The sequence below is a fragment of the Pseudopodoces humilis genome, chromosome 10 (genome assembly GCF_049639895.1).
Source record: "Pseudopodoces humilis isolate 2021_Gansu_Grassland_sample_001 chromosome 10, ASM4963989v1, whole genome shotgun sequence".
NCBI classification, from domain to species: domain Eukaryota; kingdom Metazoa; phylum Chordata; class Aves; order Passeriformes; family Paridae; genus Pseudopodoces; species Pseudopodoces humilis.
The window spans coordinates 12,774,903-12,841,849 of NC_142209.1; the positions used below are offsets into that span (position 1 = coordinate 12,774,903).

At 37.1% G+C, this 66,947-nt stretch overlaps 2 protein-coding genes across 6 annotated transcripts; both read left to right on the plus strand.

The window, feature by feature from the left end:
- The first annotated feature begins 218 nt into the window (after window positions 1-218).
- CDC14A (cell division cycle 14A) lies at window positions 219-54,181 on the plus strand. Of its 5 annotated transcripts, none has more exons than XM_088060273.1 (16): window positions 219-539; window positions 973-1,063; window positions 11,356-11,431; window positions 18,401-18,493; window positions 20,802-20,881; window positions 27,057-27,123; window positions 29,475-29,537; window positions 32,660-32,747; window positions 34,311-34,541; window positions 36,709-36,847; window positions 40,138-40,294; window positions 40,939-41,051; window positions 41,633-41,680; window positions 42,714-42,842; window positions 43,804-44,122; window positions 45,995-47,337. In XM_088060273.1, exons 1-16 carry the CDS (start codon window positions 431-433, stop codon window positions 46,127-46,129), a joined length of 1,938 nt encoding a protein of 645 aa, XP_087916399.1. In that variant the 5' UTR covers window positions 219-430; the 3' UTR covers window positions 46,130-47,337. The 5 variants fall into 5 exon arrangements, with proteins under 5 accessions (XP_087916399.1, XP_087916396.1, XP_087916397.1 ...); XM_088060270.1 differs by lacking the exon at window positions 45,995-47,337 and adding an exon at window positions 45,212-45,661; XM_005520942.3 differs by lacking the exon at window positions 45,995-47,337 and adding an exon at window positions 52,390-54,181 and having other exon boundaries at window positions 220-539.
- Window positions 54,182-56,894: 2,713 nt separating this feature from the next.
- GPR88 (G protein-coupled receptor 88) lies at window positions 56,895-58,331 on the plus strand. Its single transcript, XM_005521256.2, has one exon. It carries the CDS (start codon window positions 57,261-57,263, stop codon window positions 58,329-58,331), a length of 1,071 nt encoding a protein of 356 aa, XP_005521313.2. The 5' UTR covers window positions 56,895-57,260.
- Window positions 58,332-66,947: the final 8,616 nt, after the last annotated feature.

Below are 66,947 nucleotides of genomic sequence, written 5' to 3' on the forward strand. Positions count from 1 at the left end.
ACGGAGGCGCTGGCCAGGAAGGCGGCGCGGAGGGCGGGGCGGTTCCGGGCTCAGGGCCGCTGCCTGCCGGAGCAGGGGCGCTGCGGGGCCGGAGAGCGGGGGGAGCGCGGGGGACCGGTCACTCGCAGCGTCAGCCCTGGGCCGGGCGACACAAAGGCTCCGTAACGCAGTTGCTAGAGCGCCTCCGGTCGCCTGGTAACCGCCCGCTGCCGCTTTATCCGGGGGCGTCTCCTGGCTGGGGGCGGGGTGGAGCTGGAGTCCCTGCGGGCGCTTGCCCGCCGAGTCCCGGGGCTCGTTCTCAGCTCCGCTCATATGCGGGCTGCAGCCGCCACGCTCGCAGCACCGTGGGCCCTGGCGGGCGGCCCCTCCGGGCAGCGGGTCGCGTCCCTGCGAGCGCGCCCCGGTCCCGCCGGCGCTGCCCCGGAGCGCCATGAGCTCGGAGCCGCCCCGCACCTCACTGCTCCGCGCCCTCTTTAAGATGGAGCCGGCGGCGCCCGCCGCCCCCGAAGTGCTGGGGGGAGCCTCAGAGTTCGTGAAAGGTGAGAGCGGGGCGGGAGCCGCCCCATCCCTTGCCCGCGGGGTCCTGGAGCCTCCCCTAGAGAGGAATCCCGCTGGCTTCTCTCCCGCCCTTCCCCGGCTCGGCCTCGGCCCCTCTGCCCGGCGGGTTTCGCGGGCTGCCCGCCCCGGCTGCCTCGGCACTCCGGCGCTGCTTTCCCCCCTCTCTGGGCGAGGCGCGGGACCGGCACCTGTTGCTGTGCTGGGTCGGAGCCGCTGCCGAGGGACGCCCGGCAGTGCGGGGGGCCCGGCAGGGGCAGGGCCCGCGGGCGGAGCGGTCCGGGCGCTCCCGCCGCCGCTCACGCAGCAGAAAAAGGAGCGGCGGAGCCTCTTCCGCCCCGCGGTGACAGGCGTGCCCCGAGGCGGCGGCCGGCTGACTTCGCTGTCCGACGCTGTGCCTCTTAATCTGTCTTTCAGATCGGTTGTACTTCGCTACTTTACGAACTAAACCGAAAAGTACCGTAAATACCCATTACTTCTGTACCGATGAGGAACTGGTCTATGAAAAGTAAGTGTTGTAATTTGCATATTCAAAGTGATCACCTGAGAGTCTTCCCAACACACTTTACTATAGAATATTTTTGGCCCATTGAGTTACTTATATAGAATATGAGCATGAAGTTAGTCCGAATGTGTTTCTTTATTAGCTGAAACTAGTTTAACAAGGTGACTCAAAAACAACTGCAAGGCCAGTTAAATGGCTTAAATTGTAGTTGAGCTCAAAGAAGGATATCTGAGCCTTGTAAGATTTGTTTGAAAGATGGAGGTCTATTAGTACTAATCACACTTTATTGGGTGGTGTCTTAAATAGAAAACTTACTGGATATGAATAGATAAGCAGTAGTTTGTTTTATATTTTCTGTATTTTCCTGTATAGAGAGTATGAAGTTTACAGAACCGTAAGAATGTGATGTTTAAATGTGCTCTTGAAGAGCATCTGCAACTTATTTATAACTCTGGTTTTATTAGAGAGTTTTGAGATAGCACTTATTGATGGCTTTTGATATTTTAGAACAGCAGAAAAAATATATTCTGTGAAGTAAAAGGTTCATGCTTGTTAGATACTTGACATGGAAAGTAAAAATAAAACTGATTATAATTGTAAATACTATTTAAGGACATTAAAAACATCAAACAAATAAAGTATTTACTCTGTGCTGTGGCTAAGAAGTTGGTGCTCTGGACTGCATCCCAAGATCAACTGTTTCCAGAGTGGTGATACATACCTATCTGTTTGACAAGGGTTTGCTGCTGCAAAAGTGAAACAAAAACCATGTTCCTATTTCAAGTATAACTTGTTTTCCAAATGGTTTCAAGCAGTTGCAAGTATCTACCATTCTTTTTTTCCTTTCTCCAGTGACTACTACTGCTTCTGTGAAGATGTAAACCAATATTCCTTGGTTTTTAGCTCACTTGCTATGCACAGCTTGTAGTTTCAGGGTATCTTTTCTACACGTTTTCTTATCTTAACCTGTATGTCTTCTACTGGAGTTCCCAATGGTTCATTCTGAAAGTTGGCTTTTGTAATGGGTTGCTTGGGTTGGGAGTAAGTTCTTTAATGATCATTAAGGAATTTTGATTGGAAGGAACCTTTGGAGTATCCTAAGGGAGGGTTGACCTAATACTGAAAGCAGAACTCAGCTGGGGGTGGTCCTGAGCAATTTGTGTGCCATGAAAGTGTTCCACTTCCTTTAAGAAAGGAAGCTTGTATATCTTCCAGACTGCATCATTACATTTTAATTCTTAATGTGCTTTTAGGAAGTGTGAACGAATCTTTTGTGGCATTTGATCTTGTGGGTAGGAAGGGGGAGCATTTCTGTACTGTTATTTAGAGATGGCTGTACTAACCAAGGCCTGTAACTGAGATATTTGTGTAAGGACAATGGCATTTAAAAAAAAAAAAAAGTTACTGAGAAATTTGAGGGGGATGGGGGGAAGTAATTTTCTTTAACATTTAAGGAAATTCTGTAGGTATGTTCCTTAACCCAATGTTAACTACAGATGAGGGTGTAACCTGATACCAGATATAGTTACTAGGTAATGGAAGGAAGCAAAGTTTCCTTTATGTCTAGGTATCTAAAGACTTTGAATGTGTAACTCCTGATGCATGTTCTGAATTGATGGTTCCTAATCAGTTTGGCCCATTTTAAAGTTGTCCTGTATCTGATACCATAAAGATACTCTCCCTTTTGTGCTCATAAAATGCTAAAATGTGATATGAAAATAAGTGATAGTTACCAGGTGGTACCAAGGAATTCTGTAATGACCTTATACATATAATTGCTAAACTTTCCCCTGGTATTTGTATTGCAGCACTCATCCCTATCAGTGTATGCAATATTTGGTAATAAACCCATGCCTGATCTTTTTTTTTTTTTTTTCTTTTCTCTCTCATATCTAAGGAAGTTTATATGGTCTCAGGAAAATAAAAAAGTCAATAGGGTTACCATGTTATGTGTATTTTTAATATCTTTCTGGATTTGGAAGGCTAGAGGTAAATTGAGGAATAGAATGCAGGACTCAGTTCTTGGGGAAGTGCTAATTTTACTGTAGCTTCCCTTAAGCTCACCAACAACTTTGACATCAGTACATCATGTTTCCCAGGCTGCACACAAAATGGGGGGCATGACAGTGCTTGTCTGTAAGTAGTAGTAGAGTGCAACTTTAGTACAGCTTTAGATCAGATGGTCTCCTCACTTCCTCAGAAACGCAGAAAGTCTTCTTTCTGGGAAAGTGATTAGAAGTATTTGTTGTATGATAGCAAAATAAATATTTGGAAGTGATTTTTGAAATGCTGTATCTCAGAATAGTGGTTTGCAGAGTCTTCATGGAAATGGCCTGCCTGGGTGGTTCTTGTGGTCAGAATTCCACAGCTACTTTTCCTTTTTAATCACATTACTTGTTCAGTGTTCCAAGGAGGGGGATAGGAGATGTCTACTCAGGCATGAAATCCTCAGCACCTGTGAGGTATGTAAGTAATAATATTAACACAGTTGTTTATTGATTTAACTTTGCTTAGATGCATCATTGTAGTGACTAGACAAAGATACTTCATTGTGCTTGGATGTAAACTGCTTTTATTTCAGCTTTTTTTCTGTTTAAATTGCTTTCTTTGTTACAGAATCTTATTTGGCTGACTTTAGAGGTGTCAGTTTGCTTCACTGAAGCAGTATCTGATCTGAAAACCTCATGAATATGTAGGTTTGGAATTCCTGATTACAGAGAGCCTATTACTGGATCACATAGTACTTAAAAACTCACCGCCGTGCTTCCCTTCCCTCCCCTCCCCTCCCCCCGCACTCTTGAAGAGACGTAAGAAAGCAATTTTTGTTAGTACTGTACCCCATTTATTAAACAAAAGAGCTGTAGTGCTAGATCTGATGGTTTGGGAAGTTTGGGGTTGACTTGCTCCTGTAGCTTGTCACATGATTTGTCACTGAATTATACACAAAGTGTGGTTATGTAATCTTGAGCACTTTAGCCTTCAGTTCTCACTTGAAGTTTTCAACTGTTCTAATGACTTCTTAATACTGTCTAACTTAAACATTCACACTAAAAAGATAATAAAGATGTTCTTAAAACCATTTAAGCTGAGTAAATGCTAGCTGACTAGGAACTTGCTACTAGGACTGTCACTATTTTAGTTAAATGTGCTGCAATTGAACCCATTATGCCAGAGAAATGATACACAGATGCCTCAGTAAAGAGAACAAGAAACCTGAATGGAATGATGCAATTCTGAAATCTCTTCTTTGATAGTCTGTTTCTGTGAGATTTTCTCAGAGTCTTTCTGAGACTCTTTGAGGTTCTTCCTGAGAAAGTCTGCACTACTTCTCATAAGGGAACACAGTCATTCAGGATAGTGTAGTGCAGGTAACTGTTGCTTCAGAAAAATGGAATTAATGAGAAACAATCCATCTTGATGAAGACTGTCATTTGGCAAACAGACAAACCTTGCCTTGGCAAGACCTCGGTTAATGAGTTAGGCACCTGTAAGAAGCTTTTTATTCTCTAAGAATAGCGTCTTTCATGTTTCACCTTCCAGTAAGCAGATCTGGGTTGAGAATACTACACTTGACTGGTTAATTTGGCTTTCACATAGTTTTATCAAAGCAACTTTAATGTCCTTTTTATTTCTGAGTAGTTTTCTCAAACAAAGTCGAAATATAAATATGTGAAACAGGAATCTCTTACTGATGAATTATAATGACAGCTTTCATAAATCATAGTGGTTTTATTCAGTCATTTGTTCTGACTTCGGATCTCCTGTATAAACAACTTCTGCAAATTAATCTTTGACGTGGTGTAAGCAGCTATAGAAGTAGTAAATATGATAGTCTTTGTAAATTATGCTTTACACTGAAACATTCTTTCAAGCTATGGTATGTTACTTGCCCATTTCACAGCAGTCTTCTTGAGAGCTATTTCAGTTATGTAGCAGTAGAGCAAGACTCAAGTGCTTAGCTACAGCAATATTAAATGAGTACTGTTTCTTCTGCTGCATGTGTATATGCAAAGAAGCAGTTTGTCTTTCCTGTGAGAAGAGTAAAGGCTAGCCTGTCTGGTTTTGCTTTGGTTAAATGCTGCTTTTCTGTGGCTCTCCAATAGCAGTACTTGCATAGGAAACCTGAACTTTTCAATATTTCTCTGGCTTAAATAATTTGAAAGGAAAAAGTAAACTTAGCCTTGTTAAAACAAAGCTGTCACTTCACACAGAAAGCAGGGATTTCCTTGTTCACATCAGTAATTTTGAAGACTCAACCTTGACTACTGGATGACCAAGATAACTTAGTAAGATTTAAGTCCAAAATTAAAACAAGGAAATTTCTCAATTTAATTTTATACATTGCTTTACCATTTCTGTCTTTGCTTTTTTGTAAATAAAGGATAAAAGCGTTTGCTAGTAGTATAATGAGGAGATTTTTCTTTCGTTTGTAGTAAAAGGGTACCAGGATAAAACAGCAGCTTTCTAAGCTCCAGTTTTATGTTGGATGGGAATGCAGCTTGTCTAGGATATCCCTTATGTGCATCCTTGGCCTCTGTCAAGGTGACTTTTTTCCCAAAGGGACTACACTTCTGATATGACCTGAAGGTTATAGGGCAACTTTTTATGATAGAACCTCTTCATTTTTAATTTGTTTTTGTTATCAAGGAGCACTGGATTTAAAAATTGTGTATCTGGAATAACTATTTTAATTATCTATGATTTGAATCTGTGAATTGTTGGATTTTGAAGAATCAGGATCTTGAGGAGGATTTGGAACTTCCAAGAGGAAATGTACTTAATACCTGGTGGTTTTTTCATAATCCAAGGCCTCTGCATTATTCCTACCTTCAGATGTTTCCAGGGTTATATTTGCTGTATCATCCTTCCCCTTTTCAGGAGCACACAATCTCTAAGTAGTGTTAAGTGTTAGGAATTTTGTGTAGGCCCAGTTAAGAAAGCTCCTAACAATTCATGTGTTACTGGAATCAGTGGACTAGAGGATGAAAACAGTGCTCACCTTTTTTCATTTGCTTGAGAAATGGGGAGGAGAAACACTTCAGGAAACAGGAGCTGAAGAAAAAAGCCTGAATAGATAAAATTTCCCAACCAGCAGTTTGGTTGTAATGAATGTACAGACTGATCCTCTCTCATCCAGAGACTTCGTTGCATGTGAGAAGTGTTCAGCTTATTATTTGAAGCAAGTAGCTGAAGAGTCAGTTGTCCACTTGTGCAGCACCTGGGCCTTGTAGTGCTTAATGACCAGGCTCAGAATCAATGCAGCACGGCCCTTCTTAGGTGTTAGTAACCTGAATGTTCCTGTGTAGGAAAGAGGGAGGGAGGAGCAAGAGAAGAATGAATTGCAGTGAGAGAAACAGTCTCATTGCTTAATTTTAATAGGAAGCTGGACATTTGTAAAATGCTGAAAAATTAGTCAAGTTTTGCAGTTAGGATGCAGTATTTTTCTTACTTCATCAGGTTCTTGCATTTGATCTTTTGGCTTAAGTAATTGCAAGCTTGAGGGGCTCCTGTTTTGCAGAAAAGTGGCTTTATATGATTAAAGTTTTTAAGAAGGCAAAGTTCATACTTTAACGAGTACTCGTGTTCCAGTTCTGGGATAGGTACTCCAGAAAATTGTTGCAGTTATTAAATGGTGCCTCTGTTTTCAAGTTACTAAACCAATGACTGAATAAAGTGGTACACAAGAAACATCATGCCCTGATGGGAAGTGAATGGCAGTATAAAACTACTGCTCTATAGGGAAAAAGTATCAGGCATCTGGAGTAAAGTACAAGTAATACAATTTATCTTTGCAACATGGTCTCTTGGCCTGATAGATTGACTGAGGTTAATATGCACCTTTGCAAATTAGGGAGGTGGACAATTACCATCTGTATGAAGTTCAACAAGGGCAAATGCCAGATGCTGCATCTGGAATGGAGCAACCCGGGATGTACGGACAGACTGGGGAACGAGAGCCTGGAGGGCAACACCACAGAAAGGGACCTCAGCATACTCTGTGATTCTGTGGATGTTATCAATTCAGTTAAAAGTCTGCTAGGCTATGATATTCCTCCATTGCATGGAACCATCTAATCATTCAGGATGGGAAATCAGTTTATCATTTTTCTCCAGCACAAGGGGCAGATACTCAAATCTTTAGTGAGAAGTGGTGTTTGCATTCAGAAGTGCTGGTTTAGGCTTGAACTGACTCGTGGCACCTTCATGTGGCATGCCATGGAACTGCATTTAGGAACAACTTACTGAAGAGGTGTGGGCTGCATTTCCTTCACCATTAAATTCCCTGGAAGAATTTACAGTAACTGTTTGCGTGACAGAGTAGAGCAATGGGCTGGCCTTTCTTGGGGGATGACGATTCCTATGATACAGTACAGCAAATGCCCCAGATATTATACTGCAACAAATTACAGGTAGGAAGAAATGGTTCTTAGACTAGGAGTCTAGTCTAAGGAGAAAACAGATACTAGAAACTTATGCTACTGCTTCCAGGTGGCATCATGATAGTATTGTTGAAGTAGAGTATTTAAATGTTCAGGTAGTATATTCCGGGGTTTTGCTGCTTGGTTTGAGAAGCATAAGGATAGCAAGTCTCCATGAGATGTGGGGGAAAATAACTTAAGGAGTCATCTAGGTACTTGATTAAAACAAAATATAATTAAATATTAATTAATACCATACCTGCCTTCTGTTCCTCTGGTTTCCACCTCTGTTGTAAATTACTCTCTCTTTGTAAATGTTGTCTCTCTTAACTGGTTTAAGTTTCAGAGACATTCCCGTTTCTCTTACTGTATTTAAATGTTTTGTTCAAACATCTAGATGTAAAAGAGATGGAAGTAAAATAATACTGGATGAATTGTTATCAGTGGCTATTTGACTTTTCTTATGCTGATCTTCAGTTTTTGCCAAATAAAATTCTGTATTCAGCTGGCAGCTTGGTGTGTCGTTTCATCCCCATTCCCTATACCCTGCCCATTTTCCATGTTCCGATTACATTTACTTAAAATTCTGGTCTTGAGATGAAAATCCTTTGGGTGAATCAGGATCAAGTGTCACTAATTCAAGTATAAAAATGGCCTTTTGTAGAAAAAGTAATGAGGATGCATAGAATTAAATCCTTCTGCTTAAACATGTCAGAAACTGTATTAGGTCTAGGGATGTAAATTGAAGAAAGATTTTTGTAGATCAGAGTTCATTGACTTCAGTACAGAGCCTTGTATTATCTTTCAAAGAACTCTTTTGATTTGAGGATTTGTAAAGCACTTGTTTCACTTAGCCCCATCAAAGAAAGGATAATTAACTTACTCCAGTTTAGAGGTATGAAATAGAGAAAGGTTATGTTACGTACATTATTTTAACTTTGTGCCTTGCATTTCAACCACAATGTTTTATCAGGAAAGGCTGATTTATACGGCCTCTGTGGTAGTAGGAAAATAACTTGGGAATTGACAGTGTTTTTGTGGAAGGTTGTAATGCTGATGCAGCAGGGACTGTAAGTGCCTTTCCTTAGATTGTGTTTGGATTCTGACAAATACGTTTCTGCAGCATAGACAAACAGGGGTAGTACCTGAGTCTTAAATACAGATACTTCTACCCTTTACTCCACTGTGTTAAGAGAGGCACAGGATTCTTAATGGTAGTCAGTGAAGGAGAAATAGTCAAAGATTGTGACATCTTTAACTTGGGGGCTGAGAGAAGCTGAATGGCTTCATTTTGTAGGAAGACAATTGCTTCCTGGATAGACTTAAATGTATTTTATCCTTATACCCACCAAAATAGTAATTTGTCTTGTGGATAAATTTGTAAATTGATTTTCATGTACTTTTCCTACACTACTGTTCAAATTGAATCAAGTGGAAAAGTAGAAGTGGGGATATATGACTTCATATTGATGTACTTCTAGCAAATGAATTGTAATAAATCTTATCATAAAGCATGGCTGTACTTCCTAAGTTCTTTAGATGAACTGTGTATTCAGTTATATCTTTCAGATACTTTGCTCACAATGTTTTTTAAAAAAGTATTCTGTATTACAGTAACTATCCCATTCCATATTTTTCCACAATACTTTAAAAAGTAAAACTTGTGGTATTAAAATTATTTTGGAAAAATACTTTAAAAAGTATTACTTATTTACATAAGTTTTACTCTCCTATCTTACATTTAAGTGAAAGAATGCTCTAAAGTTGGAGTGAGATAGTGTGGGGGGTATTGAGTCATGTGTTAGTGCAGTGGTATGAGAGGAGATGTTAGGAAGCTTTCTCTATGACTTTCTTAGTAGCTGCATTCACTCCAGTGTTGTTAGAGCTCCAGTTTTAACTTCTTGTTTGTCTTAACTCGTACTTGTCCTTAGAATGTTTTTATTTAATTTCTATGAAAAACTGTATGGAGGGTTTTGTTTTAAAGATAACTATTGACTGTATCTGGCAAACTTATCCAAGAGATGATGATGAATTCTGAAGTTAAACCCTGCTTTCCTGGGGCTGCACTTTCCTCTTGGTTTGGTTAACTTCTGTCCAACATGCAAATTAAGTTGTAGTAGTTGGACAGCTTGGTCTTTTTCCCAGCTAATTAGCTTCTGTAATTACATCATAAATGTTTTGTGCTGAACTGAATCTTAACCAACGCTTGTGTTGTTACTTGATATTGTGAAGTAGATGATACTGAAACAGCCTTGGTGTGGCAGGAAGGGTACTTGTCTTAGTGATCAAACTAATGATTGTGTCTTTTTGCACTGGTCTTGGTTTTCTTGTTTGAGAGAATGTGGGGAGGAGGATATAAATGATGTTATAAGCACTAAAAAGATGAAGAACTCCTAATTATTTTTGTGTCTGTGCAGAATGGGTGAAGCAGAAGGCACATTTGCAGATATGTAATGCAACCCATGGGGTCAAAGCAATGTTGACAAGAGCAGGTTGTTCAGATCCTTATACAATTCGGTTTTGATATTGCCACCTCTCTGCAATTGCTTCCCAGTGCTTGATTGCCCTCAAAAGTGGAAGTTTTCTTTTTATGTTCAACAGGAATCTAATTTGTTTTCCTGAAAAATAAACTTTTGCCATGGGGGAAAAAGAATAGATGGCAGTACCTATGAAGCTATTATGTAATTTCTTTTTTTCGTTTTTACTCTTTCAAAGACTGTAAGTCCAGAACACCTTTTTCCTTTGTGATTCCCCAAATAGACTGTATTCAGATGATGATTGCTTGTTTTGTTTGTCAGGAGGCAGGGAGCTTCCTGTCACTTTTATCAAAAAGGCTTAAGGCAGATCAGATTAACGCAGTTTAACTCATAGCCCATTCTCACTGTAATTCATAGAGTGTGCTTCAGCAAATTTGCATAGACCATCGAGATTAAGATTTTTATACACAACAGGAGAATTACTGAAGGAAGTTTGCAGCTTAAATTTTGACCAGTTTTGCACAATTGATGGAGAGGGAGCTCTAGAAGATGTTGCTGTAAGTTGCTTGCGTAAAGGCTGCTGTTATTTGTAAAGGTGCCTATATAGTGGGTGTGTTAGGAAGAGAACTTTGAATCACTGCAAGGAACTCCTGTTGTGCAATAATTTTCCTGTACAGATTACTGCTACTAGCTCTGAAGGCCAGAGGTTATTGTTCAAAGGTAAAACAGATTAAAAATGTGGAAGAGAGAAACAAGAACAAGGAGAAGTTGATATTTAGAACATGAAGTAAATAATAAATTGGAAGAACAGCCTAGAGGCAACAGGGTTTAGGGGACAAAATGAAACATAATTAGATGTAAAGTGTATATGTAATATCTAATCTCTGGAATAGTGAAGGACTGGATATAAAGAAATTAACTTAAACTTTAGTCAGAGATCAAGACTAGATGTTATGAAATAAATTTTATCACCCATAAGAAATTCTGTTTAGCTTATTCTTGATAGTAGTTCATCTTAAGCAGTTGTAGAATCTTTATGATGACATCAGCATGGTTTAAATGTATATCATGTCTTCAAGTTCTTCACTGTGTGGTTTTGGCGAAAACCAGACTGGATAACGTGTCATGAAGAAAAAAATTCTGTAGTTAGTGTGTGTATGTAATGGGAAAAGTACTTACTGGACTATCTTAAACTAAAGCTACAATTAACTTTAAATTAATTGTTACTATTGTACTTTTAAATTTATCAATAAAGGACTTATCTGTTGTTGTATGTGTTGTTCTGTATGTACTGGCTACTTAGTATCCTTTATTTCCAGCTTTAGTTATCAACAACATGCATATTGACATTTGTTTAGGTCTTTTTTATAAATAATACTGCTTTTTTCTGTTTTTTCAGTTTCTATGGAGATTTTGGACCTTTAAATTTGGCAATGTTATACAGATACTGCTGTAAACTAAATAAGAAATTAAAGGTAAGCTTTGTTTAAAAACAATGTTTCTATATTTTTGTATTTTCAAACTGAAATAAAATTAGCCAGTTTGAAAGTGGTTGTTAGGTGCTCACTAGCTAGATGGTTATTGCTAAGCTTTAAGGATATTCTCTGTTCTGAGATATTTTCCTTCTGAAGAGTGGAAGAAAATATGCTCTCATTTCTGCTTAGGAGGTGAGGCAGGTAACTGAAGGCTGTGTTCATCTTTTTGAATAACCTTAACATTTTCAAAGCAATAGTAACAACAGCTGCTGGTTGTGTCATAGGTTTGCAGCTAATGAAGTGTGTATGCTGGTCTGAATAACTGAAAAAACAGGTACTCAAGGAGCAAAACATGGGTCCTGAAATCCCACTGTTTAAAGTAAGTCTCAGAAAAGAGGAAGGGGGCAGAGAGAGAAATAGAAGGCCTTGGGATTATGAGAGCTCTGCTTGACAGTAGATAAAACATGGGTGTTTTATCAACATGGTTTTGATGACAAATCTAAATCACAGCATCATGCTGGCTGCTGTGCCTAAATCCCAGTTCCATTACAGCCAGACCCTCTGAGTATAATGTACAGCTGCAGGCTTCACCTTTTCCAGATATCTGTGAAGAAGTGATCTGCAGCATGTATAGAAAAATTGTCAACTGTTGTTTGGAATTAAAAGATCTTTTAATTCCAGAATGCTGATTAATGTAACTTGGGGGCAAATAGTGAGGAGACCCTTCACTAAGTATAACAGATTTAAAATCTTCATCATGTAAGACCTGTTAATGACAGAAGGGGAATATGGGACAACAGATGTAATTGCTTTGGCCATTGTTAAGTCTGTTAAGTGACATTGTTGGTCACTTTATTGAAAATGGCATTATTTCTAGGGGCACAGACTTTAGTTTGTGCCCCTAGAAATAATGCTCCTTAAGTTGATTCATGCTACCTGCTGCTTTTAGGGGTATGCTGAATTCTGTGAATTCTTAAGTGGAAGTTCTGCAAATTGAGGCGCTTGTAGAGTTGCTGTAAATTTCTTGGGGAAAAAAAAAGTGCTTCTAGTGAAAATTTACATTGCTTCTTACTTAAAAAAAAGATACTTATAAAAAGTAAAAATCTGTTATTTGTAATTTTGAATGGCTGTGCTCATATTGGGGAAATGAATTTGCCGTTTGTTAACACCAGGTACCTTATAAATTCATTATCACCCTATTTTGCAGTGCCACTGTTCCATTCAAACACCTGACCAATGACTCTTACTCAGTATGAATCTATTTTTTTTCCACCTTAATTCTGCTGCTTGTGATCTTATGTTTATTATAATGTAATATATTGTATATTTATTAAAAACTGGAGAATACTTGCTCTGTGAAGCAGTTACTCCAGAGAAGAACCAGTAATAAATCTATTGTTCTAACTTCACTATGCCCATGGGAACTAGAGAGATCGGTTCTGTCTTCTCCAGATTCTGATTGTGACTGTGATCAGTTTGGGACCTTAATACAGTCTCATGTATTACTGTATGCCTTATGTCTTGAACTTAGGTACTGAGAGTTTCACCTAGAAAATAAACGTGCAACTAATAAATATCTCAGGGGTTTTTTTTCATGGTTTGGTATTACACAGGAATGTGCCTGCAGTATTTAGTCTTTTACTAAGACCATTATCTTGCTCATTGAATGAGGCAAACTAATCATCAGAAGTGTCTCGTAAGCATGGTGGTGAAGATTGGATGTTGCAAGGAGAAAAAAAGCAAGGGAACTAAATTGGAACTGAACTATTAACCCTGATATTTGTGGAGTTGGTTTAGCAAACTGTAATGTCAATTTTAATGTAGCTTCTCTATTCTTTGAGAAGAGTGAATGTACTTGCACTGCTGGGTGAAGGGTACAGCTGGCTAGGACCAGAACAGAGAGGTCTCCGCTGGGAGGAAATGCAGTTTGTTACTTTGAGCTTGCCAGAGGCTAATTCCAAATAGGTTAAATAAAACTCCTAGTGCCTAAGAGAAAAGGGTAACCTGATAGCACAACCACTTGAAAGTAATACCTGGAATCAAGCAGCTAAAGCTTGGAGTACTGCCAAAGTGGTATAGGAGCTTACATATGAATGGACTCCAGGCTGGCTGATTGGCACTACCCCTGGGGTAGGCTGATGTAAGCTTTGCTCTTCTAGTAGTTAAAATCTGTGCCACACTCTGTCTCAATTTAGATGCCATCTGCAGTGGGTAAGTAGGCTTGTAAGATGGAGACCCAAGGCTGAAGCCTGCCTCTGCATGTGTATTTACATGCCTCAGAGGAGTGCATCTGCTGGGAACTTTAGGCCTAGCTACAGTGACTGCTGCTCAGCTTCCCCAGGTGAGAATTAGTCATCATGTCCATCCTTCACACTGGTCCCCAAGAGGAGTTCTGGGGCCTGAACTAGGGCGTTCACAAGTTGGTGACCTGTGACTTACCTGCCCTGCAGCAGCAAAAGTATAGTCATTCTCATGAGGCAGCAGGTGATGTGTAAGCGGCCTGGGATGAGCATTTCAGAGATGGGAAATGCAGACCAGACTATGGACAGAGAGAGAACCCTGTTGGGAAACTTCTGCTTGCACACCCTTGCCTTAAGGATGCCCTGTGACCAGTTGCAGGAATTGTTTAATCATAGGAAGTAAAAAGACTGCAGATTATCATGGGATGGTTGCTGTTGCCATACTGCAACACTTTTGGGACCCTGAAACAATCATAGTGCTTAAGCCCAGATGATTTAGTGTGCTTCGTTGGGTAAGCACTTAGTGTATTTTCTTAAGAAAAGAGTCTTGAAGTATGGCACAAAAAGAAATTATTCACAAACGTGAGGGTTTTGCTATGGATATGGTGTCTCAAGAACTTAAGACTCCTTTAATTTTAAAACTTCTATTGATAGGAACAGTAGAAGTGAAAGTATAAGATCTCATTAAAACTAGAAAACCCTACAAGCAACTCTTTCAAATCTTTCAGCTGTATCTTTTTATGTTTTGGGAGAGAAGTTCAACATGAGGCAGTATTCTGCTTTCCTTCCCCTTTCATGGGGGACGGGTGAGGAAGGATACTGGTTTGAAATGTGCTAATGGCAGATCAGCATTTTAAAGTAAGCTGTTGTAACTTTATGCTGACTGATTTTTTTTTTTTTAGACAGTGAATACCTCTGTTCTGAAGAGGTGAAGAATTTATTCAGATACACATTTACCAAGAAAGTTTGAGGCAAAGTCTTGGCTGTGCCTTTCAGGAAAACTTTTCTGACCTTGTAGTGTTTGTAATTTTTCAATTGTTGATTGCTGTGAAGATGATTTTTACTATCCAAGTCAACAGCAAGGAAAAAATGCTTGTCTGTGCTGTCTTGCTGCTTGGTATTTGAATTCTGTTCAGGGAAGAAAACACTTGATTAAGCAACTGGGCTTCATTTCTGTAAGAATTTTTTTTTTCTTGTTTTTAAGTAAATCTGGTTTCATGGTTTCATAAATCTGCTTTTAACAAACTGTTGTGTTTTATCTATGCATAGCCTTACATGTTCTCAATAAATTAGGAGCAGAAGTAATTGGGGTGTGTTGCTGATATAAATTATAGAAATTTTGAACATCAAAGGCAGGAGAGGAAATCTACTGGCAGGCTTATAAACTATGGGGTAAACTTTTTGTATGCTAACTGTATTGCCGCTGAATCATAAAGGGATTCGGGGTTTTTGTTTGTCTGTTTTAATATAAATAAACTGCTGGGCATACACATGGAACTACAGTAATTGCAAAGCATCTCGTTTAGGACATCCTAGATCTTGAGGCAGGGTTGCATGCACGTGTTTAAATTTATTGTTTTGTATTAAGTTATCTTGTATTCACTTCTATTTACAAGTACATATTACCTATATATACACACTTGTATATATATAAAGTAAAATTTGCATAGATCTAGGCTCATTAAACACATTGAAGTAATTTCTTGCTTGAGCAGTGCAACTGTATTAAACCATATCCGTTATATAAAATACTGTCAAGTAATAGGTTGATTTTATGCTGCTATCAATCAGGTAATTGTCCATCGCAGCACTTTCTAATCCTGTCATTGATTCTCTGCAAGTAAGTCTTTCTTGAGATCTATAGGGAGCTTTTAAAAAAGAAAAAATATAATCTTACAGTGAAAGTAAATATTCTATGACCCTCTCATACATCTTATGTATTTGTTTTATTAACTAAAGCAAAGACTTCTGCACTTTCTGTGTAACTTCTGCTTTTAATTCACAAGATTGTCTATCAGTATGTTCCTCTGGGATATACCTTGACCGACACTGTTATGTTATGCTGTTAAAATTTATCTTTTAATGATGTGTGAAACTGATAAAATTTTATCACTGCTAAAGAATATTTTTAGTACTTCATAGTGTGTGCACCTTAGTTTTGTTGTGGAAAAAAAAATTATTGGCAACTGTTATCTGCAACTGTAGTTATTGCCTAAATAAACTGTATTGAAAAATTCCTTGTTGAAACATTCCTGATTTTTCAGAGTTCTGCAGTGCCTAAGGGAACTAAAGCTCTGATCTATTCAGGTGGAGCTCTGGAGCTGTAAAAACAGTATAATCTCCCAGAACTGTTGTGAAAGCTCATCGTTGAACCTGGCCAGAGGAGTAGAAATAGCTTACTAAATATGGTCATAAAATCAGTATTTTTTAAAAAATAGTTCATATAGCTTAGTTTTCATAATGAAAGTGCACTGAGTTGACAAATTGCATGTTAATGTTAACAGATGCACTGCATTGATGTTTCAGCAAACACGTACTGTAAAACTTAATTTTCTGTAACTAGTGTGCAAGTAAAAACAGTTATTTGTTTTATATGTTTTCTGAAGACTTAAATTGTGCTGCTGTGTTCCACTGCTTGCTATGCTATAAGGCATTAATATCAGTTTTCAATTTCGTTAAATTTGTTAAAGCTTTAGTCAGGATTTAAAACACATTTAAATATTTCATATAATAAGGATTAAACCCTTACATTTTGAAAATGATGCAATAAAACTGATCCGTTGTTTTCATCTTAATATTCTGGAAGCCTCAGATTATGGCTACTTTGGGTACAAAAGTGTCTTAAAATTTGAATGACTTGATATATTCATATGATTAAAAAAAATCCATTCTATGAAATAAAATCTTCAAGAAATGTGGTCTTTCTACATTGAACTTCCTTCTCACTAGCTAGCTTTGCAGTTTAAAATAATGTTTTAGGTGAACTGTAAACTGCTGCAAAGAACTTTGCTTTAAAATAAGTAGTAGTCAATAAGTTATAATTGAAGTTCTGTCACTGTTGCATAACTACTGTAATCTTATCCCACCTACACATCATGGGTGGAATTGCAGTTAGAGAACACTAAAATTAAAAAATTGAGGAGGGGGAATAAGGGAGGAATCTTAAAGTACTGGGATTCATTTTGTCAAGTTTTAATAATAATTGAATGCTTCACTAATTAAGTAACAACTTGTGCCTTGTATGTTTGCATATACACTGAGAGAGATGCTGCTGTTGGCCTCAAGATGCAACCTCTTCCAGTCTACAGCAACCAGCTATTTCAGGAATTACAGTCCTGTTTTACACTCAGTCACATTAACTCTCACTCCTTCCACCTCTGGAAGTTGTGGCTTGTAAGATCAGACTGGAAGGTACAGTTAGAACTGCGACTAAAGGTGCTGCTTCTCTGGGAGGTGGGAGTAAGAAACTCACTGTGGTACCTACATCAGTTTTCTCCCAAGTTGATCGGCTGTTTGATTTTTTTTTTTTTTTTTTTTTTTTAATTTGATTTGGTGGTTAAAACTGTTCTAAAATTTGCAGTAAGTTTTGAGATGAGATTTGACATTGACAGATTTCTGGAAGTGAAATACAGTTGGCACTACAAATGAAATGCTGTTCTGCAGCAGTTACCTTATCTCCCCATGCCAAATATCAAGAGTTAAAAACCTGAAGTTGGGTAACAATGGCACTGGTATTAGGACATTTTATAGAACATGAAACTTAAAAATAGAAAAACATTTCAAATATTTAGAAACAGAATCTAATATATCTGTTGATGACTTCCTCAAAAGTGTAAGGATATTGTAAAAATCTGTCTGGAAAAACATGCTATGGTGTAGCAGACTATAATGGAAATGTGGCAATTAATGAAGTTTTAAAGATTGTTAATGCAGTACATTTTTCAACACCATTTTTAAGTGGCAGTATTGTCTCTCTCTGGCTTTAACTAGTTTTGCTGCAGCTTGTCATTATTGTTCTTTTCTGGTGCTTGTTGATTTTGTTTTCAATGGGAGGTTTGTCCACGGGATTCTGACACAGGCTTCCTCATAAAGAAAGAAGAATTGTGAGTGTAATTAGTTTTGTCTTTGCCTAGCCTTTCCTTCAGGCTTTTCTCCTCTACATTTTTTTCTTTTCCTTTTTAATTCTTGCTGTTGAAGGTTTCTAAAGATGTCCGTCACCCCATTTTAAAGAGGTATAGATGGAAGTGTTTAACTTAGAAAATGGCTGTAAAGTTGATTGCTTGAGTTTTTCTTTTGTTTTCTCCACGGAGTTATGTGCTAAAGAGGTTTAATGTACAGGAGGATATTTTAATTTGAAAATTTCAATGTCCTTAAACAGTGTTCATAAACTAGTGTTTCAAATATTTAAACTTGGGGAGGAAAAATCCGATTTTTTATATTGAAGATATGGTTCAGCTCCACTTTATAGCATGGTTTTGTATAGCTAACCAAGAGATTTGCCCAGAAACAGTGGCTATTTCCCTGCACTCTTATTTATCTGTGATATAAGAAGATTGTTCGGTATCAGAGTATCGGTAATTTTTTCTTCTTTAATTTTAAGAACCACTTGATAAGAATTTTCTCTGACTTCTTTTGCAGTTTTGGAAAAGTGATTTTGCTACAGTATTCTTAAAGCATATTCTTTTCTTAGTAAATATGCTATTTTGTTTGTTTATTTTTTTTTAAACAGTATTTTAGTCTATCAAGAAAGAGGATTGTGTACTACACCAGTTTTGACCAGCGGAAGCGAGCGAATGCAGCGTTTTTAATAGGTGCATATGCTGTAAGTATTTTTGATCACATGGATACTTTAACCTTCCTTAAGGGACTTCCCCTGTGTGTAAAATGGCTTCTCAAGGGGTGCTTCTTTAGAGAGGTGGGCAGATGGTCTTTTCAATTGTCTCTAAGCTGTCTTTGAAAACATTGTTGTATGAGTTTTAGGGAAATCTGGTCCTCATCCCTTAATTCAGTTTATTTTACTACACAGGGAATGACTTTGGCAGATCCTTGCATGTTTTTCCATAGAATACCATTTTCTTGAATGTTGAAAATCCAAATCACTTTCCTCTAATCCTACGTTAGGATGAATTGCTTCTCATGTCATCAGTGAGATTCAGACTGGGAAGGAGAAAAGATTTTTTTTCCCACAGCCTTCCTAAAGTTACTAAACCAGAGGCATAGTAATTATTGAATTGATTTATTTTCTCATTTAATTTTCATAGCCTACCCAGGTTAATAGACAGTGTGCCACAGCTCTGCTGGTGTTTGAAAGTTAATTGAGGAGGTTTGGTTTATTTATTCAGGTTCCTGTTCCTTTCCCTTTTATGTAGCAGATGGACTGGACATATTACTTATGATTCCTCTAAGTGTGTATTTTGGTAGTAATATCTTTTATTAGATTTCTGTAATGCTGATGAGAGAAAAAAGCTGTTAAGTTCTTAAGTTTGTTGTTTTTATTAATATATAATAATGACTGGGTAATAGCAAACTACTGGCATGCCCAGTTATTTGCTTGCAGGAGTGTTTTTTTCCTAATTTAAAAAGTCAAATTGGACAACTCAGCCCTACTTGAAACATGAAGGGTTTGTTTGTTGGTAATCTAAGCAGCTCTAGAGGGGATCTGTTCTGTACCCTTCTGATTTGTAAATTGCAGGTGGGAAAAACATGAATCCTAATTGCATTTGAAATATTGTGGGGATTAAGTGTAAAGGTGGACTTGAAAAATTCTGATTCCCTTTTTGTTCTGTAAGCTTTTTAGGAAATACGATATGAGTTTTCTTGACAGCGAGTACATGGGGCCAGTGTTGCTACATGACTTGTGCCTGTGTAATGGCCTAACTGTGGGGCCTCAGAAGGCCCCTTCTCAGAAGGTTGAGAACATAAAAATGAAAATGTCAGAGAAAAAAATATTTCATGTTCAGTATTTATTGAATCTAGGTTTTACAAGTAGTGGTGCACACAGAGTTACAGCAATGACAGTGGGGAAAGGGAAGAAAACCTTGTCCCTTGACAAAAAAAAAAAAAAATCCTAAATATAAAAAATCTAAGAGAATATTTACTATCTGTAAAGTAAGTTTTTAAGCTTTTACATTGCTTTTTAGATACCAGTTCTGTTAGCCAGTTTATTCAAATGGATAAATTTGTTTTATCCAAATTATTCACAAAGGGCTTTTTGGGTTGTTAGGGTGGTTTTTTTAATTTGTGTATGTTGTAGAATGAAAGCACTCTGAAGATTTGTCATATTAGATTAAAAATGAAGCTTAATTTTGGTTGCTGACTTTTCATTGATACAGATGAGTCAGAAAATGTCTCCTTGATTTTTTTCTTAATGGAATTCACTACATTTTAGGTGCTGAAGACATACTGTAATGTTTTCATTATCCTTCCTCCTGACATCTGAGATACTTTTGATTTTTTCAGGACCTTGTTCAGTCTTTCTTTCCCTCTCCTCTTTCATTTTGTGTTCTCAATATCTTTTTTCTGTTTCCCCTTGGTGTCTTTATTATGAGCCTTTATGAGCCGTGTGAACAGACAATGACTAGTGTTTAGTTCCAAGTGTCATGTATGCATGTTTTTGAGCAGACACAGCTTTGAAGGGCCAGAACTTCTGTCAAATAAAACCTGCAGTATTGGGAAAAAATGTGGTACAAATTTGCCCCTAGTTCAGATTCACAGTTCCTTGATAAGATGGAAACTCACCTTTTTCATTAAGTTCTCTGAGCTACCCTCTAAGGATCTTCTGTCTGTAAGCAAGAGTTTAGGCTTTAAATGTAAGCCATTTTGCAATAATTCATGCAACATTCCAGTCTCTCAGTTGTAGCAAGTATGTGACTTTTTTCCAATTTTGTTTTTTTTAAGTCAGGGATTGACACCAAACAGATATTCAACAACAGATTGTTTCTGTTGATATCTGAATCTTTTCTTTGTATAGACATGCCTTTTTCTGATCTATGTATGTCATGAAGGAATATCACATGCATTCTTAGGAGTTTAGTGTGCTGGAGGAAGTTGCTATCTGGTTAAAGACTTTGCCAGGTGCAGGGCTGATTTTTTTTTTTTTTTTTCCCACCCTCTTCCCCCATCCTTTTTAGGTTATATACTTGAAGAAAACACCAGAAGAAGCTTACAGGATGCTTTTATCTGGATCTAATCCACCATATCTTCCATTTAGGTATGTAAACATAAGAAATGAGACTACCTTCTCAGTTTTGAAATATGCTAAAAATTTGGGGTTTAGATTGCTTCCCAAAAAGGTGTTTCATGTCTGATACAGGTATTGTATCAAAATGACTGATCTCCAGAAAAAAATTTTTTTGCACCTCATGTAATTAGTTGCTGTTTGTGGGGAATAATAAATCATTTAGATTGATATAAGTCTTACTTAAAACTCAGTCTACCAAACTGTCAGGTTGTGAAAATAGTTCTTAGTTTGTTTGTGATTTAGCACTTAAACCTTTTCTTCATAATGTATCTTGTTCTACTATTTGGAAGTCATTAAAATATTTGAAATTACCTAGTCCCTAGCTAGTGAGGCTTACAGGATTGAAGGGGGTTTTATTCTGTTATATTCTCTCTATTTTACAGAACGGGTACTGATGCTAAGGTCACGGAATGTTTTCACTGAATCATAGTTTCTATCAATCTGTCTTTATTCTCCTAAGGTCACATTGAGGCTTGAATCTAAGGAATTTTAGCTGTCATGCCTATCTAATAGAGACTTCTAAATATTTTTCACGTGTGGGCTATCAAATGGCCTTACGCTTTGTGAATGAGAATACCTCATGGTATTCTTATGCAAACGCTGGCAATAAAAGTCAACTTCAAGAAGGTCAATATCCTCTTTTAGAGGAATCAGCATTTTGCAAGTAATGTTCACTGTCAGCCAATGCATTTGTAAATGTAGACCTACGTTGTCTATATCAAATTCCTCTGATTCTTCAGCCACTCAGCAAAGGAAGATCAGATTGTCTCTTTTCATACTTTGCACAGAAGCCAGATGCAGTGTAAACTGTTGGGGTGGTAGATTTTTTTATGTCAAGACTAGTTTGACTATGAAATCTTAAACCATCAGCTACATTTTAAAAAAAGGTATTAAATCAGTATTAGCTTTTATTGGCAGAGAATTTGTACGCTGACCTGGTCATTGATAGCTCTCCAGAGCCCAAGAAGTTTACTGAGCTATTGGTATCCATATTTTTTTTCTAAATTAAAATACTTTAAATAAAATAAAATATATATAAAATATAAAAATTATAAAAAATTATAAAAAATATAAAAATTTAAAAAAAAAAGATACTTGGTACAATGCATTAAAAGTACCAGTTACTTTAAGCATGTCAGTGTTTTTTAACATCTCCAAATTCTGTGTAAGATACAGGGGTCATGATCTACATTAAACAATGTCTTGCATGTGTCTTAGCATTACTTCCATGAGGATCTGCTCCATGATTTTTCCAGGCACAGAGGTGGTGCTCACCAGCCTGCAGTTCTTTGGCTCTCCCTTTCTACCCTTTCTAAAAATAGGAGTGATGTTTCCCTTTTTCCAGTCACTGGGGACTGGGCCTGTTTGCTGTGACTTTTCAAATATGGTGGAGAACGGCCTTACAACAACACCAGCCAGTCCCCTCAGGATCCTGGGATACTTCTGATCACACCCCATAGCTGAATAGCTGTGTCTTGTTGACCAGTTAAAGTAATCTGCTGTTTGAAATTGTAGTAAATTGAATGTCTTTGTTTGTCTCACCCCTGCCAAGGTGAAAATATAGGTGGGTAGAAAAGAGGTTTTGACAAAGTGAAGAAACTCAGTTGTCATATCCCAAAATTATAGGAAAACTTGGGAGGAATAGTGTGTTTGCAGAACAGTCTTACAGGACCCTGTTTGCTGCAATCAAAGACTATAGAGTCTTGCTTTGCAATTAATTCCTTATAATACTGATATTGATTGTAGTAGCAATGATAAGAAAATGCTCTTTCTGCTTGACTGGTAAGGACTAGTGAAAGTAATTGTCTCTGTGATTTCTTGTGAGGCTGATTGGAACCACGGTAACAAATTTAATGACACAAAACAATTTCCTGTTAAGTGTTAATTGATTATTCATATATAATCCTTGTGAGTTTGGGTTAATGAAATTTTATTCCACAATAGAATAGTTAGCTACTCTAGAATGGTGAAAGGAGGGATCAAAAAAATAGAAGAAACAGCAAGACTTTCTGGGGATAATTTCATATTATATACAAAAAAGCTTTTTGCGTTTCACTGGGAAGAGTATGCTATGCAAAAACATTGAAGAAGGCAAAGTCCAGCCAAGGGACAGCTCGGGTTTTGCTGTCTGAGTTGGAAAAATGCCTACAAAAGAATAATTGCTGAATTGCATTTGTCAGCTTCAGGAGAAGACGGCAATAAATTCATAGAGTAGGATATTCTGAAACATTAGTTTGCAGTCTTTTTCCATGTGTTTTAAGCCCCAGGTTGCTGTTAAAGAGATGATTGTCTGCAACTAAAGCCTTTGACAATTAGTGTTTTTGTGGTAGATTTTGTCTGCTGTGGGACGGGATCTGGTAAATGTTTGGGCTTTTGTTGCTTCATTTGAGGTTTTTTAACTCAAAGCTTTGGCAACATTAGAGGGAGACATTTTTCTTAGGCCTTTTTGTCTCTAGAAGGAATACAATGTTAGCAGCTTTTGCTAGAAGAATTAAACATCCTGATTTTTTGAGCATTCTTTTTTGCATGGTGTGGGGCTGGAAAGCATTTACATTTCTTTTGGCTCTGCTTTTGACTATGTCAGGTCGTGGCTCTGGATTAGAGCCTAAGCAGATTCTGTTACCTGCAGTGTAGCTTGTCCTGCTGGGGAAGATGGGTGTGTAATCTGGCTGTACTGGAGGGGAGACAAAGAGCAGTGAGGAAATAAACAGAAGGATTGTGATAAGAAAAGAAGCTAGATGAGAAATGGGAAGTCTGATAGGGAGGGGCTGTTTGGGTGTTGAATTTATAGGTAGAGATGGGTACACACAAGAACTTCAAGAATTACTGGTGCTGAGAGAAGGGCAGGATCTGATGAGGGCCTGCAGTGGGACCATCTAGATTAGCTGGAAATGGGAAAGCAATTTATTCATCCTCCCTGGTTTTTCAAGGCCTTTGAGATATTCCCCCCTCCCCCCACCATGTTTCAAGACATTTGGACTGTCTCTATTGCAAAATGTAGCATAGTACAGAGCCTCAAGCAATTGAACCTGTGCTGGAAGCAGTAGCTCTGCCTTAGGTACTGTGTCTGCTTGGCATCAGGCTATACTATAAGGAAAGAAGTTGGTGATATGAGGAAGTTTGCACTCTTTCCACACCTTTAGTGCTTTGCAAAAGGACTAAAATAACTCTTACGTACAATTAAAAGCATAACCCAAATGCCTTACCTCTTTACACATGTTCTAAGGTCTATGAAGGAAATAATGTGGAGATACTAATTATTGCTGTTCAGTATTTATTGACTTGAGTTTATTCTTGCAGCCTGGAACTTACGTAACTTCTGTGGTATAGGTCATCTCTGTTTGAATTAAACTGTTTAAGAGTTTATTAGTGAGCAATGATCAGTTCAGTGTTACAACTGGACTGTTTAGCAAATTTGTTAATTTGATACCTGAAGAGTCCTCTATTTGAAAAGAAAAAACCAGACAGCTTTGATAGGGAAAAGCTGTAGGCTGTCAGATTCTTTGTGGAGTATTGAGGTGGGTTTACATGAAGTGATCACTGGGAAACTGATCTACTTTCATGTAGCTCAGTGACCTCAAAAAGCCCTAATCAGCTTAGGTCTTCAGCTGGTACTTCATTTAAAGACAGCTTCAGCAAATACAATTCAGGGGTGGAAAAAAATCAGATCAGTTCTCTTACAAAATTAATGGAAATTTGTTTGTTTTGTTTTTATAATAGAAAAGCTAAAGATAACTTGGCAGGATAAGGCACTACTGTCTTTGAGACACTTTTGTCTTATTTTTGGCTGATTCACTGTCACTTGGTGACGCTCTAGTCTCTTGAAGATCTTATACTGTGTCTTCTCACTTCCATTTAAAAAGCAGTGCTAACACCATTTCAAATTGTCATGAATACCAGTTACCTACTGAGAAGCAGTTTCAGATTTTTTACCTCAAACTACTCTGTATTGATGAAAAAACAAATATATTTTAATATTACTATGTTCAGTTTCTAAATAATGATGTGAATTTCAAAGATGGATTTTGGTTTATAGCTTCTGGGGGTTGTTTCTTTATTGGCAAATGCTGGGGAAACAAACTGTTTTGTTATTGACAGTATTTAGAGGTTTGGGGAGAGGGAAAGCATTATGCAGTAATGAGGTCAGCTACAACAACTGTGAAATCGGATGTGGGATATGCAGCTCTGTAATGCCAGCTCAGATTCATATTGAATCTGTATCTCTTAGAAATACTTATATTTTTTCTCATTTTGAAAGTGAATGGAGTTCTGTCACTGTTTGAAAAGTAAGCTGGCGATTCATTTGGGCATATAAAACTGGAAGAATACTGTAATAAAACGCAATCAGCAACCTACTTTAGTCAGGTGCACATCGGCAGAAATGAGACATTTGAGACAAGGACGCTGGAGGCAATTCATGTTAGCTGCCAGCATCTGTTTGCAGGTCACTGGTAACAGCTGGCTGTAGGAACTGTAGCTGAGAATATTGTACACCTGGAATTGTACATCTAGGTCAGCTTCACCATCCTCCCTCCCTCTTTCATAGTATTCCTTATTAATGGATTAGGGATTATGTGTTTCTTTTCCCCCAGCATAGTTTTTATGTACAGCACTATTAGATGCCTTATCAGCCAAAGAAGTAATTATATATACAGATAAAATAGAAGTTATTCTTCTTACAGCAAAATAAAATATAAAATAGAACCTGTCTTCTATGGCCATATCTTCTGTTCATATTTCTCTAAACATATAATTTTGCAGTTTCCATTTGTTTGGATTTTATTTTTATCAGCCCCTCCAGAAAACTGGTACAGATTTTAAACCCTTTCTGCTATGTATGTGCTCCCATTGGGGCCATTAATTTTTTTGCTCAAAAGACATTTTTGTTTGCTAAAATAATTTTGTGCTAAAATGATCTGTTATCATGTGATATTCAAAATATTAATGTTAATCCATTATCAGTCAAAAATGTATTGTCTGCAAAATTCATATATTGAGTTTGATATGTTCTGCTTTTTCCATGTAATGAAAATGCTTTGTGGCTTCTCATTTTTAAAACTCTGTTGGATTTGAAAAGGGAAGATTCATACACATTTCAAAGTTACCATTCCAAAACATTATGGTTAAGAGTGTTTTAATAATGTAATAATTTGAAAGCCTTTTTAGATTGGCCTGTCTGCAATATGACACTACCAAAATAGTAGCTTTTAATTTTCTTAAAATCATTTTCTACAAGCACTGCTTGCTCAAAACTGCTAAACTTATTCTGCTCTTAAAGAACAGGGGTGAATTTTCTTCTCTTAAAGTACTTGAGAACTGAAAGAGCATATGAAAAACTTCATACTACTTATAGCAAGTTTTATCAAAAAAGGAAAGTTTTCAATTAAATTGAAATTTTGAATAAATTAGAGATTATATATGTATCTGTCTGAACATAAAATTTTACTGTTCTGATAAATTGCAGTTCTTAAGACTCTAAGGTAGCTAAGAAAACAGCTATAAAAGATTTCCTTAAAGAGTAGTAAGGAAATAATCTGCTCAGGCAGAGTTTTGTTAAAATCAGAGTGATCTGAAGCACACTTAAAAAGTAGTTCTTAATTTTTCCACAATGCATTTTTTTGGTGGTGAATCTCACTTCATCTTTTACATACAAGTTGTAATTTTCATGTGGTAAACGAAGGTTAAGTAATTTTAAAGTTAATTATATTGGGATAACTTTTAATCATATCTGTAATGGGGCATCAAAATGAAAGCCTGTAAATTAATTCCAAGCTAGTAGTCTTATTTGCCTGCCTGTTAGTGTCACTCAATTAAGACTTGAATAATGGTTAAATGGTACTTTATTTGCTTCTATCTTTGAGAGGATGCAAACCTTCATGTTCTAGGATAGCATAAATAATTTTGTAAAGAGTATGTAGTTACCTGATGTAAAATATGCACCTAAAGTAGCTTGCAATATCTAACTGCATTTAGTCTGAGCTACATCTTGGGCAGGGGAGTACTTTAGCCTGAACAAGCTTCTAAAAAGATGTCTTTGAACTTTAATTCAGAGTTCTCAAAGGGGATTGAATAGCTTGAATATATTTTTTCCCTGGTTTTTAAAATAATTCTGTGTATATTAAATTCATCTGTATTAAATCTATAGGGATGCTTCATTTGGGAACTGCACATACAATCTTACGATCTTGGACTGTTTACAGGGAGTAAATAAGGTAACAACATTTTTTTCCTTGCAAAACAGGTTTAAATTCATTTTTAAAACATGAAGAAAAATACTGTTAAAAGAGCTTATAAATACATATATATTAATATTAATATAAAATAGATTATAAAACATGGTTTCAGAGCAGACTCTGTGAATGAGTAGTGATGAAGCCTAAGTTACTGAGGCCTGTGTTTGAGTACTGTTGGCTGAGGAAGGCTGCACTTTGACCTGTCTAGCCTGGCCTTTGGCAGCTTTTTGAACTTCACCTCATGAATTGGAATGCACCAGGCCTGGCTGGGAACAGCTCTTAATGCAAGACACTGTGCTAGGTCTGCATTTAAATCCAATCCTTTATATCTGATTTATATATATATATAAAAAATGTGTATATATAGATATTTAAGATACATGTATATATCATGTGTGTATGTGTATATATATCTATATATATAGATAGATGAATGTATGTATTTATATACATTGTTTAAATCTGATCATTTATAACCATTGATGAGAGGGAATGACAGGTTGATGGAGTCAAGTGAAACAGATACCTAAGTATTTATGTGATTTAATCAGAACAGTTTTTGCAGGTACTTGGCCCCAGCTTTCCCCGAAACACTTGGTTCAGTGTTTGATCTTTTCAAAATTGTTTAACACCAGTGAAAACTAATGTGTCTTATTAGTGGTTTGATTTGTCATTTTAAGTAGTCCTGAAATACTAAGTTCCAGTATTGGGATTTTTTTTTAATTTTTTTTAAATTTTCTAATTGGTGACATTTAAATTTTGTTCATTTCCATTGGCCTTGATGAAGGGAGCAAGCTATAGGAACAATTCTGTACAGATGCTTTATAGACCACCTGTAATTCTTAAAAGCATGGCAAAACAAGTATTTTTTAAAAATTGGAAAAAGAGAGATCAAGCTTAATATTTTTAGTTCTGTGGGGGTGGGAAAGGAGCTGTCATTTACCAGAAAGACTGTAATTTGTGAGGCATTCTACGGATCCTGAAGATCTGAAGTAGTCAGTGCAGTCACTGTAATTTATCTGCAGCTAATACATCAAAAGGACGGTGAGAATCAGTTTTTCCTCCTTTGTTCTCATAAAATTTATTATTGAATTTTTGTGTAGTTCACTTACAGAGGTTAAAACACTTTGGGCAGAAAATGTATACTTTAATTGAAAGTAGTCTTAATTTACCTGGATAAATTTGGTGTTTGTATGTGTGTGTGTCATATACATGTAATTCAGGGGGCCTGCAAGTTCCAGAGTGCACCAGCCAACCATGCTTCAATGAAATACATTTTTCAAAATCAGCTGTTCAGACAAACCTCTCAGTATCTTAGGTTTCATAACAGGTCCAGTCACTGAACAAGATAAAAAAATTATCTTGTCTATAACAAAGCTATTTTTCATTTGTCCTAAAAAGGTGCTCAGTATGTAGCAAAGAATGGCAGTCTGATGATAATTGGTTTTGAATCATAGATATGTGATGTGTTCTTATCACACCTTAATTCCAGAATTTTGTGCAATACTTGTATTTCTCAAAATGCAATAGGTTCAGTATAAATACATGCTGCAGCAATGTCTTCCACCCATTTGGAATAAATTTTGGCTATGAATTTCATATTCATAGAATTGAATATGGTTCAATATGGTTATTATATACAAATCTTCAGTTCAGAAGTGGCATAATTAATAATAATATGGCAATCGAATATAAAACTTCTTTCAGTTCTGTAATAAATACTGTCTAATGTAGTCTAGTGGGCTTTATTGTACCTGTGAAATGTGTGTTAGAAGAAATAATAAAATAGTGATTATACATGGCACTGCATTCTGTATATGCTGTTTTGCCTAGGTATTATGATGGTATAACCAGAGTATCATACTAAGTGCAGAAAATAAAAAAAACTCTCGAGTGTTAAATGTTTTGTTATGTCCAGCTGCATGAAAATATGTTTGGCATAGGAATCATTAAATAAGTGCATGACAAAAAGGGAATTGCTTTTTAACTTGTCTTCTGCCTTACAGAAAAAAAACTCCCACATGGTGGGGTGTGGAGAATCAATGTTACGATTTAAGTGATATGCAACAACTTTGTGTCCCATCCTCATGTCTTTGGAGGGGAAATACTGAGCCTAACATGTTTCAGTTACATTGTTAGAGTTCAGTGACATTGTTGGAGTTTTTGTTGTCTGTGTTGTTAATCTGTGCAAATGTAATATTTTCTTAATGTAAAAGCTTCAATAAAGCACAACCACAAACATTTAGGGATGTAGTTTTGCTCAAAAAAGTATTATAAAATTAGATTGTATATTGTATTTCAGTGTAAACTGACACCTTGTTGCCTTTTAGGCCTTGCAGCATGGATTTTTTGACTTTAAGACATTTGATGTGGATGAATATGAACACTATGAGGTTTGTACATTTAATAATGCATTGAATGTGTTTGAGTTACCTAAAACAAGAGTATACAGTATCCCCCAACTTAAAACACACTGGAAACACGTTCTAATTCAAGTAAAACCCAGTGTTCATATGTAAGGTATGTACATGGAAACCTATCTGCTCTTGGTGAAGAACATGCAGGATTACTATCCTTGCAATTTCAGTGCATCATATCATAAATCTAATGTTTTCTTGTAGCCCTTCTGGCTTCTGGGACCTCTCTCATGCTTTCTCAACCTTCTCCCAGGACACAATCCAGGGTTTCTCAGCTGACCCACAAAATATGTTTTCTTCCAGCACTTGTTAGCTCTGTCTTCCATTCCTGTTTGTCCTAAATATATGATGATTTTTTTATAGCTACCTAGATTAAGCAGATCTTGAGGGATTTTTTTAAGTAAGGATGCATTATATGGAGCTCTAGTAAAGGAAGTACAGCTATAATATTTCCCTAATGAAGTCCCAGAAAGCTAACAGGTCTCATTTACTGTTCTGCCAGCTTTATTACCACCTAGGCATAGATACTCTGGTTGGCTCTCAATGCTTCTAGGATTCTGTAACATGCACAACTTTATCTGCTGGTAGTAGAAAATTGTCTCAAGCTACATTGCTTTAGAGAAGCTTTAAAAATATGCCATGCTGTACCTGTGGACTGGGCTGTGTGCAGAGGAGCTCTCAGGCACAGAAGGTGTACATGCATCTGGTCCAAAAGAGTTGCATGGTCTTTGTATACCACATCTCACCGAAAGGAAAGGGTTTTTACTGAATCAGTGACAATCATTTAGTTTATTGGACATAATCTTTGGAACACCTATAAATTCCTGCAGTTGTATTGGCTAAGGAGAAATATTTATAAACTAGAGGTGTACTAAATATTTGAATATAAATTTAAATCTCTTTTTAAACTTGAGTTGCTTTAGTGTAGCGAGTATTCTTCCCATATTTTTCCCCTCTATTGCAATTTTCAGAAAATTTGGAAGGAATGAGAGTAACAGTGCTAAGTTTGAAAATATCCATTTTAAAAGCATTTCCTGTAGCTGTATGTATTTAATGTACATACTGAAATGCTTCATAAAAGTTCAAGAAAGAGAAGTCAGAAGTGGAATAAACAGTGGGAAAGTTAATTGACAGCACATCTATACAGTAGATGTCTGCAGTAGGCAGTCTCTACCACAAATCTCCCTATTTCCCTAAACTTGAAAGCATTTGTAGAAGGATTTCTGTATGCTGCAATGTTCCATAATGATTAGGTAAAAAAAATTGGTATACTCTTTGCAGAATTAAATGAACAGAACTGAAATTTAAAATATGAAATTGCTGCTTTTTGGTTGACTCTGTGTACAAAAAGAAAAACTAAAAACAAATGGTAGTTTGGAATTCTGTACGTATAGTAGGCATTAGTCTGCTTAAAAAAGAGTCCTAAAATAATTGACTAAAGCTATCCCATTATCTTGTTTAAGGCTTAACATTATTTTAGAGTGTGAAAAGTACATACATGTGAATGACGTTTATAGTATGCTGTTTGCTGAGTTTAAGAAGCAAGAATTTGGAATCATCTTTAATTTTTTGTCCATTTTTTGGTATGTCTTCTTTTTTTTCACACATCGTGGTCAGCTTTGTGTTTAGTTATGTCCCGTGCTGTATTTCAAAAACTTTAAATGTTACAGGTTTTTGCTATGTTAGGTCTTCAAATGTGTGGTTATATTGACAAAAGTTGCATACGACTTAAATGGAGCAGGCTGAAAGGAAATTTTATTTAATGTTTGCAGTTCTTTCATCTTACTATGTTATCAAGGCAGCTAATTCCCCTTTTGTTGGATTGAAAGTAAATTACTGATTGGGTTTTTTTTAGTAATAATGATGTTTGCATGTGGTGTTGAGAATATATATATATATACACACACACATAGACAGAGATACCTGTAGTTCATATTGATAAAAATTGAAATTATTCATCATGACTCCTGTAACTGTAAAGAACTTAATCCCCAAATAAAACTGGTGATACAAATACAAAAATATTTTTAGCTTACTGAACAGGACATCTTCCCTAAAGGGAGTAGGGGTGCTGCGGTGCAGAGATGTCAGTGTGTGATACCAGTGGGGGGCATGAGTCCTGGCTTGGCACTGAGGTTGGTTCTCTAGTCCTTATGCAACCTGGGCAACTTCCAGGAGTTTCCATTGTGCAGGGACATTAGGAGCGAGCCTAATGGGCTCAGCTAAGCAAACAGTTGCTGAATTGATTACAGTGATGTCCATTATCAGAACCTTTCACTCATTAGGATGTTCTCATGAGCTGAAAGCTAAAAACACAAGCTTAATAATGCAGCTGAACCAAGTGCCATGTCCTTAAAAGTCATGCTGAGAATAACTGCATTGCCAAATGAGAAATGAACAGTCTTCAATTAAAGAAAGAAAAGAAGGCAGTTTAGAACTACAGTTCATATTACATATTTCCAAAGAAGCTTTCATTTTCAGCAGTGACAGAATTTGAAGAGCCTTTTTAGGTTTTCATTTAAAAGTGAGCAAGAAATGCAAAATGTCATAGTTTCAAAGTTTTATTAAAATCTAGTCTCTTTATTTAATTTACACTTTTCATTCTGTGATTACTGCCTCATCAGAGCTTATGCCAATATGTAAATTTCATTTTCTACAGGCAAAGGGTAATTGTTTTGAAGGCTAATTGGTTTTTAATTTGTTTTCTGTGAATTGGGTTTTTTAGGTAGTGCCTCACAAGGAAGCACTTTTCCATAACTTTTGATTAAAACATAGAAGAATCTTGGTATTTGTCAGTGTTAGTAATAGGTGTCCTGAAACAATGAACCTTCTCAAGGAGAAATACCTTACATAAAGGATCTTTCTGCTTTTATTGGAAAACTTAAGCAAATTTTCTTTACATTTCATTTCATTAAGATAGCTCTGAGAAGCAGCTTATGATTAATTTGTGCCATATAGTAAAGCTAGTTAATTACATTTCAAGTGTTTTGTTTTAATGCAACAAGAACATAGTAAAGAGTAAAATAAAATCTTGAGTAATTATTTTTACCTTGTATATACAGATACTAAAATGTTTTTCTCTTCTGAAATTTTTGTAGCGAGTGGAAAATGGTGACTTCAACTGGATTATTCCAGGAAAATTTTTGGCTTTTAGTGGACCACACCCAAAAAGCAAACTTGAAAATGGTATGATGTATAATGCAGTGCTATGATCTTATTTTTCCAGCATGTCCAGCATCACAGCAAATGAGCAGAAGATTAATAGAGGGTTATAAATCAGTTTTAATCTTCAGAAATAGTTATCCAGTGAGCATTTTATATATGCTCAAACAATTTAATTCAAAACGTTTTGGAATTCTTCTTTGCCAGAAGAATTTCAATTCTTCTGACAGTCAGTGACTTTTCATCCTGTGACAAAGTGCCTGAGAGACTCAGGTCACTTATTGTTCTCGGGGAACCTGACACCTGATACAGTAAGTGTGCAGAATTAAAGGTGAGTTGCATCAAACACAGAAGACTGTTTTAAGGGTTTTGTAACACAGACCAGGAAAGACCTTTAAAATAAACTTGCCTTTCCTACTGAAGATACTTGGGGTGAAGTGAAGAACCTAGGGAATGTGATTCTAGTGGAATGAAAACAAGAGAAATTTGACTGTTTGACTGACAGAAGGAAAGTAGAGATTTGGTCCAGCTAAAAGGAAAATTCTATCACCAGTTTTTTTCTGAATTTGACTATATTATTTGTGCCATGTCCTTTCATTTATGTGAGCATATTTTCTGAATATCTCCCTTCTCTCCCCAAGCTTTTCTTTGCTCTCTCATGTTTCTTTTATGACTGAAATGCTGCCGGTTACATAGAATCCACTGAAAATGTAAACAAAATCTAGAAAGAAAATATTTTGGTTTGGGTTTCTTCCCCAATCATTGTAGCAGCCCTTTCTTGCAGAATTCGTTTCTAAATTTAAATAAATTGCTCCATGGAATTTGGAAAACCTGTATTTTATTTATAACATGTATAACTGAAAATTATTAAATTAATGCACTCAAAATCCAGTTACAAAACTATAGATAACCCTCTCCCAGGTGATTGCAAGTACGTTACAAAGTACATTTTTCTCCTTATGTTGTGGTTTGAATTGTATTTACTAATCTGTATATGACTTGTCCTGAACAGCTGTCTTGTGGTTGGTCATTGACCTGCCTCCCTGTCCCCCATCTTCATCTAGAGGATCCTTCTGTCTCTCCACTGAGAATCAAGGCAGTAAAGCTCTCTTACTTCCCAGTAGGACAGGAATATTTTTGGTACTGCAGTTTATCTTTTGACTGGATAAACTGCAGTACCAGTTTTTTCCTTATAAACTGTGTTTCCTCTTCAAGCATGCTTTTATTCTTTGATTTGCAGCTTGACTCTAGATAAACAGCTGTTCTGGAACACTGATTTCATACATGTCCCCAGCTTTATGTAAAAATACCCCTTGCAGAGAAGAATGGGGGCTTAATGGGAGACAGTATAGTGTTTTCTATAGACCCTATTTTAACTTTTTAACTCCTAATTCTATATAAAAGTGGTTTTAATAAACATTTTTTGGACAGTTTTTTTGTAATATTTAACATCTCTATTCTGAATAAAGTATTAAAGCATTTTTAGTATCAGTGTGTTTATAATTCAAAAAAGTTTTTGATTAGTAGGATTTTGAACTTCATGAACCTTCATGAAACCTTAAATGATTGTGGCTTTATTTTTTATAGGTTATCCTCTTCATGCACCTGAAGCCTACTTTCCCTATTTCAAGAAGCATAATGTCACATCAATCATAAGACTAAACAAAAAAATTTATGAGGCAAAACGCTTTACTGATGCTGGTTTTGAGCATTATGATCTATTCTTCATCGATGGCAGCACACCAAGTGACAGTATAGTCCAGAGGTTCCTGAACATCTGTGAAAATGCTGATGGTGCCATTGCAGTACATTGTAAAGGTATATGCATCCATTTCTCAGACTGAAATTCAAAAGAAGTATAAATATATAGAGTTTATCCCAGAAATACAACATTAAAGTACACTCAGATTGTGAGAGTAATAATGCTTTATGGTTCTTGACTAAATATATGCCAAATATTTGGTATTTTCCTGTGTATATGAAGCCCTTACATCCTACACTGTTACTTGCAGGAACTGACAATCTGTTGTTCATTGTTCTGTGGGTTTTCTTAATGTGACTTGGAAACTCAAGATTTAGTTGATGCTGGTTTCTTTTTTGCATTATGCTTTCACAGCATTATGATAATTAGCTAGGAAATGCAAAACACTAAAAGGTTTTCTTTGTGCTTTTTGACTGTTCTGCATTTTTCTGTGGAGTATGAAGTCTACATTTCAAGTTGATGTGAGTTATTGTGATGCCAGCATTTCAAACCAGCCTAATTCAGCAAACCAGCCAGAAAATACACAAAACATGCTTAGTCAAGAGAGATTAACAAAGGCTTTTAAGGGTTCAGCTTGATTTATGTTTAGAGTTGTGTAAGGACATTGTGGAGACTGTCTTGCCTGATCAGAAGCAAGAATAATACTATTCATAATTTTCCCATGAACAATAAATATGCATATCAAAGTTAAACAGATTTATTTGCCAACAGGTTGTTGCTAGAACCCAGAAGTTCTGGCATTGATAAGCTGGGCATCTGCTAATTGGCTAAATAAGAGTATAAGCTATTGATTAGCAGGAGGTTGTTAGACTTAGCTGCTAAAGGATGACATACTTGGTAGTGAGTTAGAGATGTGCTTTCTACACTGAAGTATTTTTGGTCTTTTGTCTGAATATTTAGTAAGCAAATCAACAATCTTGTTCTTTTTAGTTTTTACACCAATCTAAATAATCCTCTACAGAGTTTAATAGCAGTTAAGTCAGTCTTTACTTAAACAGAGTTATATTGCAGAGGTATCCTGGGCACAGCTATTACACTAGAAACTGCTAGTCTCAGATGAGATAGAACAGTTAATTGCGAAGGGCTGTAATTGAAAGTTTGTGCATTAGCAGAATGTTGGAGGAAAGAAATGAAATCAATACTTCACCTTTTAAATGAGTCTTCAGAGCTTGTCAGCCAAGCTACAGTTATGGGACTTCACTATGTGTGAACTTCTACCTTCACCATACCTAAATCTTCACTTTCAAAAAAGTCAGTTAGTTACTGGTTAAATGTGAAGAGCTTGTAGTTGTGTATAAAATTGTCAGCAGAGATGTCTGGCTGCTTTGAAGAGTTTCCATTTGTATAATTGTTGGTGTATAAACAATAGTAGGCTACTGTGAGGGTTTACAAATTACAAATATTGTATTTTGTAAATTGTATTGTATTGTATTTTGTAATTGTAAATTACAAATATTGTATTTGTGGGGAATAAGATTTAAATGGGGAAGCAATTTACTAGTAGATGGCACACAGAGCTAGAAAGAGATTAATTCTCACTCTGCACTCTGTATTTTGAGATTTTACTGTTAGTAAAAGCTAATTTTTCTATGTCTCTGTTGTCCCCTTAAAAACAGGATTTGTTTGGGATTTGTTGGGCAATGGATTAAATTATTTTAAGCTATTGTTGTCTAAAATTACACACTGGTCAACAGTCATTGCTGTTTATATAGATAGCAGTGAATAGTTTTATGTGCTGGTTTCACAACAAAACTGATTCAAAAAGAAAAACCCACTGAGTTGCTCTCTGTTGAGATGTGATGTTTGTTTGCACCATGGTTTTTAGGTACTTTTGCTGGCCTCTGAAAGGAGCTATGGTTATGTTTTTTTATTAGTATTATAAATATGAAGCTGGTATCCAGCCTGATCACAGCATTTTAAAAAATATTGGCCTTTTTCTTAAACAAAGGTCAGAGTAGAATTTTTCAAGTGCCACGAGTGGTCGCTGTTACCGGTGTTCTTTTAAACATGAACTTTTGCTAAGTGTGAAAGATTTGTCCCTATATCTACAGCATTGAAATAGAATTATGTGATAAATGGGACACTGAATCAGAAATTATTTCTTCAAATACTAATATGGTGAATAACTTTGCATGGAAGTTTTCTTACATCCCATACTTTCATTTGATAATTCTGGAATGCTCATCCCTTCATGTGTGGCTGTTGATACTTGTGTTTCTGCAGCTGGCCTGGGGAGAACAGGAACACTGATTGCCTGTTACATAATGAAGCACTACAAGTTCACACATGCTGAAGCCATTGCTTGGATAAGAATATGTCGCCCAGGCTCCATTATAGGACCTCAGCAGCACTTCTTGGAAGAGTATGTATATATATCCTTTCTTTGCTCTTCTCCATCCCTATCCATCTTGAACTATTTATAGGGTCTAATTTGTCTACTGACATTTGTAAGTTATTGCCTGTTCAATATATTTAAGGTTAGTTAATATGTGATTAATCTGAGTTACTCAGGAGCAGTCAGCTTCTCTGGAGTTCAGTGCATTTTGTTCCCTTAAAGGGGCACAGGACCCCAAGACTGCATGTTTCTGTTCTGGGGAATTTAGGAGTTAGACAAAGGTGTTGGAAGCGGACAGATGTGTACAAAAGATTAAGTCAACAAATAGGATTTATTAAATATTAGCATTTAAAGAGTAGTCTTTAAATACTTCATATATCATCTGTGGCACTTAAAATTAATCTCAAAATGGTATAATTTGTATGGTTTTCCTTTATTGTAACTAAAGATTACATAAGTACTTGGCAGAGAGCTTATGATCTCCATAGGATTCTTCAGCATGATGTATGAAACATTTCTCATTTGGAACTAGTAGTTGTTGCCAAGCAAATGTATTGTTTTAATACAGCTTCAGATTTGATCCTGACTGGAAATGAATGACAGTGATGTAGACAGAAAGTTTAATGTCATAGTGGTTTCTGTGTTGTGTGTTTACTATTGTAGTGGTTATGCTGATATAGTTGAGTTGATGGCATGATGATATTTACTTGGAGGCATTTTCACTTTCATGGGACAAAACATTTTTCGAAAATCCACTACAAGTAGGAAAAAGAATTCATCAACTCTGCTAGGTACTGTGTAAATACTGTAAAAGATTCACTGACCTTGCATCTTAAAATTGATAGGATATTGGAGATAAGGATGTATTACTGCAATTCTGTAATTACTGTAATTCAAGAGAAATAGAGCATGAATGAGGGGTTTATTTTCCAGTGCAACTAAATGGACAATCCTCTGTTTGAGATGTGGCTTGCTATTATTCAAAATAATGCAGACCACAAGTTTTCTTAAACTACAGGTGTTCACAGGAGCTGGATTAGTCTTCTTCAGACAGTGCTGATGCTTGGATGATACACTCTAAAAAATGACTTGCACAATAGAGAAAAAACACAAGAAATGTAGTAGGTTATGTTACAAGATAGGAAAAAGAAAGCCCATGTCTTTTCTTGGTTTGACTGAAGGAATACTTGGCTTGATTTTATAGACAGGCAAAGGTCCTTCAGATCTATCAACATTTGTCATAGCTGAGAGCTGTAGTGTTGTTCAGTAAGAATTTTCTACTTTCTTAAGGGTAGTAGATACCTGTTTCAACAATCAAACAGAAGTCCAGTAATGTCACTAATGGTGTCAGAATGGGATTGGGAATGTCAGTTACATCTTTCTAGTATAAAATATCTTGCCCTTAGGGCTGCAAAGTTGCATCTGACAAAAAGGTAACATCTTGCAATTTCAATCTTCCAAGCTTAATAGGTGTCAAAGCCTAATCTCTTAGGTTCTTTGAGGTTTGATAAGGGAGCTTTGGCTAGTTTAGGGGCATTTTTTATATAAACTCTTCCACTGAAATGTGTATCCGATCAGTTTATTACTGTGTATGCAATAATCTTGAAAGATTTCAAAGGTATTTAAATTCAAGCATGTTTTCTAGGGTGTCCTGGTTTGGAAGACAGGTGTCTGCTAGGGAGGGCAGGAGCCTCCTTTGGAATGAAAATGTAGACCTCCTCCCTCCAAATTATTATAATTCTGAAATCAAGGGGCTCTCAGGCAGAGGTCTGGGGATAGGAATAAAAGTTCTTTACTAGTATTTATAACAAGGCAAACAAACAACAATAACTACAGCATTAACAACAAAACAGAACCAGGGGCCCCGTGACAGCCTTCTTGGCCGAGATGGGAAGGGATGGAGGAGAGGCTTTGTTTCACAAACCCCCTCGGGCGGGCAGTCCCGGTGCTCCTGCAGGGCTCTGAGGAACACTCAGCTGGAACAGCAGGGATGAGCTGAGATCCAGGGCTGGTGGCTGAGGTGTATCAGCAGCTCCACGGCGATGCCTGGCACTGCCACACGTCCCGGCAGGACAGGGGGTGCAAGGCCACCAACAAAGAGAGGAGAAGAAGCAGCAGCTCCGTCTGGGTGATGGTGAGATTCCCTTCTCCTCACCGCAACAGCTCTGCGCCCCAAGGTGTCCTTCTCCCAAGCTGAAGAAGCCGCCAAACTGTCCCCACCCTCCCCTTTTCCTGCCCCCTTCCCCCCGTGGGCCGGCTGAACTCTTTGTGTTCTTCAAGCACCCACCAAGTACCCACAGTTAGGTTTTCCCCAAAACTAATGGGTAAAAATTCCACAGGTAACTAAAAGAAGGACACCTAACCCCCAACATAGGGTACTTCTGTTAGGTGGACTAAATGGCACTCCCTCTAGCCCCCACACATTTGTTCTGCCTTCTCATGATGTTTACTAGGGATGTAATGAAATTTTTCTGAAGTTCTTACCTTTTGCATTTATTGAGCAAGCTTAGGCAATTGGCTCAGATCCCTTAGATCTTACAGTTTGCCATAATATTTCATTTCCAAACAAAAGTTTCCAGTGGAAGTGTATTCTGATTTAATTCCTCACTTTTTTTTTCCCTGTTCAGTGTAGGAATTTAATGTTTCAATAGTATGTAATAGGGTCTCAGTTCTTGGATGGAGCTAGCATGATTGGTACCTACCCAGCAAACTTCCTTATCAAGGAATAATGCTGCCTCATCAAAAAAGTCTGCTCTGCCCATGCACATTGTAGTGAAGAAATTTTTATTATTCTACCACCTGTGTGAAGGATATATTCTTTCAGTTTCTAAAAGTTAATATTAAAGCCCTGGTGGACTTTAGATGACTACATCCACTCGTACTGCACAGGTCAGCTGTAGTTTCACTGCACAGTATCTGTATACAGAAAACTCATGTTAGTAAGTTGCAAAGTCTTGTATCATCAGTTTTGCTACACATGATGTTTATGAAAGCACTGTTTTATATTATTAAGTTGTATTTTAAGAGCCTTTAAAATATGGTTACAAATTCCTGTTTAGTTAACCTCTTTCCCCAGAAGATTTGATAAAATTAAGTTTTAGTACTGTGGCGACTACAGACTTATTTGGTGATTCTGGAAGGTTGTTTGTTGTTGTTTTTGAGGTTTTAAAATTTCTTGTGATAGACATGTAAATTATTTTTGAGATGAAGATGTACAGAAGATTCAGATGTTGGCAATCTGTATGCATGTTTTCATACTGTTTTTTATATGTATGCAAATTTGTTGATCAGAATGGCTTTGGTTTTGTATCCTGAAGGAAGCAAGCAATGTTATGGCTGGAGGGGGATCTCATCCGATCAAAGCAGAAACAGCGAGGAATTGATGGAAACATTAACAGAGTTCTTTGTGGCTTGAATGACATTTCCATCAGTGACAGTCTGAATAAAGCACAAGACCTGGATCAATACAAGGAGGTAAATGTTATTAGGAAAAATTTCAAACAGACTGAAGCTGAGCTTTTAATAACTAGCTATAGATAACTTCTAGATTTGTGGTTTTTTTTTAGACTTGTATTAGTATTAGATTGATTTTTCTCAGATTAGCTTTTTTATAGGCCATAATTAGAACAAATATCCACTTAAAAAATAAAAAAGATCAAATAATATTTAAAACTGTTAAAGGTAATTTTTCAAGGTTCAAAAGGTTTGCATTATTTCAAGTCATTCTCTCAGGATTTTCATTTGTTTTCTTGAGAATGAAGGAAAGCAAAAAGCCAGCTTCCCTCCTGGAAAAAAAAATCTGCTTACTCGAAGTTTTTAACTAAAAATGCAGGTGTGTATAGATGTCCAACAGACTTCCTTGAAGTAAATAAATGCTAGCATTAGGCTTGAGCATCATGAACTGATTGAGGTTAGATTCTGCAAAAGCCCTATATGAATATGTTTGTACAGAGGCACATTTAATGTACCAGAACTATGCAGAGTAGTGCCATGTCTGCAGAAGACAGTAGATCAGCCTTCTGGATTCTGATATTTGTGAAGGAGATATTCAGTGCTTGGAAACTACACTGCTGCCAGGAGTTGATAGATTCTCTTGCTTGCATACTTTTGTTTCCCAGAATGATTGTGAAGACAAAGATGTGGAAGCTCGGGATGGGATGACACAGGGAGATAAGCTGAATGCCTTAAAAAGTCGGCGACAGCCTTGTTCCATTACAGCTGGAGCTCTGAGGTAATTATACCAGTCTGAGGTAATTTGCAGTTTTAAATTCAGTCCATGCTATCAGATCTGTGTGGTAAGTACATGCTCTTGTTTAAGGCAGTAGTACCACCTGTACCACCTTCTGTGGTGGAAACTTCTCCAGGTATGTATCTATTAGTTGCACATTTGATTTGTTGATCTTTTTCTTCTCTCCTTTTTTGCCCTCTGTCTCCCTGTTTGGGGATGCCTTCTTACTATGTAGCAATAAAAGATAACGTAAAAAATACTTCAAAATTTTCAAATTTATATCTAGTATTTTAAAACTTACAACTTGAACAAAATATTCTTAATCTAACTTAGTTGTCTTTCTATAATTACTTTTCGGTACTCCTTATAGAAATTAAGAGTTTTTCAGAACCAGTAAAAATGTGAACTTTGGAATTAAACCTGAAGTAACTGTCTGTTCTTTAACTGTAAATCAAAACACTGATTGTCAATAATTCGAACTCTTATTTTTATATTTTAAGCCAACGTGAGAGACACAGATAAGATTTGGCAGAGGGGAAAGGTGTTTTATCCTTGGATAAAGATTGCTGCTTTTGTTTCTTTAGGCTGCAAGACATGAAGCTGCACACCAGGTCAATATCACAGCCCTTCAGGTACTGACTTTAAAATTCTACTTCTAAATGTGTATCACTTGAATAGGGTCTTAATTTTCAGTGTTTTGAATTATTGCTAATCAATTGATGTAATTACTATTTTCAGACTTCTGAGCATAGGGAGGTAACAAACCTTTTAAATGCCTGCAAATTGCATGCCTTGCCCCATTGAATCTAAAATACAAATGTAAGACAAAATTTCTGTTATTATCAAGTATTAATACTGAAAAGAGCACATTTTTTTTCAGTTTTGTGACCTGAATTTTTGAGTTGGATTTCGCCAGATGGCTAGCATTGGAAACAAATGTTTTACCCTTTCTTGGTGTGTAATTTAAGCTGCTCAATGTAATTTTTCTTCTATGCTTGTAGCTGGAGACTTGTGCCCAAGTTTTTTTCATCCTTTAAGGTCTGATTGCTGTATCCCCTGATCTAGGGTCAGAGAAAACTCATTTTTAAATTAATTAATGTGGACTGCCATTACAGTAACAATTTGAGTAGCCCAGTGTAACATACATACAGCTCATTATCAACACATGAAGAACCTTGTCACTAAGAATCCCACCCTAGAAAGAGCTGCATGTTCTGTGCAACTTTGTGAAACTTTTCATTTGGAAATGATGCTGACCTCATGAAAGCTAAAATTTTGGGGTTTTCTACTCGTACTTGTTCTACAAACTCAAAAAGTAGTCTTAATCAAATTTACATTTAAGTTCTAAAATTTATGATAAAACTTAAATCTATAAAAAATAGACACTTGGCCTTCATAAATTAGCAAGGTGAAAATAGTCTGTAACTTTTTAGTAAGGTGCCACAGGGGAAATACTTGGAGTGGATATCTGGAAAGTTTTTGGTTCTTTGTTTTTTTTTAAATAAGTTTAAGCAGGCAAACTTGAGTTTTTGCTGTTGAGTTCTCAGACTTGATAATTCACACTTATCAAAATACCAGTCTATGTACTGAAAGACTATATGTGTTGGAGATGTATATTTTAATTGTAAAATCTTGCTTCTTAGTGGAACTCTGCGCTTTTTTTAGACTCAGTACTTCAGGTAGCACAGAAGGACCCATATCTCCTCTGAAGGCCTCCAGAGTGATGGCAGTTACTTCACCACCTGCAGAAAGAATAAGCAGACTTTCCACGTCCTCAGGCTCTAACCTTAAAAGGTTTTTTTCTTCTTCTCATTTTGGTACAAATGCTTGCAGTGTCATACAGTGGTTGGCTATCAGTGCATCTGCAGCCTATGAAGCCCTTGCTGTTCTTTGCTACAAGAAGACTTAAATTTACTTACAGTGATCTGCTGTTCTAGCCAAACTTTAGTTGCCTGCAGATTTAAAAACAAGCAAAACCCAAAATCTATCCTACTAGTCTGAGAGTTTCATTGAGATTGTGTCATCATAAACGGTGCTGTCTTGCTCAAGTGGGTTGTTAAGGTTTCTTTCATTTATCTCAGTTTACAGATGTTTTGCACATATTCTCACAAGTCTATATACTATTACTCTCAGAATACTGAGTGATAATTAATTTTTTATGAACCCTTGATTTATTTAGCTCCATTATTACTATTTATTTAGCTCCATTATTACTATTGTCCAAAATAATTGTATATATTAAATGACACTCAGAATGATTGATGCATTTTTAATAACTGTGTGCAGAAAAATTAGCCTGAACAGAGTAACCTGCTTGAGGTATTTCAGGACACCCTACTTCTAGTCTCAAATTTTTTTATCTTATTTCCTGGTTACTTGAAGGCTTGTATCACAAAGCTGATTGCAAGAACCAGAAAAAGAGTTCTTAAACTGTTCCACGTCCACAAAGTACTTCAGTGTAAATCAGATACTGCCTAAACCTTTTTAACACCATCTCCTGCATGTGTGTATGGTTTGACAGAGGTGAAAGGTGGCCATGGTGTAGTGCTTGAATAAGCAAAACTTGGAAAGTCCTTGCAAAGAATTCTGCTTTTCGTTACTTAGGAGCTAGAAAGTGAACCTGTGTGCAAACACAGATTATTTCAGAATGGTCTGTGTTATTCACCGAATGTTTACTAATTGTCTGTTGCATTTTTGTATGTATCTCTACATACCTTGTGAATATTTTTTTTCCCTGCATTTGTTTTCCATTCAGCGTTTCCATAAACTCCAGACTAGCCAGTTCTCTAGGGAACCTGTATGCTGCTTCAGATGATGATGAGAGCACAATGACATCATTGTCCTCTAGGACAGGTTTTACTATAAGCCATATCTCCAGTCACCTGAATGGCAGCTTGCAGCTGCCACACAGAAAAAATCATGAACTGAACAACAACTTATACAACAGAAACAGCAGTAGTGGCAACAACCTGAGCAGCCAAAGCAGTTTTCACAGCGCCGTGACAGATGAGTATGCACCAGCCTTCCTTTATGGGCCTTACAAGTCCACCAGCACGATACCAGAGTCCATTCCTGTAAGTCCCAACAGCACGTTCAGGCAGCTCACTGATGCTTTTCTCCTTTGCTTCTGAGAGCAAAACTATTGCAAAAAAATCTTAACTCAGCATAATTTTCCGACTTCCGCCAATGTTTCTGAACAGCACTTTTGTCTATTGCCTGTCATTTCAGCTGCATTTTTTGCCATCTCTTCTAAACATCTATTATATGGAAGTTTCATAAAAATAAATCACACCTAAACTTAACATTTTTTCTAACTTTTTTATGGACCTTCTTACCCTTTAGATTTTATTTCAAATTATCCTTAACACAGTGTGTAAGTTATGTGTCTTCATCTTTGTGCAGTAACAGTTTCTTAGAAGCCTTAGTATGTATCATAGTAAACAGAGGGTAGAATATCCTTAAAGATAGGGCTTATTTGAACAATTAGTGCTCTTAACTTGGAACCTACTCCTTTGCTAACACCAAATGCAGAAAGTATTATAAACAAGATATTTCTAATGGTTTCACATTGCAGCTTTCATCCCTCAACAGCTTGACTGCCTTGGGCTTATTTTGTGCTCTTTTTCTGCATAAAAGTCTGTACAAAGAGGATGTACAGATGAACTAATTCAACCTGAAAGTGTTTCTATACAAAATTCAAAGAGAGACTAGAGAAACTTCAGTTATGAAATCAGGAATAGCTTCATCTATTCTAGGGAAGAAATAATCGTATCTACTACGATAAATATAAAACCAATTTAAAATACCTGGTTTCCCAGGATTTGATAACCTACTAATTATAAAAAATAGTACACTGTTTTTAAGATTTTGCCTATGATTAAGGGAGCCTGTCAGCCTCTCTCAATTAGTTCTGACACTTAGGATTTTTATTTTTCTTACTGGGTGGGAATAAAATAGGTTTTGTGTAAAATTAATTTTGGAGTATTGCACATCACTCTTCTTTTTCCTTACCACTGATAAATTGTTTCAGTATAAAGAAAGTTCTGGTATTATACCTGCTGTTTTGTGTGGTGAGTCTGTCTTAAGACAGCTAATAACATACATTGCACGTAACTGGGATGTCCTGAGAAAGGTCATTCATGGCCTGTGTTTTCTTCCTGCAGAAGTGGAGACCCTCCTCTCTTGTTAACAGCTGAGATGTGGCACCAATTATGGCACTCACAGTTCAGAAGCCACATCTTTGTAGCTCGGGAGTATGAATTGCTATTTCTGAGGACAGATGACAGTAGGAAATAAAATCTCATTGTTCCATTGTGGAATTAAATTGCATGTATGACTGAAACCTAATCTGTATAAACAAAACATTAAAGTTGAGGGAATGTGATTCTGTATTTTCTAATTCAGTGTGTTCTTCCTACTTCTATCCTGGTAGAATCTACTTGACCAAAAGTGGCTCTTCAGAATATTTGATGCTTTCAGACTCCTTGTTTAAAAAAAAAACAACAAAATTAGTTTCTTATCCACTACAGTTTATCTAGAAATAAATGCTGATATTCCATGTTCTTAGAATCACTGTTTGGCATTGAGTTTAAACTGTACTTTAAACAGCAGCAGTAATTTATTTGTTTGCAAGGGAATTCTGGACTGTTCCCACATCTTCATCTCTTAAATTTGAATCTGTTTTTCCCTACTACATAGGATTGTAATAAACTATATATAATTGAGATTTTTCAAGTAAGATGTAGAAATCATAGTTTTTCTATGATTAAACAGGTTCTAGAACAAGAGGACTGTTCTTGTTGAACTAATTCAATTTAATTGCTTCAGACATAGAGATGAGGAGAGAGGTGAAAAGCTGTATAGCAAACCAGGAATGTTTGAGATACACTGATGAGTCTTAGATTTGTTCATGCATTCTCATTGCTCTGGAAAGTCATCCTTTTTAGGTGTTCCCAGTCTTTAATTCAGCATGCTTACAGAAATTCAGTTCTCAGGAGTTTGGTCCTCTGCTCCTGTTGAGTATACTGGAACTAAAAGTCAGTGTACCAATAGTGGGTGACAGCAATCACTCACCTGAATAAATGGTAAATTGGCTGATTTGATTTTTTTTTTGTTATAATGTCTCACTTTCAGTACTGTCTCATAGTTAATGCATTGAACAGTAATGCTTTGGAGAGTCAGCCCATTCCCATTCTTTTCGGTTGTTTCTTTTGTAAATTATATGCTGCCAGCAGCATTTTAAAGGCTTTTTTTCCATATTTTACTTAGAGCCACATACTATGCATAATATTACATGCAGCACCCTAAGAGGAAGAAATTCCTTGTAGCTGTCATATGACTTAGTCATGAAAATAAGCTGACATCATTCACAATAGCCCAGAATTTACAAGGATATACCAAATGATAATGTAAAGCATTACAGAACCAGTAAGCCTGTTTTCCTCAAGCAGCTTAAAAGGTCGAATGTAAATATAACATCTTAAAAGCTAAGAACTGTCACCTCCTTTGGAGAGGTAGTTGCTTTAACTTAATTCTACAAATTATTTTTAACAGTGAGAGCCAAGTTTTTGGGGTTGTTCCATAAGCATAGGACAGGAAATTAAGTATGTGTGACACTTCAGGGATTTTGTCTAGATATTTACAAAATTTTAGGATAGTGCTGTGTTTCTCCTTAATCTCATAAACCCTCGAGGTACAATATAGTTGGCATTGGCACAAAATTTCCCCAAATCTGTGTGGGGAGAGGGGGTGGTTTACAATGTAACTTCCAGAATTGTAGCATGCCTTTCTTCCATAAGGATGACTTAGGAATGGGGAGAAAAGCAAGGAATGTTGGTTACTGTGTAGTTTAAGGAAGAAGAAAGGAGCAATTCATGAACAGGTGAAATAGCCAAGTTCACAGCAGAGAGGTGCTTACAGTGAGGAAGGAAATTGTCTCTTTGCAGTAGAACTATTAAGTCACTTAACACATTAATTTAAATTAAATATCTGAGGCATAGTGTAAAGTTTTAGGTTGAATGGAAAACATTTTTAAAGAAAAAAAACTTTCTAAAATGCACAAATCTCCTGTTTTAAGAACATCTTTAATTTTCTTCCTGCCTATCTTAATGACTTTAATAATGCATGGAAGGATATAAGGGATATAAAGGCTATAACCTTTGAATAATTCTTAGCTTGATGTTGCTTGCTCTTGAGGAGTAGAGGTTATACACAGTTAAATGCAGCAAGATCTTTAAACGAGATTCTATCTCTAATCTTCTTTGAAGAGTGAGGTGAGCTAAAAATATTGTATATTGTATATTATATATTATATATTTTATGCTATGATGTGAGAAGCAGCATTTCTTAGCAAGTCATGCCATGCAAAGTCTACATAACAAAGTGCAATGATTTACCTGTGAAGTAATAATTTTTCAATACATAATAATGGCTAAAAAGTGTTCCTGTTTGTAATGTTTCTCAGATATGTTCTGATTAATGCATTTGCTTCTGAATGTACCCTGTAGCCCTGTGCATCTCTGCCAGTCACAGAGGAGTGCGTTAAATTGTTACCTATTTTATGCACAGTTGACTGAGTGCAGTTACTGTGATGTCCTGAGGTTTAAGACAAGAGTAGGTTTTTTCAGTCATTTAATCTCTGAATGCTTTCAGGTAGTGAGCAGCTTATTGGCAAATACGGATGCTTTATTTCGAGGACAACATAATTTTTCGTAAAGATTACTCTCAGTGATTCAAGAAAGTCATGCTTAAAACTATTTCACTTTTAACCTGAAACTTTCTGTATCTCTCTATCAGTGTTATAGCCCTTTGTTATCTTCTTTTCTTATTGTGGAGATATCTCATGCTACTCATCTCAATTTGGTTTTCTTTTGGTAAGTGAAGTTAGCTCAAAAATCCTTTTGGAAAGTGTTCAAATTCTTCAGTTTTTTAAAATCTTTCTGGTCCAGAAAGCTGCTACTCAGTGCTATCCTGCTTATAAATACATAGCTTCTTTTATTTTCTTTGACTGTAATGCACTGGGACCTGTGGGGAAAAAAAAGTTCTTGCCATTGATAATAGTGACTTCTGTTTCTTGTATTTAAGTGTCATGCCCTGCATTCCTCAAGGGACTTTTGTTTTGGTTTGGGATTTTTTTTTCTTTTCATGTGAAACTGTGGAAAAGCATCATGTCTTTTATTTTTATTTGGTTGGTTTTTGTTTTTGTTTTTTCCTTCCTCTCCCCTATTATTCTGGGACCAATTAACCCACCAAGGAAGATTCGTTTTTCCTTACCACTTCAGTCACAGACATGCAGCTGTTTTGTTTTTGGTGGCACTTCCCAGTGGTCTGAAGCTCATCAGCAAAATTCAGAATAGTATCAAGATACCAGTTCTGGCAGAATTCTTTTAAAAACAGAATTCTGTTTAATCATTTCCACTTCACTGCTTTAGATGCTGAAATTACTTGAAAGTCGTGACAGCCCAGCCTAGGCTTGTTACAGTGTTTGTGTTCTTTCTAATTGGAGCACATCAGGTGATGTACCTGACAGAAGTCTATTACATGTCCTGGTGCTTTGTTTACTCACTAGGTTCATCAAAGGACTCTTGAATGATACTGATCAATTATCTTTCTCTTAATTGCCAAAATCTCCCTTCCCTCAGTTAGATATCAAGCTAACCAGCTGTAATCATGCAGTACTTTTATTTTAGAAAATCACCTTATCACTCTTACTTGTATATCTTTGTTATCACGAGTGGTTCAGGAGCATTTTGAGATGGCTAGGACAGCAATTATTCAGTTCTAGTTTATGTTCACTAAACTCATTAGGGAGTTTTTCCCACAGTATGCAAGAGAAGGTTATTCACCAATCTTGTTTTGCAATGAAACAGCATTAATGCTGCTGTTCCACATTCCATTTAACAAAAAGGAAGAATAAAAAATAACCATGACTATAACTATTGTTGTCAGACATGTATTTTTCTCTAAGGTTTTTGTCCTTCATCAGTGCAAGCTTATAATCCACTTTATCATGTTTATGCTGATGAGCTAGAAGAAAAGCTTGATTTTTAAAGAAAAGAAAAAACCTGCTGTTTCAGTCAAATAGAATAAATATTTTATTTTACAAAGTGTGTGTTTTGATTAACAGAATCTCTCACAATAACAGTTTGCAGAATTATTCTCTTCAACTATAATCACACTTAAGGTACTGCTATAAGGTTTTTGCTTTGTTCTCACTATAGTTCTAAATCCAAATATCGCTCTTTAAAATGTATTTTTATTGGAGAATATGTAACTGGGTAGTCTTAAGATGAGTCACCTTTTGCTTCTATAGCTGTCATGGAAACTGGCAAGATGGAAACATTGCCAAAAACTGAGAAGTGTTGGCAGTGTTTTAAGATTCATATACATAATCTTTACCTGTAGCATGGTTTTTCTTAATAAGAACTTGCCATTAATGAAAATAGGACAGGCTTTGCAAAAACCAAACAAACACCAGTGCATCTTGCTGATGTGTAAAGTCAGGATCACTTCATGTGTGTGCATTTTCTCTAATGCATCCTGAGTTAGTTTAGTGGCTCTTGTGTATTCACAGTAGTTCTTGCCTGTGGCAGCACTCTTATTGCAACGATGTTTTGGGAGAGTTGCTGCACAATTCAAAAACATAAGTTACATTTTTGCAGTTATCTGGGGAAAGGGCATGTTCAAATCCTGAAAAATAAGCCTAAATGCTATAAGGGTTATTCTGTCTTGAAACAGAATTCAAATTCAGGCTGACTTGGTCCTGCAGTCTCATGTCTGCAAATACAGTTCTAGTGTCTCAGCAGATTTGGTGCTTATATTCTCTTCCACAAGGCTTTCTGTGCCTTCTCTTGAAGAGGAAAAGTGAAAGTGATCTAAGCACTTGTTTCAGCATAAACTTCATTAGATATCCTTAACTGTAGTGAAACTATCTAATTCTTAGTTCTTTGTATAAATGTCTGTTATTTGAGTATAAAATGGCAAGCTTGACATGGCATGGGACCACTGTAGGAATACACACTGAGATTTCTTCTCCATTAACTGATTTTATACTCTCATTTTTACAATTCAGCAGTCAATTTTCTTTGGATTTTTTGTCTTCTATTTTTAACTCTGTTTTAAACAAGAAACTCCATTTTAAACAAGATTGTGTTAAATCCAGCAAATTGTAAAAATGGATTGGATTTTTTTGTTTGCTTTTAATAAAGCTGTCAGAACCATAGGCCATACTTTGAGTCATGGCAAATGTAAATTTTAAAATAGAAAACTCCTCAAAAGATTTAAAAGAAAAAAGGAAGAGAAAACCACAATTACAGGCTTTGAAACTTTACAATCAATCTCTTCAGACATGTGAAGAGATTTCAGAGAAGTAATATGTGCTCTTAAAGTGCAAAATAAATCAAAACAACAAGCCTCTCCTGCTATATTTAAATTTCTCAAACTCAAATGTGAGTTCGCATACTTTACAGTAGCTCAGTTGTTATACCTATCGCTATGATTTTAGTAACAAAAATTTATATGAAGTCACATAGATTAATCTGAAAAAAGTGCTGTTCAGATTTAATTATTTACCTATATAAAGATTTTAATACTTTAGGAAGACTTTGAGACATTAGGAAGAAATCATAGGGATGTGAAGTAGGGTTATGATGAGGGTGGGAACACACCGAAAAATGTATTTCTCCATTTGAAAGTAAATAAACTCTGTCTTACCCATCTGTAACGAAAATTACCAAAACACACTATCCTGTTTCCAAATAATATATGCTGCTGGATATTTGGTAGTTTTTTATATGTTTTCTTGATTTTTTTTCTCATATTTTTGTAACTTGGATTACTAACAGTTTAAGAATTACAGTTTAAACTTCAAAATCTTTCATTTATGGTTTGCTTCTTTTATTAAAATCATGATGTAGAATTCCTGGTTACTGCTGTCTGCTGAGTGAAGGGCTGGTGTTCTCAGTTCTTTGTTACTAACTGCTTTTAAGAGTGTACAGTGCTTTCCGGTCATCTTTCATCTGTCAAAGCGTAAAGTAATCTATTACTGTATAACATGAGAGGAAATAACTACATTTCTTGCCTTTGAAAGTGTTTATTGATCAGCTAATTAAGTGTAACCATATTTCCAGTTGTTAAAATACATTTCTTAAAATGCGAAGCCTTTGAGGATCATTAAGAGAGAAGTTTCAAGTGCCCATTAATGAAGGGATATTCCTTCTGCCTTGCTCTTACTAAAAACAGACATTTTTTAGTCAGTGGTATTGAAATCTGTATGCTGACATCACTTTTTCTACCTAGGGAAGAATATCCAGATGGTCTCAACTCTTTGAGATGTGAACATGCATTGAAAATACACACTGAGACTTAAAATATAGGGGGAAAGTAGTTGGTGATACTCATTAGAGCTGTAAAGGTGTCTATAAATGTATTATACACTTCTACTGGCAGGTTCCACTATGGGTGCCAAAGAGCATTTTCTATAATGATTAGTTAGGAATAGTAGGAAAATGGAAGAGAAGACTGTGAGGATCCAGTCTGTCATAGGACTGTTGCTCTCCCATAGTTCTCTAATTCTGAAGAACCGATGCAGTTGTAAAATACATTTGGGGGGGGTTATTTGCTATTTATTTATAACCATACTAATCTGGGACAGCTCATCACTATACAAGATTCATATTCATCAGAATGACTTCTTAAACATCTGTATAGGAGCTAGTAAAATGATTGGATACTGTCTAAGCTGATTAATCAGTTTTTAATAAAACTTCAAATTTTAGTAGAAACAGAAATGTAAATAAATACAGTAGAGCACATTATGGTTTTCTGTTAATTATACTGACTCGTTACTAATCCAGATGAACCATTTGCAGTGCTTCATTTTCATCTGGTTTTGGTAATCATACATAAATTTATCCATCTGTGTAATTACTGATGTAGCTTTTTTCCTCAATAATGAGCTACATCATGTTTTTCCTATATCATTACCTGAATCAACATCTAAAGTAAGCTGACTCTTACAGTAGCAGTTGGATTCTCATTCAGGATAAGTGGAAACAATTCAATTACAGTAGCAGTGGTATTTTAAAAGACTTGTAATGCTTTCTTTAATACTCTCAAGAAACTGATTTGGAAAAGTAAGTGTAGATATAGGAAAATTGATGGACTTTACTCAGATTTTAATTTCTTCTATTTTATTCATCTTTACCTATGTAGAGATTCAGGTCCTCCTTCAATTCTATTTTTCTCCTTTCTGTCCTTCCTCTACTCTTTAAGTGAAAAATACATGTTATATATAAATAAAACCTCTCCAGTGAGTTTTAATCAGTTTTTCTTCTCTGCACAGTCCCTTCAGTCTGAGTATGTTCAGTACTAAAGCCTTGCTGCTTTGGTGAAACCTGCTGAGCTCTTCAAGTCTGTCCTTTGTGATGGAGAAGAACTGAAGAAATGAAGCTGCTCATTAAAGGAGGAACCTTCAATACAAGATGTATTAAAATCTTAACACCAAGAGGAGACTTCTTAACAGGCAGAAATTTATTTTTAATGACTACTGCAGATGCACTGAAGTTGAATTTATGGAAATTACTACCCCATGTTATATACAAATCTAATTTTTTTTTATGTTGAGACAGCTTAAATATATTTCTAATGAGTTCCATTAAGACATTTATTAACTTGTGTACAGTGTTAAAATATGTATTAAGAGAATATTTTGGTAAACTATATATAAAAATTATGTAAAAACTAGAGTATATTTTAATTTAGGGTCTACTTTGCTACAAAAATGTATATTTTAAAGAATTTGTACATGTTTATCAAAGATACAATTTTTTTTTATGAACAAGAGATTTTTCTTGTTTTTTGGGTCCATTATTATTGCTTAAATCCTAATGTAATTTACTTTTTTACTAATTGATCTTCTGGTAATTTGATGCAAGTCTAACTAGTAAGAGACTTGTTATTACAATATCAACTAAAAGCACTTGATACACAGTCTTCTTTCCACTTCTAGCTGCTAATGTTTCTTAAGGAAACACTATGAAAGAAAAATAAAGGGAAAATATTTGTTGAGATGTGATGTAATTAATTGCATCTTCTACTGAAAAAAAAAATTGTGATGACTCAATTGTACAATTAACACACTTTCAATTTGTCTTAAAGGTTTTATGTTTTATTTTCAGTGTAGAATGTTAACTTTTGCTATGCAATATATGCTGCAGAATGAAGGTAGACCAAACTGAAGTTGGTGGAAATGTACAATGAATTAGGTATCACTGCATACTTGCATGCTTTTAACCTACATTTGGCAGTATGTGTACAATTTCCTTAGCAACACATAGTAAATGTTGGACATAAATTTTTATCTATCAATTGGATGCTTCATAAATCTTTACATTTGCTTTTAAGCAAATGGCTGAGGTAGCCTCCTGTATCATGGAAGGTTTTTGTCATAGTAAAGATGCTCTTTACTCTGTGGAATGTACAGTTCAGGCAGATGTGTTTAGGAATGAGGCTTAGGATGAAATGGTGTTACAGGGAGGTACTAAAGATCATGTGTAAAATTTTCAGAACTCACAAGTGCATGGTAAGGAAAATAATACAAGCAGCTGTGAAGATTTGATTTTCCCCCGATGTACAAGACAAAAATGAATTTGTTATCCAGTTGTTTTTCCAATATCTGCAGAAATTTGAAAACAAAACTTAGTTGAATTGTCAGTCTTTGTTCCTGAAGACCTGTGAATACCATGCATTTGCTTTACAACTGAACTGCTACATATTTTTTTTAAAAGGATCAGATCACAAATTGCAATGGAACGTTGTTCTGAAAGTGTTAAAAAGCAATACTGAAAGCAGCTATAAAAATCAAAATCACTGAATAAAATTTACATGCAATACTGTACATTTTTGCAACTGTGTATATGTAACACATGCACAAAGTAGCATATGTGTGTGCTTATATATACAATATACTGTGTATGAATTATAGATGAATGGTAAGGTAATTCTACCTCTCATAAAGAATTTTCTCATGTACTTTGTTATAAATAGTTTTCCGTAATAAAATACTGATTAATTTTGAAATGTAGATATATACATATACATACAGCTAATTGATAATAAAATGCCTGTATAAACTTCCTTGTTTCATGGGGTTTTTCTTAGATCTTTTGATTATTTGATCTCTAATGGAATATAATTCTTCAAAATCACCTTCTTTCCTGTACACCATGTAATGTACTTAAAAGTAGGATGACATTGCAAAAGGCCATTAGCAAGAGAGAGACCTTTTTTACAATCTCTCTAAACCTTCTTGTATTTGCTTTGTAAATGCCAGGTATTTAATCAACATGTTGAAATTACGGTGATGGGGTTATATTTCAAAATATGGTAATTTCAAAGCTGTGTCTGAACTGAGGAATCTTTCCTGGGTGAGGCCCCTTGTTATACAGGTGTAATATACCTTGACTTTTTTGCATGTGCAACAGGTCCCTTAGTTCCACCAACAGCATTTTCTTTGTGCATAAGAATCTAAACAATGTAGCTTTCTTTAGCTTTTTGTCTTTCCTTCCTTCAATTTAAAAGTAGTCACAAATGGTTCTAACATTTGTTTAACTATGTTGCTGATTTTCAGCAAATTTGTTATATTACATGATTATTTATCTATTATTTACTAGTGCTTAGTATTCCTATCAGCCTCTCTTGCAATAGTTGGACAGTGTGTAACTGTTACTCAAAAGGAATGGGAAAGCTGGGAATAGAGCAGATGCTTTCCAAGTTGTCCAAATTCTGGTGACAGTCTGATCTAAAAAGACAACAAAAGGCTTCTGCCACTGCATTTGGGTGTATAATGGATGGTAATTTGGATGTGCAGAGTAAATAATATACAGGAAGAACAGGTAATTAAAGGGTTTGTAGTACATAGGACTCAACCTCTTGGCCTTTTTTCTACACTTTTATTGATTTATTAGATTAAATACATAAATACCAGCTTATGTACAATTTTTTTTATTCATAAATAAGTCAATATTCTGCAACAATCAACTTCTTAACTACATACAACAAAAAAAATTGGAACAGTGAAAGGTCAAGAAGGTCTTTTAGAACCTTGTAGCTTTTAAGAAATAGCCTGAAATTTATTTCAGATCCTGTGTTCACTTGTCCTTGAACTTTACCATTTCTGTTCCTTCAAATATGAATATATCTGTTTCTGGGAGAACAAGCAGTAGCACATAAGATCTCTAAAAACACAAATGGATGGATTAAATAAATCTAAAGGTCTCTACTGGACATATTATTCTGTGGCTAACATCTTATGAAACAGTTAATCATCATAATCTCTTTTAAAGTATGCTTTATGAAGCTTTTCAGTTAGGGAGATATTTCTTGTTACAAATTCAGAGACTATTTTTCAATTACAGTACTGCAGAAAGAGGAGGATTTTAGTTTCTATAATAACTGTTCTTTACTGACAGCTAAACAATGAAAGGCCTCAAAAGGTTTGACACTTGATTAGATCTACACTGTAAAGTGCAGCAGGCAAAAAATATGGTAATTAAGGGCCTGATCAAGTAAATCACTGAGGTATGTCTTTAACCTTAAGCACATGAGCCATCTAATTAATTAAAAGTGAACATAGATATTCATGTTTTTAACAAATCCACCTTTGGATCAATATTTCTGCCCATTGTTAACATGAGCCTTTTTGTCAAATAGAAGATGTGCTGTATTGTAACATCCATTAACCCACACAATTTAACTTTTTTAAATTGAAAAAATGTATACAGCAACTATAACTACCTCCTAATATATTATTTTGGTACTGCCATTTGTTAGCATCTAAGAATGCCTTCTGAAGGTCTCTGGTACAGGTATTACCTTACAAACTGCAATTGCTTGCTTTTGTAGCCAATATCTAACCTAGCTGAAAAAGCAGCTTTTTTTTCTTAAGCTCATAATAAAATTAATCATCACTCCATATCTGAAAAGCTTTTCAAAGTAAATGTAAGTTCTCTTACTGAGTTTTTTATTAAGTCTTGTCCAGGTTAAGGACAATTAACATTTTGTCCCTGTTCAAGTAAAGCAGGGTAGAGTTCCTGGGAGAATCCCATGACTAATTATTCTCCATTTGGGAACTGACTGTTCATGCCTTCTCTTCAATCAGTTTTTAGTCCACCTCAATAGCTGTTATTCATCTCTGCAGGAACTAATTTTGGAGTTTCAAATACTACACCGATTCTGTGTTATCTGTGTGCTCACCAACACCAGTGTTCACCTCTGACAGGATGGCAATGCAGGATTTCCTATGGGTTGAGACAGCCTGAGGTTTATGAAGAGACATAAAATGTTCAGATTGAGAACCAGCTTCCTCAAATAAGTACTGTCTTATAATGACTGTTCTATTTACTGTGTTTGAAAGATTTGATTTGGAAAGTATATTATTATAGACCAGTTCTAAAATTAAAATTGCTGAAGCATACTGAGCTTTCTCTTAGCAAAAATAAGATCAGGAAAAACTCTGTTAAAAAGCGAGTATCCAGCAGAGGAATTTCTACAGTTTATGGACTGTATTTCAGACAGAAGTGACTGATACTGGTATAAAACCTTGCTTCAAATGGAAGTTGTGTAAATGGGTTAGACCCAGAAGACTGGTAAGGCAGGGAGAAAAGAGTCAGACTCTGTAGTTGGAGTATTTCTGGAGCATGATAGGGTTTGGCTTTTTTTTTTTTTTTTCCTTCTTGATTTAACAAGTTGAAAATCTGCTGAATTATTCATGAAGAGTGGAAGGGCTGAATCTTCCTGGAATGATATACAGTGTACGTACTGTGGCACAGGAGAAACTGCAAAGCTTTGTATCATTTGCTGCCGTTTCTGCTGCCGATTGCAAGGTGCTGCTGCTTTTGCTGTTTTCACAGCTACAGAAACCTCAGTCGTGCGCTGGTCTGCCAACAGCCATTTGCCTCCCTATGGACCCACCTTCACCAGCTACAATCTGTGGACTCTCTTGCTGCTTACCTGCCTTGGACACTGCTGGTTTTTGGATGGTTACTGCAAATAGCATTTTCTGGACCTTACAGCTTCTATGACTGAAACCTGCCTTAGAGTCCCCCAGCTGCACAGCCTCCCGTGTGCTTGGTGAGGACTCCTGCAGCAGAACTTCTGACCCAGACAAGGATGGGATTTACAGGGCAAAGTCAAAACTGAGCTGCATTCAGCGAGATGCCCAACGCCTCTTCCTGGAGTGCTAGCTCGCCTCTGCTGCTGCTCTGGGAGGACTCCTCCGGGACCCGCATCTTTCTGTCGCTGCTCTACGCAGTCTTAGCTATCTCAGGGACTTTATCCAATGTGATGGTCATCTATTTAGTCTTCTCCTTCAAAAAGCTGCAGACAACCAGCAATGCCTTCATCGTGAACGGCTGTGCGGCAGACCTAAGCGTGTGCGCCCTGTGGATGCCCCAGGAGGCTGTGCTGGGGCTGCTGCCCCCCAATTCCTCCTCCCTTCGCTCGGCGGAGTACCGGCTGCTCCGAGGGGGGCTCCTGGGCCTCGGCCTCACCGTCTCCCTGGCCTCGCACCTGCTGGTGGCTTTCAACAGGTACGTGCTCATCACCAAGCTGCCCAGCGTCTACCAGGCCCTCTACCAGCGGAGACACACGGGCTGCATGATCGGGCTCTCCTGGGCCCTCGCCCTGCTCCCGGTCCCGCTGCTGCCCGGGCTCTGGACCCTGGGCTCTGCCCAGTCGGACGGCAGCTCTCGCTACACCGCTCTGCTCCTCGCCCTGGCTGTGCTGGGCCAGACCGCGCTGTTGCTCCACTGCTACCTCGGCATCGTGCGGCGGGTGCGGGGCAGCGCCAAGCGGGTCAGTGTGCTCAACTTCCACCTGCTGCACCAGCTGCCCTTCCCCGCCGCGCCGCCGCCGCCTCGCCGCGCCCAGCGCCGCCTCAGCAGCGTCTCCGTCCTGCTGCTCTGCTGCGTGTTCCTGCTGGGCACCCAGCCCCTGGTCTGGGTGAGCCTCCTGGGCTTCTTTCTGCGCCCGGCGCCGCCGGCGCTGCAGGCCGCCAGCTGGCTGCTGCTCTGCTCGCTGTCGGCCCTCAACCCGCTGCTCTACACGTGGCGCAGCGAGGAGTTCCGCCGGGCGGCCCGCTCCGTCCTGCCCCGCGGCGAGGGCCCGGCCGCCGCCCCGCGCCCCTCCGCCGCTGCCGCGGGCCCCGCCGGCGCCCCGCCCTGCCCACAGCTGCCGCGGCGCCGGGGCACGGGGGGCAGCGCCAGCGCCCCGGCCGCGCCGCGCTGAGGGGCCGGGGCAGCGCCGGGACCTCGGCGGCCCGCTCCGCCAGCCCCGCCGGCGGCCACCGCCCGTCGGGCAGCCGAGCCGCCCCGGCCCCCGCCCCGGTAGCGCTTCTTCCTCTACACGTTCTTCTGCTGCTCCTGTCTGACACCACGCACTTCTTGCCCGCTCCCTCTTCCACCCCACGGCCAGGCAGCGCCGGGCGCTTTCCCGAGGCACCGGGACGGACACTGGGGCGGGATCTCCCGCCCTCCCCCTCAGCCCCGCTCCCGGCACGGCTGCTGCCCGCCCCCGGGAGCCGGCCAGGACTCCAGCCAAAGCGGTGGATATAGGAATCTGGGATAACCGGTAAATATGGCAACGCACGTAACTGTTATGCTCTAAAGATTTCAGTATGAGACAGGCAACTAGACAGCTCTTTCTGAGACATATGCAAGTTTGTTTTTATAAAATCGATGTAATTCTTCCAGCATTTAAAGTAGTTCTTTGAAGTGAGCTCCCTGAACACAAGATTCGTTTGTGAAGAGCTGGCAGGTGTCTCATTACACACACACGCACACAGATACCAGGAGCTGCTTCCTTTCCCCCAGCATACCTGATCTCTCTGCTCCGTGCAAGACCCTCCTTCAGCTTTCTCTGGCAAACTTCAGGATGATGCGGTCTGTAGAAACTGTTAAAAACAAAAACCTATGCACCTTTGTGGTGATGTCGTTTGGATATTTTGTTTTGAATGCTCTTTAAGGCCTGTTTTAACAAAGGCCTCTGCCCATGGGCACACGATAAAATACAATGCAATATGAAGACTGATGTTGTCCATCTAACCTTGTCACCTGTTCAGTTACCAGTTCGTTGTGATTCTCTTAAATATACTATTTCAGAATTATGATTTCACAGCCTCTGCCAGATACAAAATAACAGATTCTGTGTGGCATTTGGAAAGGAGACAGCTCCTCACACCGAAACTGCAGTGGTGAGTGCTGCATGCCCATTCCTCCCAGGAATGGTCTTAAAATCCTTGTATTTCCTTCTCTGTTGCTTGACTTCCTCCTTCTTTTCCAAAGCAGTTGCTGTTGTTCTCATGGTGATGATACTTTGTGCTGTGTTTGCCTTTTGGCACAAACGTCTGGAGAAGGTAGTTGTTTCCTGAATCTGCATCCACAAGCAGTATCACCTAAATTGTGCTGTCCTGAGAAGAATGGACTCGTGGGAACATAGGAAACTTTGTCACAACAAGAGTTTGTTGCATTGGGTGACACAAACTTAGAGCTTTCAAGAGGGTATTTTAATGATTTTAATAACAAGGAAAAGACATGCACAATAAGTAATAACATAAAAGGCCCTTTGGCCATATTTTATAATGCTCCACACACTTTGCTTACTTTACCTGATGGAGTTTGAGTTTCCCCAAAAAATGCTTTAAGAGAAAGGGAATAATTTATTATTTTTCCCAAGACTGAGACCTGCTGGTATCTGTGATACAATGATGTGTTTAAAAGCTCTATACCAATATTTTGATTTCCTGCATAAAAAAGTCTCCATCATCACAGAAGAGATACTTATTAAGATCGTGATTTGAAAAACACAAACAATGAAGGCCTCAAAAGGATTATTTTTTTTTTAACTGACATCCTGAAAATGTATGAACGTGTTGAAAACAGCTTTAGCCACTTGCAAGGACCTGTGGAAAAATAAAACGAATTTCCTTGAGTCTGAGGCTTACAGAAGGCTTCTTCATCTTGGAGACAGTGTTCCTCTGAGTGATGGCATCAGAAAGATGGGGAGGCCCAGCAAGGAAACATTGAACGTATAAGATATGCAAGATTTATTTTGTTAACACTGTGCACATATCTTGGAGAGTAAAGGAGCCACTATATCCTTGTTGTAATATCTCTTCCTAATCGCAGAGGCCGTGCTTTAGATGTCTTTGTGTAGCAAATGGAGAAGGAAAACTGCTTTGACCTCACCCATCCCAATACTGGAAAATATCCTGGTTCACTTCCAAAATAAAGTTCAACCAAGGGCCACCCAAGTGTAATACCCTGTTCAATTACAAAATAATCCTTAGGCTGGAACCCACAGAAGAATGCATATTGCCATCTCCCACCATGGCTAAAGGAACTCAAGACACTTGGTAAAGCTCAATACTGAGCAAAAATACATAAGGAAATAAATAAATAAATAAAAATCAAATTCTAAACCAAAAAAATTAGACAATTCCTCTCCCCTGTTTTTGGCTAAGGAACACGTTAGTCTGGAATTAAAGCAATAACATGTTTCAGAGTTCAATGTCCAAACCATCAGATAACTGGAACTTCTGGATATCTTCCCCTGTAAAATAGCATGCAAGTTAAATCTGAAATGCCTGCATTTTATATAGACCACGTTTTAAATGCAAACATGTATAAAAATGTTATGATGTACAAAACACTAGACAGCTATCCTTTTGCTATGCATCAATTCCAGAAAACAACTGGAAATCCCTTGGAAAGTTTGATGTAATTACATCTGACTGTAAATCTTTGACTGTTTTAATATACTCAGGTGACCTAAATAGCATTACACAGACGAAAAAATAATTTAAAGTAATTAAGAAAGAGTATTTGTCTCAAGATCAGTTTCTCTTAGAAATTACTGCTCTGAAAAGTCCTGTATGCTTTGTTCTACAGCCATAACCTTTGTATTTCCACATTGTAAATACTCCATGGTAAATTGCAATGGAAGCTCGGCTTGGCTTAAGTTCTCCTGGCTCTGTGGTACTGCTTCTTGGTTAAGGAAATGGATTTCATTCTCAGTTTTTGTCATTCTATGCTTTAATTTACAGATGATTTATATGTGTCCTCTACTAGTTTAATGGTGACTTTTCTTCAACCTGAATTTCTGTCATGCTCGAACAACTAATTTACAGACAGAAGGGATATGTTGACAATTATCCTTTAAAATGTCTCAACCAAACACTCTTTCTAGAGGTGTAAATGAAGATAATGGAAAATTCAGTCAGCAGTTCAAATGAGGTTTCCTTGAACTGAGTTGCTCCTTTCCTCTGGTGTTGTGCCAAGCAAGTTGAGCTTGGCCAGAAGCTGCCCTTCCTAGATTGGCTGGCATTGACATGTATTAGCTGGCTTCATGTGCTTTAGATGGGAGGTGAGAGCTCATTAAAGCATTGGATTTACAATGCAGTAGTGATACAGTAATGCAGATCAGCCATGCTGTTCACGTGCAATAGTTGCCTATTCCTTGCTATTTTCTCAGGGCTTCTGGAAACAAGAGCAGGTAGGAGTTAGTAATATTCTGGATGAATTGTGGCCACTTGCACTGCTGTGCTTGAAAAGTGCCATGTGGTGTATTATGGCCCAAATAAATCTGCCACTCTGTTCGTGGATTGTCCATGCAGAAATACATGTGGGACCTGCTTTTTGAAAGTTAAATTCTGATGCCTCAAAATAACACCCTGAGGCAGGGGTTATTTGTGAAAATTGCTTGTAGAGTGTGTTCCTGAAGTGAGAGTTTGGATTCAATCTTTTAAAGTCACCCTTAATTCAAAAAAGTCATAAAAAACCATAGAGCTGCTTTGTGGAATTAGATAGCTACAACAATATGAGTTTCCATCAAAACTGGGCAATCACTGCCCTCAAGGAAGGTGTGTAAAAAAGTACAGGGAGCAAGGTGAAGCTGGGAAATTATGACAAGGGGAGATGAAGAAGGCAGGACAGAGGCACTAAGAGTTTGATCCTGAGAAACAACAGAAAAAAAATCTGAAAGCCAGAAGAGATCTGGGATTATGATAAAATGAACCATCTCAAATTCTTTGATTCTTTGTATGCAAGGAAATAGAATTCTATGCTTTTCTTAATAAATAAAAGCATGCACTTGTAATCTCGATTTCTTCCTTGAACAAAACATTCTGTACACCAGCAAATTTTCTTTAAACTCTGAAATCAAAAAAGGTATGAGTTGCATTAGCAGTCTTGTGGAGACTGCATTCAACAGCAGTGCTGGACTGACAAGCAGAGATAACATCTTAGCTAACCTCCAGATTCAGTCAGCCATAAGCACACTGTGAACTTTTTTTTCTAACTACCAAGTTGATGCTATTTTTAAAAAAACCCACATACGGATTATTTTCAAATGAAGACATTTAAGTGTAGCATTTCATTAAAGAAAAAAGTGACAACATATACTTTAGCTTTCTATTTCATCTTAAATCACATAACTAGATTATTGCAATATTCTTTAAATTCAGAAGTCCCTTTCTCAAATGGCAGCGAAAATAGCTTTTCTCGTGACTGTTTAACTTCTAAGAAAGCTACTTTTTTTTGCTCTTTTATGTCAATCCTTCCCATGCACTGTCATCATTTTACCAGGGTAATAGTCTATTTTCTTTCCTTCTCTTCTTTCTTCAGTATCTTCTGTAATTTTCTTCACTAAGGGAAAAGTTCTTGATTCTGCTGATCAGGGCACAACTGCTTGAGCAGGGTAAGTTTTGGGAGACAATTGTAAACTAAGACTAAAGAAATGATGGACAAATCCTTAATACTTACATACTTAAATTTCTATTTAAAGAGTGAGTCGGTATTGAAATTGGGCTTTTACGTGCAGAGCAGTAGACAAATTCTTTGTCTGTATTTACAGATATTTGCATTTGAGTAAGGCTCAAAAAACGGGTAATATGAAAAAAAAAAAATCCACAAATAGTTTGAAGGCTAGAGAACAAACCTTTTTGGCTGAAGAGTTCAATCATAGTAACTTAACAAAAGCGACAACATTACAGAATAAGCACAGTTATGCAGGTATTCAAACCAGTCTGTTATCATACATGGTGATCATTAGATAACTAGATCATTAGATCTCTTCTGGTGTGGAAAACATGACCTTACAGTAAAATAGCTGTGCTTAAAGAGTGTGGGCCACCTTGTCTGTTCATTGTCATGGAGTTCAATATGGTAAGAGTCCCTGTGCAGCCTGCCCTACACTGTCCATGGATGGATAGTCATGAAAATAAAGAAGTGGAAACAATCCTGAGAAAAAAACACTTATGGCTGCTTTCTTGCCTGAAGCTTTGGGTTTCTGAAGGGGCATAATAACCACTTCAGGAAGGTTAACTGGTGTTTAGGGAAAACTGTAGGATGTCTAACCTGCAACCCCAGTCTTGTCATCAGTTTAGAGCCAAGCTTTTGAGAGTTGTTCAGAAGGAAAGCAAACTGCCACTTGGAAGGGGAGCTCAAGCCAGTCAAGGGAGCTGTGTAGCACCTTAGACTTCACCATGCTGACCTTATCCTCTTGGAAGACAATGGTTTAAATAATGAATAATAAAAATGTGCCTCTGCCAAAATTTTTCAGCATTTTTTAAATGTTTATTTTTTCTTTACTTCTGTGAGATTCACTCCTGCTGCCAAAGTTTTACTGCTGCTCTAGAACTGACAGCTGATGAAAAGCATAATTAATATTAATTAACACAAAGAAATGAAGAATAAATCTCATCCTTACTGGACAGAATCAGCTCTGGTGGTTCAAGAGCCAAGGCACACAGAACAAGAGCAGAGCTGCTGTTATTGTAAAGCTTCACTTAAGACCAAAGATGCCTTGTGTTCAGGCTGTCTTCACCTGCAGTGTGATAGTCTCAGGGCAGAATTAAAAACACAGCTATGCTTCAGGCGAGAGCTGCATCCCTCCTGGTCTGTTTTGAAGCTGATGATATGATGGAGGTGTAATGTCAGCCGCAAAGTAACAAAATGAGCATTAGCAACAGTGGAAAACTGTGAAAGGAAGAGCTTGAGAGACAAAGATGATGCATTGAAAAATAGTCAGTTTTATAAAACATTGTGCACATTTTGCTTCATGTGTGTTCACATATGCCCTGTGTTTTCTTCTGATGCCTTTGTCTGCCTTGCCTCTGTGTACCACAGTGCTGAGATAGCCGGTTTCTTCTCAGCCTGGAACCTCTGACACTGAGTTTGATGTAATTTCATTAAACACTGTTCCTGTGATTCTCTATAAACTTTGCATCTTCCATTCTAAGGTTCAGTGAGATGGCTGTAGCAGTGTTGTCGCTGTGGAGACAGGAGCACCAAGGTTTGAACAGAGTTAGTAACCAGAAATATTGTGAAGATATGTGAGTAGTGCTTCTTCATATCTATGTTTGTGTATTACTCCTTTGTCTTCTGTTGCATGTCACCCATGGCCATCTACACATACTGGAATAGCTTCATTTCAGGGGTATCCTTATCCATAAAAATCTCTCTTTCAATTTATTCAGTTTTATAAAGGTAGTGATAAAATCTTGTAGGATTTGAAATTTTCAGCCATATTAGCTCCTCCAGTGAGCATAATTGTCCCTTTTTCATTCAACAGAACATCTCCCCTTACTCTAGATTAGTTTTTCTCAGTTTGTGGCATTATTTCTCTCGGACAGATTAAATGAAAGAGTTGATAGGTTGCAACATGGGAAAAAAATATCCAGCCTCACTACTGCTTCTATTTGATTTCAAACAGACATTTTTATACTTTTCACTGTGGCTACTAGCTTTTTGTCTGTTTTTGTTTGGTTTTGGGGTTTTTTGTTTGTTTCTTTGGGTTTTTTGTTTGTTTTATATGCTAATTAAATGAAGGCAGTAGAACTCTATTGTGTTAAAAATAGAAATAAATAGAAACACAAAAATTATTCATTGCTCTAAATACTGCTCTAAATTTCACAGCAGATATTTTGCTTGGCTCTTTGTTGTTTAATGTAACTGTTATGTACATATGAACAGGATTAGGTCACATGCAGATTTAACAAATGATGGCTCTGAGCTGAATTAAAGGCATGAATTAATTTTCTTTTATCTCATGCATCATTAAATATTGCTGTCTACTGATTATCTATATAATACCTGTCACCTGATAGCAACCACGGTCGTTATGGTAATGTCAAGATTATAATTATAGTCCCTTCTGCAATGTAGTCATACTATGCTAAAAAAATCCTTGAGATGATAGTGCCCCATACTTGGTATCAGCCCAAACAAAAATACATTTTGAGACTGTTGAGGGGAAGATATTTTGTTACTAAGTCATTAACATTCAAGAATTATGTACTTGCATGTACATATATGTGTATGTAATTACAAAATATGTAGCCTTTTGAATCATGGCTTTATTTTATTTGATGTAGACAAAACTTGTCAGAACTTCATATCCCTTGATAAGCATCCCTTTGGCTGAGTTTGGGAATTTAGGAATATTTTAAAAATGGAGTTATTAGTCAAAGAAATCTTGTTTGCTTGACAGCATGTGTCAGAGTGGTCGATGAGCCCATACCCTTTTGCAGTAGAGCACGTGGTGCCCCAGGTGTTTGGGCTGCTCCTCCCAAGGTCTCTGTCATGTCAGAAGCTGGTGAGCCCTAATGTCCAGAAGCTGATCAGGAGATCAGGACTCCTGGGAGACAAATGTTTACTGCATAAGGTTGTGGGTGGCAGAGAGAATGTGGCTTCTCAGAAGATAAAATATGCCTGATTTCTGTAGAATATATGTCAGAACTCTGAGAAAAAAAAATTGAGTCATTATCTGGTAGCTTCTTCAGATTTTATTAATACAGTTGGCCTATTTTCTTTTAGATTTCAGAGACAATTTTCATTAGATTATAAAGAAAAAAATATGATCTCATAAGTATACAAATGTATAAACCATATCTTCCCAAATGTAAAAAAGGTTCTAGAAAAAGCATATTGAGGAATCGGTGTGAGCGCAACTTGTGGAGCAAATAATTCAGAATAAAAACCCACTACCTGTTAAACTAAGAATATTGTAACCATTTTCTCATTTAGTAACATCTAACACTATAAATATTATGTTACCCTAATGAATAAAATAGCTTATTTTATGTTATTCTTACCTGTAATCTGAAAGTAATTGTGATCAACTTAATCAGGGTAGAATGGCCCATACAAGTTTATATCTGTAAATGAGATACCTATTGAAATACTGAAGTGTTCGTTTCTTATTCTCATCACTTACACAGTACTATATTGAAATACTGTTTTCTATTAATTGATTTTGAGAACAAAGTTGGTGAACTGTTGTCATATGTATTTGGTAATATTTTGACATCAATGTTTGGTTTCAAACAGAAGTCTACGAAACTGTTTATGTGTCAGCCATTCTTAGGATGGCATAATAAGTATCTATTGTATAAATAATTTTATTCAGAAAGTCTATGGACAACAAGCTTTTGGCAAGAATTTCCATAAAAACATTCAGTGATGCCAAGATTCTCCGTAGCTGTTAGCCAAGGGTGTCTGATGCTGGTGGAAGCTGTCACAGTGCAGACAGCTGTGTCTGTCAGCATTTTGGGAACAAGAAGGCTGCTGAGCTGCAGCTGCTCTTCTACAGGGGCCAGCCAGCGATCTGAGTTGCTCTCCCTCATACAAGCCCATTGCAAAAGGCCACAACTCCTGCATATCTCTAAGAGCTGCACATTTATGCCACCTTTATATGTTCAGTAGCCCATTTATCCTCATCTCTTCACAGACTTAAGGTGGTTTAAATGAAAAAGAATAAGACCAGTGAAATCTCAATTAATTTGTTAATTATTTAGGGATTAAGGCCTTAATATATATACCCCAATCATTTAATTGTTGGTTGATT

What these genes read in the sequence shown, in the direction of transcription:
- CDC14A (XM_088060273.1), top strand. Translation starts at nt 431, where the DNA reads ATGAGCTCGGAGCCGCCCCGCACCTCACTGCTCCGCGCCCTCTTTAAG. An exon ending in ATGAATATGAACACTATGAG is followed by an intron (nt 29,538 to 32,659) that starts GTTTGTACATTT and finishes AAATTTTTGTAG; the next exon opens with CGAGTGGAAAATGGTGACTT. An exon ending in CATTGCAGTACATTGTAAAG is followed by an intron (nt 34,542 to 36,708) that starts GTATATGCATCC and finishes GTGTTTCTGCAG; the next exon opens with CTGGCCTGGGGAGAACAGGA.
- GPR88 (XM_005521256.2), top strand. Translation starts at nt 57,261, where the DNA reads ATGCCCAACGCCTCTTCCTGGAGTGCTAGCTCGCCTCTGCTGCTGCTC.